Here is a 72,089-nt window from a genome sequence, read left to right as displayed (position 1 = left end):
TTGTTCCTTTCTACGAGTCCTTAGAATCGTGTTTACAGCGTTTGTTAATTTCTCGATTTCAATTTGTATTTTTGTATTTATTTCTATCTGTCTATTGTTGGAGTCTACAAGTTGTTTTTCGATTAATTTTGCTTCTTCCCAATCATCTGCATCTGGTGTACCCGCAATGACCTTAAGTGCTTTGCCTATCAAATTAATGCTTCTTGCATGCCGATGATGTATGGTGAGGGTTGTTAAAAGAGTATCAATATGCAATAAATCGGATTCTAATATCTTTTTTACATGAGTCTGAGGAAATATGCTAATTGCATTTTTAGTTTCACGTTGTATCTCAAAGTACGTTGTTAAGTTAGTTGTATGCCTTAGATACCCATAGTCATTCCAAACGATGGCTTTCCCATCCAAAATTGGGACATAATCGGAGTGTGAATAGTCAATAATCTTTGCACGAGTCAACGTTAATATGAAAAGAAATTGTAGTAACAGCCTAGGTAAAAAACAAAAGCAGAAAAAAACATTTTATCAATATAAACTAAAATTTATCTGAGGTTGTCCTTATGGACCACCCTCCCCTTTATTAGGACAGTTGTCCCCAAATCTGCTTCGACAGTAGCTTCTTCATAAAGTGGTGTCATTTTATTTCCAAGTCTACGATTATTCCTAACAAAGACTTTATCCCCCACATTGTAAACTTTGTCATGACGACTTTTATTAAAGTAATGTAACTGCCTGTTTTGCGCGTTAGAGATTCGCTCTTTAATCTTTTGTTTTACCTCAGAGGGTGCAGAATGTATCGTATCAATAGGTCTTTCATTCGTGACAGAATGAATTGTTCGGTTGTATTCTATAGTTGATTGTAAGATGAGTTCGACGGTATCCTCGATCTTCCTTTCTATTTTCAAGCATCTTGCGATTTCGGCAAGAGTGCTATGAAATCTCTCTACCTGCCCATTTGAGGTGCTGTGTAGAGGAGGTGAATTGACAATATCTACATTAAACCTGTTTTTCAGAATTGATCTGATAGTCTCAGAGTTAAAGGACCTCTCATTATCACAGTAGACAACTTTGGTATTTGGAAAAATATTCATTAATTGGAGAATTGGTTCTTTTACGTCTAGAATCGTTCTGGACGCTATTGGCTGTACCACAGCGAATTTTGAGAATTTATCCACACAAGTTAAGAAATGGTTTTTATCAGTTGAATAAATATCAATATGTAGAATTTCACCGGAATAAGAAGGAACCTTTGTTTCTCCTATAACGTGTTTTTCTGGATGCCGATTGTATTTTGCTTTTGAACATGTCTTGCAGTTGGCAACAACCTCATTCGCTATTTTCACCATTTTGGGGAAATAGTAGTCTGAAATCAAATCGTGTTGAATGTGGGCCAACACAGGTAGGCCGCAATGAATAGCATTGACAACTTCAGTGTTGACTGCATCAACAATTTTGGCCAATATTTCGTTTTTATCTCTATATTGTACAATATGTCTCGTTTTGTTTCCGAAAAGTATAAAATTTCGAGTGGTGGGAAATTCCGACTCTTCCAGAATGATTTGGTTGCGAAAACAATTGACCGGTTTGTCTGAGCTTTCCATAGTGTAAGTGAATGACTCTTCACTATGGACTGTTGCCATGTCTGACGAATTATCGTTCTCCAACGCATGGACAAGTTGCCTTGATAGCGCATCTGCAACTTGATTTTCTTTTCCTGACTTATAATACAAGTTTGCATTATGTTCATCGATGAAAGCTTTCTAGCGCTTAATTTTTGCATTCGGATTACGATCCGAAACTGCATATGTCAAAGGTTGATGGTCAGTGAAGATGTTAAGAGTCTTCACACCATAGAGGTAATGTCTTAATGTTTTAAGAGCCCAGACTATTCCTAAAAGCTCCCTTTCGTTTGTTGCGAAATGCAACTCTTTATCCGACAATGCTCTAGAAATCATAGTGATTGGTCTTCCCTCTTGGGATAGGACAGCACCTAAACCATGTGCTGATGCATCAGTGGTAAGGTCGAACGGTTTTTTATAGTCAGGGTACATCAACATGACGTCCTCCGAAGATAGAATATTTTTCAGTTTGTGAAATGCATCCAGTTGGAAGGCGTTAAGATTGACTACAACCTTTTTGGATTTGGTTGCAGGAATTTTACCGTTTTCTCCTTTTAAAATATCAGTTAAAGGTTTTGCAATTTTGGCAAAGTCCTTGATAAAACATCTGTAATAATTTGCTAACCCAAGAAACGATCTTAGTGCGAACAACGTCGTTGGTTCTGGGAAATTTTGTATTGCACTTATCTTTGATGGTGCGGTTTTTATACCTTCTTTGGATACGACAAAGCCAAGGTATTCAACTTCAGATTTAAAAAAATTTGATTTTTCGACAGAGACTCTCATGTTTGCATCGAGCAGTTTCCTAAGAACACAGTCGATATGTTTTACATGATCCTCTTTGGTTTCTGAAAAAACAATAACGTCATCAACATAAACGTAACATGTTTTGCCTATTTCATCTCTTAGTATGTCATCTATCGCTCTTTGAAACATACTAGGAGCATTCTTTAGTCCAAATGGGAGACGGCAAAACTCGTACTTTCCGTTATTTACAGAAAATGCCGTTTTTTCCCTATCTCTTTCCGCGAGTTCAATTTGATGAAACCCGGATTTCAGATCTAAAGTGGTAAAGTACTTTGCTTTACCTAAATTTGATAATATCATTGTTACGTTCGGAACGGGATACCTATCACTAATTGTTTTGGCATTAAGCTTCCGAAAATCTATAACGAGACGTTTGTTTCGGTTGCCTAGATTATCGACACCTTTTTTGTCGACTACCCATACTGGGCTATTAAATGGTGACCTTGAAGGTCGAATTATACCATCTGCCAACAATTTTTTTATTTCTGAATTTACGAATTCAGATACACCCATTGGGTATGGATATAGTTTAGAATAAATAGGTTCTTCGTTCTCCATGTTAATGGTAGCAACGATATTTGTATTATAAGGTAGTGCTTCTTTAGGATCAGCAAAAACCTTTATTCGTTTTTTTAACATTTTCTGAAAATCCGCCTTAATTGCGAAAGGCACATCAATTTTATCGACGTTTATAAAATTAACATCTTTACATTCAAAAAATTCAATTAGTTCAGAGCCAGAATTATGTAGGATAAATCCTTTTTTTAAATCAATGTTTGCATTGATTTTCTTTAATAGGTCTAAGCCCACAATTCCATCAAATGTTGTTAGAGTTGGCAAAATGAAGAATGTAGAGTTCATGCCGAATAAATTTACAAAACATTTTTGTTTAATAGGAGTTTGTCCGTTGACAGAGTGAACTGAAAAAGGAGTACTTACGGGAATTATATGCTTCAGTTCATTGAGAGGTTTTATATAATTTTTTGAAGCACCAGTGTCAATTAAAAGGCGTATTGGTTTCCCTGCTATCGTCCGCCTTATGAACGGTAGTAGGGACCTGCCTCTAAAAAATTTACATAGTCACGGTCTTCATTTATTTCATCGTTTATGTCTCCACATTCGGATTGAGCTATGTCACAATAGTGTCCCGCCTGCTCTTCTCCTGAATGGGATTCTGGAATCATATTATTCACTTTTTGAAATTTTGGGCCCGTACTTCGGCCAGACCCAGCTTGACGCTTAAATGGTTGTCTGTGAGAAGTTTTACCGTTACCATAATTGGTCGGTTGTCTGAATTTAGACGAAGTTGGGTCCAAGTCCATGTCCTCTATTTGATCTCTAGCCTGTAAATTAGCATCACCACCATTTTCGTAATGTGGATTTTTCTGTTTATGATAGTTTTGTTGTTTATAGTTCCAACCACTATCAGACGGTTTTCTTGGCTGAATTTTTTTTGAGGTTTCAGACCTTAACTTTTTTTCATCATTCCTATTCGCAAACGATGTGGCAAAGACGTATCTTTCGTGATTCGCCTCTACCTCCTGCGCTAAGGCTAGAGCTGACGGAAGATCAGCAGCGCGGGCTGAGAAAAGCACATCGCAGAGAGGTTTCCTCAATCCGGAAACAAATACTCTGAGTGCATCCTGTCTATATTTGTTATTCATGGCCAAAGCGAGAGTTTTGTCGTAACTCATAATTGTTTTATTGGTTAATAACGACAGTTTCTTCTCTACTTCGTCATAAAATTGAATCACTGACTGTTCGCCTTGTCTGAGGGTACTTAGTTCTTGTTCGATTAGATGAATTGGTTTTTTATCTGAATATGTAAAATCTAATCTAGCTATGATCGCTTTAAAATTTAGCACAGTGTTGAATGACGCTAATACAGCATCTGCTGACCCCCTAATTTTGTTCCTAATAATGCAGACCGCTTGGTAGTGTTTTGAACTACCATCGTATTTTTCGAAGACTTTATACGCGTTATGTGCCGCTTGTCTCCACGAAACATAGTTTTCGATTTTCCCGTCAAATTCGGGCAAAGATTTGATAATATCAAGTGATTCATCACACGTTATTGATGAATAAATTTTTACGTCTTCGTATGGTTTCACATCTGTTTGCCCTACTGAAATGGTCGATAATTTTTTTGTTAACTCGTCGACTTTTTTGTCGACTTCTGTTTTATATGCCAGAATCGCTGTACGTACAGCGGATTCTATTAATGCAGTCATTTCTTCACTGTTCATATTGTCTTTTCAAACAAAAAATTGTTACGACTATAACAAGATCTAAATCACTGTGTTTGTTTTTTTTTTTTTTTTGGCACAAAGATAAAAATTTTTTAAACACGCACTACACTTTGTTTTTTCTTAAATATTAAGTTCTTAATTCACCAGTTTTGGACACAATTTTGAAATTCAATGAGTGACACACTTACTTTATGTTGTTTAAAAAGAGTAAATCCTTATATTTTTCAGCAAGTTTTAAGCGGGGTCTCTTAATCCAGCAAGTTTTAAGTAAGGCTTCCTTCCAGTAAATATTACTTTCAGTAAGTATTACGTTATTTAAAAAGAGTAGATCCTTAGATTTTTCAGCAAATTTTAAGCGAGGCCTCTTAATCCAGCAGGTTTTAAGTAAAGCTTCCTTTTTCAGCAAAATTTAAATTTAAGATGATAGATCTCTTTTTTTTAGATCTTTATATTCGTAGGACTGATTTAAACTGATAGATCTCTTTTTTTAGATCTTTATATTTGTAGGGTTGAACCCGGTTGGGCGCCAGTTAACAATAAAAGACTTCTTCGTCTTTTGGTGAGCTTAAATAAACTGTTTCTTTATTGAAATCCAAAAACTTATTCTACTTAAACTACTTAAGTTATAAAAGACAAAAAGTGCTGACACCATGATCACGCCACTAGACGTAACACGACTCCATCAATGTAGCCTAGCAAGAACACAACACAGCCAAGCAAGCAACAATGTTGTTTGTTAGTTCGGCAGGGATGTGCTAACTTATATCTGTGGTTTTCCTACATAACGACATAAGTCGAGTTATGTAAATTTTGAGTTATTGGCACCACGTCGTTGTACCTTCTGAAAGCTTTCCATATCACTACTCCGTATTTGAAAAAAATGTACCGTTTCTGATATATGTTTTGGCAAAACTACGTAAGTGGGACAATATAATTGTCATAATAAACTTATTATATCGACATTTGCGTCAGTATATCGCAAACATATTCATAAAAAAGAACACAAGGTGACTTAGGTCGTTTTGTATGTAATAATAATTAAAATATTTGTAGATTCTCTTTCAAGATAAAACCACGTAAAACTGAATGTGCTCTTTTGCATGCTCTTTTATCTTAATTTTCTGTTTTTTATGTCGTTTACTCTCAAACATAAGTCCCGTTACGTAGGTTTAATGAAAACAGAGATGCAAGCCTCACAGCAAGAAAGGCTGGTCATTCATTTACCTGTTAAAGTATGTTAAAGTAAAAATCACATATAACACCGTAATGGATTACAATCCGGAGCTGAAAAATAATGAAGAAATTTCTATTTCGCCTGAAAAAAAAGAAAGATTTGATGGATTTACTGCCACTTATCCCCGATGTATTCCATGATTTCTATAAAAGTTTTAAAGTATCACCAAACGCTAAAAGCATACTATATGTCGATAATTAATTACTTATAATAGCGTTCCATTTCTAAAATATGAACAATTTGCTGGTTTTATTTTAGTTTTTTTCCGTCACTTTGAAATAAAATTTTTTAATTCAAATTTTTAACAAATGTGTTTTATTTGAATTAAGATTGGGTAATAATTTGTAAAAAAATATTCACAGAAAAACAACACAATTGTACATGTGTTATCCATTTTCCTCCGCTCTTTTTCATAGAATACAACATAAGTATAAATATGTCATTTTTTGAAAAAAATAAGACGCACACGCAAAGATATGTTTTTAAAAAAATTTTATAAAAAGTACATTTATAAAAAAAATTTAATTTTTTTTATTCATAACGATTGTTTTTGACATGCTCTATCCGTGTGTAAGAAAAAACCAAAACAAAATCATCGGCATGTAGAAAATATTACAAAAAATTTTTGTTTTCGCTCTCCTGAAAATTTTGATTTTTAGACTTATGTCGTTATGTAGGAAAACCACAGATATACACTTTGATACGATGAAAATGTGCCTCATCGAAACAATGGTTTTAGACCCCAAGTATTATTGGACGAAATGTGTTTCAGACAATTTGGAGTCGATCTAGCCATGTCCGTCCGTCTGTCTGTCTGTCCTGCTGGCTGGAGCGCACGATAACTCTCGAACGGATGGACCGATTTGGTTCAAATTTCGGCTTTCGTAATATTTTGCCCAAACTTAGTTTAAGTTCGAAGATGAGTTATATCGGTCCACTCTCTCCGGTACCTCCCCCACAAAAGTTCGAAAATGTTCGGAAAATTTGTGCGCATGTTAACTCTTGAAGAGAGTAACCAATTTGGCCCATACTTTGTACATCGTGAAATTTCTACCAGACTTAGATCAGGTTCCAATATGGACTCAATCGGTCCACTCCTTCGGGTACCTCCCACACAAAATTTCGGAAAAGTTCAGTTTAGGACCTGCTCTCGAATCGCTTTGATTTTTGTTATAACAACTTGTATTCACTGTCCGCCATACGACGGTACAACTTTCATCAGGGGCAAGTCCATACTTCCTGAGCAAATAGCCTGAAAGGTGCAAAAAACCCCTATGACACCGTGTGTACTGGTTGGAGCGCAAAATAAATCTCGAACGGGTCTGCCAAATCGGTCCAAAATTTGGCCTTCGTAATATTTTGTCCAAACATTGTTTAAGTTCGAAGATAAACCATATCGGTCCACTCCTTCAGGTACCTCCCCCAAAAAAAGTTCAAAAATGTTCGGAAAAATTGTGCGCACGATAACTCTGGATGGGAGTGAGCGATTTGGTCCTTACTTTACATATCCTAATATATTTACCAGATACAGATCAGGTTCGAATATGGACTATATTTGTTTTGTTCAGTCTTTCGGGTACCTCCCACACAAAATTTTGGATAAATTAACTTTAAGACCTGTTCTCGAATCACTTTGATTTTTGTTGACGCATCTTGCATTCTCTGTCTCAATTACGACAGTAAACGTTTTTTCATGGGCAGGTCCCTACTTCTTGAGAAAACAGCCCGAAAGTTGTAAAAAAACCCCTATGGCACCATATGTAGTGGCTGTAGAGCTCGAACCGAATACTGCGTTCGTCCATACTTTGGATATCGTAATATTTCTTCGAATACTAGATGAAATTCGATGATAGTGCTTATAGGTCCACTGCTTCCTCTCCCACAAATGTTTGAAAATATTCGCTAAAATGATAAGCTCAATATCTCACAAACGTAGCAACCGATTTGGTCCAATTTTTTGTCCAAGCTTAGTTTATGTTCAAATTTGGGACCTATCGGTCCAATACTTGGGGTACCACTCATACAAATGTTCAACACTTCTTGAGAAAACAGCCCGAAAGTTGTAAAAAAACCCCTATGGCACCATATGTAGTGGCTGTAGAGCTCGAACCGAATACTGCGTTCGTCCATACTTTGGATATCGTAATATTTCTTCGAATACTAGATGAAATTCGATGATAGTGCTTATAGGTCCACTGCTTCCTCTCCAACAAATGTTTGAAAATATTCGCTAAAATGATAAGCTCAATATCTCACAAACGTAGCAACCGATTTGGTCCAATTTTTTGTCCAAGCTTAGTTTATGTTCAAATTTGGGACCTATCGGTCCAATACTTGGGGTACCACTCATACAAATGTTCAACACATTTTTGTAGTTGAGGGTCTGTTCGAGGATCCTTTGGACATTATTACTGAAGGTTTCCCAAGTGGCCCGATATTATGCTTTTCGTAGGCTAGTATGGTAAAAGACCTATCTATCGATATCCCCCGCAAATTTTTTAGCTTTAATCCAATCCATATTTCTGTCGGTTCATACGCCCATGCATTTCTTTTTTTTTGGAAAAAAAAGTATTTCAATCCACACAGGCTGAGGGTATATCTCTGTCGGCAAAGCCGACCGATACTTTTTTACTTGTTACGATATCAATCTGTTTAGTAGTTAGCCATCTTAGGCGAATTTAACCGCTGAGTTCATACTTAATGAACTGGAAACTGCTATGGAATACTATGCTGAGTCTTACTTATTTAGGGTCTAAAGACCCGACACGCCTACTGTTTTAGAGATCTAACACATTTAAAAACAAGTAAAAAAGTGTCAGTTGGCTTTGCCGACAGATAGATACCCTCAGCCAATGCGAAGCGTATCTTTCACCTCCGGACAGATCGAATGTATTTAAGGTCTCTTTAGAATTTTGTGGCCCTTTTTAGACATTTGAACTTGTCGTCAAAAATGTGGATTAGGGACTAACTGCACTAAGATACAAATGTTGAACTTTTGTAGGGCAGGTACCCTTAGGGAGGACCGATATGGGGCATTTTAGAAGTTAAACTAAAATATTAGGGAATCCAAAGTTTGGACCAAATTGGGTGCCCCATTCAAGTGATATCGTCCTAGCATTTTAGTGAAATTTTTTTAAATATTGGGGAGCAGTACCGAAAGTTGTGGACCGGTATGTCCCATGAAACTAAGTTTGGATATAATATGACGAAGGCCAAATGTTGGACCAAATCGTTTGAACAGTTCGAGAGTTATCGTGTTATCCGATAGCCACATATGACATAGGGTTTTTTACACCTTTTAGGCTGTTTTCCCAAGAAATATGGACTTGCCCCTGAAAAAACTTTTACCGTCGTAATGGAGGTAGCGAATGCAAATCATTTCAACAAAAATCAAAGTGATTCGAGAGCAGGTCTTAAAGTGAACTTATCCGACATTTTGTGTGACAGGTACCAGAAAGAGTAGACAAATATAGTCCATATTCGAACCTGATCTATATCTGGTAGATATATTAGGATGTGCAAAGTATGGATTTCATCGGTCACTCCATTCAAGAGTTATCGTGCGCAAATTTTTTCCGAACATTTTTGAAGTTTTGTGGGGGAGGTACCTGAAGGAGTGGACCGATATAGCCCATCTTCGAATTTAAACTATGTTTTGATAAAATATTACGAAGGCCAAATTTTGGACAGAATCTACAGATCCGTTGGAGATTTATCTTGCGCTCCAACCACTACACAAGGTGTCATAGGGGCTTTTTGCACCTTTCCGGCCAATTTTTGGAGGAAGTATGGACTTGCACCTGATGAAACTTTTACCCTCGCATGGGGGCAGTGAATACAAGTTGTTGCAACAAAAATCAAAGCGATTCGAGAGCAAGTCCTAAACTGAACTTATCTGAAATTTTGTGTGGGAGGTACTCGAAGCAGTGGGCCGATTAAGTCCATATTGGAACCTCATCTAAGTCTGGTAGAAATTTCACGATGTGCAAAGTATGCACTAAATCGGTTACTTCCTTCAAGAGTTATCGTGCCCACAAATTTTCCAAACATTTTGGAACTTTTATGGGGGAGGTACCTGAAGGAGTGGACCTATATGGCCCATCTTCGAACTTAAATCAAATCTGGACAAAATATTTCGATACCCAAAATTTGAACCGAATTGATTGATCCGTTCGAGAGTTATCGTGCGCACCAGCCAGCCAGACAAACGGACAGACAGACGGACAGACAGACAGACGGGCGGACATTGCTAGATCTACTCAGAATTGTCTGAAACGAATATCGTACAAACATACTTGGGGTCTAAAACCATTATTTCGATGAGGCACATTTTTGGTCGTATCAAAGTGTAAATACCCTCTTTAGCCTAAAGGCTGAGGGTATAACAAGTGAGCAAATGCTATAGTCGGAACGGGGCCGACCATGTGATACCCTACACCACATATGCTTTTCACTGGTAAACATTTATTTTACGGAATATAATCCGATATGCCTCTTTCTCTCTGGGACCCCTATAAGCAGCCAACATTTCGTGACCATCTACTTTCATAGTCAGGCTTTCTATTGGAAAGTCCCCAACCAATGCTGTGATATTCGTCATTATAATTAAAATTGCAAGAATGAACATTTGGGTTTTATTTGCGTCTATTGTAATATCTTCGTTGCTTGATCACCTACGAGGACTTACTTTACATCATTAGAAAGGTGATATTTTCTACATTTATTGTCAGGTCTTGCTTTTGGTATACCCCATATAGAAGCTGAGATATTCGCTTTGGAAAACAACGTTGTCTTTTCATCCAAATAAGTGTTTTGAACATTACGACCCCTAAATATTATCCGACCATCACCAAAATCAATAGGCTTCTTCCCCTCCGGGACCTTCATCAACAACCAAAACTTCGTTACGATCCGATCAAAATTGCGACCTGTTGCGTGATTTCCAAAAAAGTGGAAAAATGAGATGTATTACCGACTATTGCAATATCTCCGTTATTTGGTCACCTACGCCGACCTAGTTTGCATCATTGTAAAGATGGGATCTTCTACTTTCATAGACAGGCTTTGCTATTGGAAAGTCCCCAACCAAAGCTGTGATATTCGTCATTATAATTAAAATTGCAAGAATGAAAATTTGGGTTTTATTTGCGACTATTGTAATATCTTCGTTGTTTGATCACCTACGAGAACTTACTTTACATCATTAGAAAAGTGATATTTTCTACATTTATTGTCAGGTCTTGCTTTTTGTATACCCCATATAGAAGCTGAGATATTCGCTTTGGAAAAAAACGTTGTCTTTTTATCCACATAAGTTTTTTGCCCATTCCGACCCCTGAATATTATCCGACCATCACCAAAATCAATATGCTTCTTTCCCTCCGGGACCCTCATGAACACCCAAAAATTCGTGACGATCCGATCAAAATTGCGACCTGTAGCGTGATTACAAGGTTTAGATGGACAGACGGACAGACGGACGGACTGACGGACGGACACACATAGCCAGATCGACTCATCTCGTCGAGACATTCATTTTGGTATATATAAGTCTAGGACCATTATTTCGATGCGTTACAAACTTTTTGGGCAAAACCAACTTATAATACCCTCCCCACATAGTGGTGTAGGGTGTAATTAGGCGTGTCGGGTCTTTAGACCCTAAATAAGTAAGACTCAGGATAGTATTCCATAGCATTTTTCAGTTCATTAAGTATGAACTCAGCGGTTAAATTCGCCTGAAATGGCTAACTACTAAACACATTGATATCGTAACAACAGAGCTTAACTCCATCTATTGACAAATGCAATTGAGTTTTCCAATCTTTATATATTTATATCTTTGTAGCGATTAAAGGTATAATAAACCAATTTTTGCAAAAACTCCAAACAGTGGGCGAAAAAAAAAATAATAGTGCCGTCTTTAAAAGTTATTTTAAATGAGAGAAATTGGACAAATGTCTACACTTTATCACTCAAGAATACTAGTACATCAAGAGAAGCAAGTGTCTATTTATTTGTTGTTCACTTACATGCGGTAGTAATGCCTAGAGATAGGATTGGTATCGAACCTATCGGATTCTGGTATTGGATGCCGGATTCTTCTTCAAAATAACTTTCCAAATTGATTTTCTGATCTTTGGTTTTGTTGCTGTAGTTGCCTTATTGAAGTTAGTTTAAAATTTTTATATCCTCCACCAAAGGATGGGGGTATATTAAGTTTGTTTTAAGGAATTTTTAAGATATTTGTCCCATTTTACCACCCAATTTGTTGTAATTTGGTATTTTGTGTCTCCAGATGCCAAAAAACATTCCTACCAAAGTTGGTTTATATAGGTCCACGTTTCGGTATAGCCCCCATATAACTCCCTATATAAAGTACGCGTCATCTAATATTATAAAAGAGTTCAGTAATGATGACTGACTGACTGATAATCAACGCCCAGGCTAAACGGCTGGAGCTAGAATCTTGAAATTTTGGGTGTGGGTCACTCTTAGTCCGAATAGGTAAAATAAGGCTAGGTTTTTGGAAATTCGAACTAGAACGGTACGAAAAGTACTAAAAGGTACTAAATATGGTATCATTTGTATATGGCGAACCGGTAGAGCTAGAATTCTGAAATTTGGAATGAGGGTCACTGATGGAGAGTTAGAAGGATGTACCAAAGGGTTTTTGGAAATTCGACCTATAACTGTACGAAAAGTACCTAAAGTTACTAAATTGGGTTCCAAACTTCAAGCTTCCAGCTGTATCCGTTCACCCATATCCAAATTTACTACCATTTAGTACCGTGGTGCAATGGTATGCACGCCCGCCTTGCACGCAGAAGGTCGGGGGTTCGATTCCCCGGCCAAGCAACATTAAACATTTTTCAACGGTGGCAAAATACCCCTCAGTAATGTTGGCGAAAAACTTCTCCATAAGTGGTGTCTTAAGACACGCCGTTCGGACTCGGCGATAAACAGTAGGTCCCATATCATTGAGCAAAATATGAATCGGGGTGCACTCATTGATATGAGAGAAGTCTCCCTTGTCCCGTATGGGACAATGTTTTTTGTTGTTAGTACCATTTAGTATTTTTCGTACACATACTAAATTTGGTACCACTTCGTATTGTGCGAACGGGTAGAGTAAATTTGGTACAATTTGGAATGGTTGAACGGATTTCTGTTCATGTGTAGGGTTGCGGTAATTTTGGAATTTCGGACTTATGGGTGCGAAGAGTACGTAATGGTACTACATTAGAATTTTGGTGGACGGATATACCTGGAATCGTGTAATTTAGACTAGTGTGTAGGATTGAGATATGGAGGTAGTTTTGGAAATGCGTACTTATGTGTTCCAGAAGTGTTAACTTTTTGATATTTGTTAAAATATAAAACTAAATTTCTTAATTTTAGTATTAGGATCCCTGTTGTTGTGTAGAATGGGGATGAGGAAGAAATCTCGGAAATTAATGCTTATGCTGTAATAAATTTGATATCGGGTGTAGGAATAGAGGGGAATTCGGAAATTTAGTATTAATTTCGGTGTTTGTAGGTGATGAAATTTGATATCGGGTATGGGAATAGAGGGGAATTCGGAAATTTAGTATTAATTTCGGTGTTTGTAGGTGGGTTAAGGTATGGATATGGTTGTGGAAATACATACCATAAGTATACGAAAAGTACTAAATGGTACTCAATTTTGTAGAAATACGTTCCATAAATACAAGAAAAGTACTAAAACAAGAAAAGTACTAAATTTGTTCTTTGGGGGCTGAGTTCGAATTCTAAAATTAGAGCCACTGTTGGTGTGTGGGGTTATATAGTAGGTGAACAGTTAGAGCTGGCAATGAGAATCACGGTTGGTGTATAGCGTTTATATACGGAGTAATTTTTGAAGTTTATACCCAGGTGTACGAAAAGTAGCATTTTTGGTACCATTTTGAAATTCTGAAGTTTGGTACGAAGGTCTGTCTCTGTGGACTGAGCTGTGGAGGTGGTATTGGAAATACTAAATTTGGTCTTGGATGTAGGATTAAAGCCGAAATCATATAATTTGGAATACTAATATTAGTGTACGCATAGCACTAAAGGGTAATATACAATAAATGTTTTAGAATTACTACATTTTACTACACATTGGAACACCGATATGAATGAAGTGGTAAATTCAGCGTTAAGAAATTTGTTATACGAGTCACTGTTGGGATTAGATCACAATGGTTATAAAAATTTGCACTTTAAATATGTACACATATGGCATGTTTCTACATGTAATGAAATAGGCATTGGGCGAGCAAGTTGGGATAAAACTGTAAAATTTTAGATAAGGTCGTGGGTTTGAAAAATTGTATTGAATATTGTATTTTTATCGTGTTTTTATTCTGAACACATTATAAAGTCCATTTGGAAACGTAGACCTATGCGACAATTTTTTTGCACCCTGAGGACAGAAAGCCATAAATTGAAATAATTCGCTGCTGATTTGCAGGGGTGAGATGGACCGATTTTAGGTAGTAGTACAACAAAACAATCAGTGTTCACCATTTCGGTTTTAAGTATTGTTTGTTGTTGTTTTTATTTCCTTTCCGCAAACGAAGTGGCGGGCACTTTGCTAGTTTTAATATATTATGAATGTATTAGTCCCATTTGACAACAGAATCGGTTGTAACTTTGTATTTTGTGTTTCCAGAGGCTAAGAAACATTTCTACCATAAAATGTTTATATAGGTCCACGTTTTGGTATAGCCCCCATAAGACGATATTTCCCGATTTTCGGTATTTTGAAGGTTTTGGCCTCATTATCACACGGTGATGGCTGAAATTTGGTATTTAGTTTTCGTTTGGGGTATAAAACTTTCCCGCAGAAATTTGTAGGTATAGGTCCACGCCATCATATAGCCCCAATAGAACGGTACCTTCCGATTTTCGGTATTTTGAAGGTTGTGGCCACAATAATCCACCGAAATGGCTGAAATTTGTGGTGGAGGGTATAAAAAGTTCGGCCCGACCAAACTTAACGCTTTTTCTACTTGTTTGATTTGCCATGGTCTAGGGACAACGTACAATCCTGTAAAATGGCCACATAACCTTTATACCACAATTTCTTTGGTTCTTTTTTGCCGATTATAACCCAGATAGAGTCATATTCTCGAGGATTTCAATGTAAATAAGTTAATTCTTTATGTTTTAATGCCATGTGTAGTCTATAACTTCAAAGTCAACCTCATAATATTAAGGTAAAACAATCCTCTTTTAAATCATGTTCCTATATATTTTTGGTTCTATTCCGAGTTCTAACTGAGAAACGAAAATATTTTCCTATAAACATAAACACTTAATCCCACAACTACATAAAATATTACCCCATTTTGACCATTTTTCGGAACCGCATCGAGTAATCCATTAGAATTTTGGAGTTTCCACGAACTGTGTTTTTTAAATTATTTTCTTTGAAATATTTGCGAACTTTTTGTAATTTTTCCGATACAATATGGTCCTTTTATAGGCTACTAGAACATTTGACCTTTTTGGATTTCGGATAAAAATTTTGAACCGAGGTTGTCATTTTTTTCGCAGTTATGAGTTATTTTCCTACATTATCAACCAAATCTGCAACTTTCCTATTAACACAGGTGTTGTTCATTATTTGTTTTTTTTTTTTGTTTAATTTAAAATGTTTTTTTTTTACAGTGTTTTATTTGTAGGTCGAAATTCAAAAAATGGAGATTAATGTTCAGAAAGTCTAACAAGTGTTTAAATGCAAGAAAATATCCCAAAAGTAAAACATTTTATATAGAAAATATACATAAGTTCTGCTATTATTTCTTTCCCCTCCTTTTTATTAGTTGTTGGTTATAGCTACCAAAAACAAATACAGTAGAATCGCGATAATTCGTAACTCAATATGTGCAAATGCTCTATAATTCGTATAAGCTGTCGGTCGATTGAAGCCATTTCTTTCGCATTTTAGCCGCTTGAAGCCATTTCGCATTTTAGAATCGATAAATCAAAACCCTCGATAATTCATGTAAAATGAAAGGTTCCTTCCGAATTATTGAGATTCTACTGTATTTTTAATAATGTGAATATAACGTTTACTTTTTAATAAAAGGGGGCTAAGGTGCACATAACAACAGCATTAGTGGAAACAACAACAATCTTTATTGCTTTTGTAGTGACTACAAATTGTTCATGTTGGTGTTATTATTGTATATATCGTGTGTTCCGTCGGAAAAGGTCGTAAGTCCACTTTTTTTGGAAATCGCGTTTTTGTTACAGAATGATAGTACAAGTCAAAACACGTCGTATGATACAAAGAAAATTGTAGTATGTCGCGTTTTTCTATATGTTTTGCCCTTGTCGGAAAAGGTCGTAAGTCCACAAAACGTACAAATTTGAGTACGAAAAGGTCGTAAGTCCACAGGAAAATGTATACTTTAAAAGAATACTACAGCTAATGTATTCCAGATATAATGTTTGAAGTTAGCCATTGCACGATGGGGCCAATAGCAGGTTTTCGAGGCAAAAAGTCAATTTTTGAAGTGAACAATTTGAAAAAAATAATAACGGATTTCGATTGCCAACACTCTGAATCACTAAAAATAAAAAAATAAATCGATCTGGTAACATCACATAGCGACATACTGATCTGGCAATGGTGACATATTTTCTTATGCATCATTTTCCGACATTCATTATAAATAAGTAGTGAAAGCATTTTAGGCGCCAAAAAGAACATTTCAACATTTTTATATTTTTTAAACATGGAAAGCTCTTCAATGGGTGTGTAAAATAAGATAGTGTTAACAAATAATAAAAATGTTATGTGTGGTAAATGTATTTTTGAGGTAAGATGTGATGTCTTTTTTGGAGTATTTTGCTTTGTTATCCATGTGTTCTCTGGAGTATAACTTTTGAGATCTAGGTAGATCTAGGATATTATATATATGTGGTGAAAGGTATTAATGTGTACTATCATTTTGTGAAAAAATTAGCTGCGCCTATCCGCGCCTTTTCATAAAAATCTGATTTCAAATGTCGTAATACTTAAAAATATGGACATTTTTATGTTTTGGTTGGCGAATAATCGGAAACCCATTAATGTTACCAATTGGATTTCGGAACAATTTAATAGACGTATATAATAATAATAATATATAATTTCAAAGATATCGCAAACTTTGGCTTTTGTGGTGGAATCTTAGCCGATTTTTACTAAATTTGGAACCTTTTTTTATTAACTTATAACAAACCACAGACAAAACCATGAAATTTGAACATATGTATATAGGGGAGCTATTTCTATATCTGAACCGATTTCAATATAACTTGACAAACTTATTTGTAGTCCTAATTCCGTGGTATTTTCCAAATCGCATACAAATTGGGCAGAATTTGGGTGTTTGGTCCATCAATTGTTTGAAATCGGGCGAACATATATACGGCAGCTATATGTATATATGAACCGATATGAACCAAATTTGGCATATTAGTTTCTAAGCCCATTATAAACATCTGTACAAAATTTGGAAGGTCTAGCTTGACCCAGTCTCGTCAAGATATGAAAAAAATGGCAAGGGGAGGGGGTCTACGACGAATACTTAGCGATGTTACACGAATATTGGACAAAACAAACTTATAATAACATTTCCACTTTGTTTTGTAAAGTATAAATATTTTAGCTTAAAAACGTCCGTAAATGTTAGGAAAAGGTCGTAAGTCCCTACAAAAAAAAAAAAAACTGTACAAGGAAAAGGTCGTAAGTCCAAAGACATCCAATTATCTCCCAAACGCGACGGAATTTTATTAAACAAAGTACAGGTATTGAAGCGGAATAAATAAACGAAGAATACTGCCTTTATTACAATAATACAATCTTTAATACAGAATGCGCTGGAATGTTTTTTCTTCCTCCTGAAAAATTTATTGAGAGGGACTTACGACCTTTTCCGACGGAGCAGACGATATGTATATGTATATATATAGACTGTTAATTCCATTATGAAAACACATTATATGCTATAGGATATTTGATATTTCATTTTATTTTTAATATCATCTCTTAAACTAACTTACAATAAAAATAATTACAAAAGTTTAGTAGGCTGATGCTCCAAAGGATGCACGGCAAGTCATCCGCGTTTTCGTAGTTCTAGCTGCTCAATTACGTTCTGAATTTTTAGTTCATGAATTTTTGTAGAATAATATACATTATTTTTATAAATTCCCTTCCTATTATGGAAGTATTCGCAAATAATATGTTGTGAGTCAGTCTAGCATTACTTACATGGACGCTCACAATAAAGATCTGAATAATTTACATCTTCGAATCTAAACGTTGTCTGTTCCATCGACTCTGGGGCGTCCGCCTCTTATAAGCATATAATCAGCGTATTAAAATGTACCGTCGGTTTCATTTAGTATTAGTTTGGTGCCTTATTCTATTTTTTCATTTAATTAACGCATAATGAAATAAGCTTTAATTGCATTACTCAGACAATTTACAAAATGTTGATAATAATAATTTATTTGGCTATGATAAATCCGTAGACACTGCCAATTCTTGCATTATCGATATATGGTTAAGTCCTTACTCGTCTATACAATTAATATAAATAAATATTTTAATATAAGAATTCAAAGCGCAAGTTTTTTGATTATTTTAGCCGATAATGTGAATAATGTGGATGAGATAAGATTGCATTTATGCCATCATCGAGAAATATGTACGAGTATGAACTACCAGCATCATCTCAAACGATTTGATGAGAAAACGTTCTGTTATCAACATCGATATTGAAATTCTACATCGAAGTACAGCGCATTTACATTTGTATTGCATATGTGTTTAGGAAGACCCAAGAGGTATTTTAGCATGAAAAAAATAGTTATTAGTAGACCAGGATTGTATACATAAGTCTAAATTTTAAAATTAAAATTTTTAAACTATAAAACCATGACATTATGTGGGTGCATAGTTGTGTGTGTACCTTGCTGTACAATTTAATGTTTCTTACATTTGTTATTTTTATTGTTTTATTTTGTATATTTACAGTACCTTATGTATAAAATTAGCAAATAATATTAATATATAATTAAAAAGAAACCATACTCTGGTTTGTAAGGAAGCATTCACACATGTATAATTTTTAAAGAAAATATACAAATACGTACTATCGATCATTTACTCAAAAGTGTATATATCTAGAGACAGTTCATCTCAAAACTTTCTATAGCTGGGAAAACGTAAGCTATAGAAATGTATTCATTTTTGTAGTTGTTTAATGAAACCTTTCCCAACGGCAATTAAACCTTTTCACACATAACTGAAACTTTTTCCAATTGAAGCCTGACTTTCGGGGTTTTTTCAATTTTTTAAATAATCCAGACGCTCAACCGTATAATATTCAGAACTCGTCATAGGGTTATAGAACTGGTAATTTTACGTCGCACAGCATCATAATAACTGGAGTTCAAATAATAACTGGAGTTCAAAGTAAAAAATTTGGTGAGTAAATTTTACTAAAAAACATTTACAACTCTCATGTATGTACCTTTGAATCCCTCGTGAATTTAGTTTTTGTTTTTTTTTCGCCAAAACTAACGAACATAGCCGAACATAGCCGTGTTCGAATCTATCCAATTGTTAGTATTGCTGATTAAAGCAATAAACACACTTTCGGCGGTGCCCGGTCTCACAATCAGGGGGGTTGGCTTTTTTTACTAATAAATTAAATTTGTTTTAATAAAATATTAAAACAAAGACTATGGGAATAATCCGGACTATCTTGAAAAGCAGAATAGAAGTCGTCTTCCCAAATAAAAAGCGCCAACACTCCTAAAATATTTTTTGACAAATTCCCGTTCTAAACCGCTTTTCTCTTTGATTCATTTTGTGTAAGTGGAATCTTTTATATGCGATTATAATATTCACAAAAAGGTGTGCCAAAAAAAGGTAGTAATATAGGTAAATTGGAAATAGATGTATATTGACGTATTTTTGATGGGTGCTACTGAAATCGAATACGCATCAAAATCGTATGCACATTTCGCGCGATTTTTTCCTACTTTATGCATGATGTATGGACACTAATATATTTTAACACCGCTGTATATGCTATATTCATATATAATTTGGAAGAAATATTTTAGTTACACATGTTCTCAAAGATATGAACCTAGAAGGACCAGATAAAATATATGATAGAAATGTGTTTATGAAACAATGTAAAACCATCAGCCTTAACAGATACAAACAATGTTGCTCTTAATTAAGAATCGCAATCAGGAAGCAAAATTGCATAAGGTCACGCACAAAACACTTTTAATTGATATGATATACATACATACATATGAAATAAAATAATATATGATAAAAAATTATATATGGGTAGTTCATTTGAATAGTTCTAGTGGCTCTAAATATTGTTTTCCGTTATATACCTGATTACATTGACTTCAAAAAATTGTCCAAAGTGCTGATAAAAAGAAACTTTAAAAAATTTCTTAAGGTTTTTTATCGAATCAATTTATAATTAAGATTTTATGTAATCTCAGGTAAAACTAATGAAAATGTGATACACGGATGCGAGGTTGTAAGTCATAACCCTAATGTGTATATATGTACATATACATACGTATGTATATTTAGCACACGCGTCACCACTGTACGATTCTTTCTCGATGTATGTTATGCAATATAATGGAGAAATAATGTGTTTAAAATGCAATTTGTCTTTAATTATTATAATAAAAATTCCTTAGGCAATTGGTAGTTGTAATCGGGCTTCGCTTATTTATTGATTTCGTTTAAACCCTGTGGATAGTAGATGGGAGTTATACACGCGGTGTATGTCTTGAACATGTCACATGCGAGTTGCACGACACTGGAGTTTTCGAAGAAAGCTTTTCAACTGACCCATGTTGATTAGTAGTAAAATCTTCCGCAATTAGCATAACCTTATCGCCAGACAGTCTTGGGTTGCGCAAGGAACAAGCACAGAAAACAAGAATGAATATCAAAAGTACTATTACTGCTACCATAGTGTAAAGTAGAGGTCGATGTGAATTTGTCAACGTTGTCAGAATATCTACTTCTGCAGGTCGTAGGGGTTCAATTGTGGCTATATCTTTGTGCCTTCTGATCGAATTCCAGAGGAAAAGCGTGCTACCCTGATGTTCATCGGTTTCTTCAGATTGGTTTTGCTCGTGGTAACCAACAACATTTGTGTCAATAGCGTCATCCTTGAGATCCGGTGATGATGGAAAAGAGACTGTTAGTGGCTTTGTGGTTGTTTGAGGCGTTGATGAATTAGGTACTTTTGTGAAAATTGTATTACTTATATCTTCAGTTTTAACTTCGGGATCTGGCATTTTAATTGCTTCTGATGTATCTAATGACAAAGGAAGCGAGCGGGACATCAATCCAGAACGCTGAAAAAGAAAAAAAAATAAGTGGAAATATCTTATATGCAATTCAATTGGGAATTCAAATGGTTTGCTTGTCTTCGTATTCCGTTTCTGGTAGTGGACGAAACTTTTTCCAGTTTTCCCAAAATCTAAATCAGACAGTGAATTCGTCCGATAAATTTTAAAGCCATATTATACTGATAATATCTACAATAGGGTTATTAGTTTTAGACCTCTTTTCTTAAAAATGATTTAATGTAGCTGGAATTATTGAACCTTTTATTAACGACTAAAATTATACAGGCATCTGAGGTTGTAAAAAAGTGATAACCCTAATGTACAAGCTACAATTGAATCGGGTGTTGTTGAACCTACCTTGTTCTTGCAGGTAACTTGCACTCTATATTTTGTATCTGGCCATAGTGACAGTTGAACTCCAAACGATTCTGTGAGTAAGTTTCCCATTAGGCCGCCACCAGACACTTCCCAAGTTACCAAACACTGGAACGGGACGCTGGATTGATCCCACGCAACATCGACCAATACTAGTGTATCATGCTGTACCATTGACACCGTTCGTAGTGGCCATGTTTCTCGAATAGAAGAAGTGACATTGCCTTGAGCTGTTTGGCCACACTCATTCAAACACTGCAAAGAGAAAAACATTCATTACAATACAAAACAGATACAGTATTTCCCTCTTATATGCACCCGGATATAAGCATTCCCCGCTTAATAGCACTGAAATTTGTGCAAATGTTATTTTTGGTCCAAAATACATTGACATATACGGCTTTTATGCATTTCCCGCTTATACCGCTTTTATGCATTTCCCGCTTATAAGCACTTGAAATTTGGTCATCATTTTTTTTTCATTCTGGCTTAAAAAAATCGTTTATATGCACCGGTTCAAAATAATTTGTATGATTGTAAAATTGTTCATCGGTGGTAAATTGTCATATTGGATATGACGAGACGCAAATAATAGAGCTATACGTGAAAAGGACAATTAAGTGGAGGAAGACTTGTCAAGTGGAGAAAGACCAGTCGTCGGAGGTTGATTTAATGATTTAATCAAATGCGTTCGTCTGGAAATGTTATTTCAGGCAATATGCTTTTAGAGAAAGCTGCACTAATTGCAATAAAAATAAATAAGCCATTTAAAAGGCAAAAAGCTATTGATGCATTTAGAAAATCAATAAATATTGTTAACTGATTTAAAAAGGTATATTTTCGTTTTTACTTACAATGTCAATTTTGACGTGCAATGCAAATTATGTGAAATAACCGCGGAAGAGGATTTTGATGAAAACCATGCAGTGGGTATCATATCCGATGAAGAATTTAAAGATTTCGTGCAATCTGATAACAATCTACAATGTTATGTAGAGCCAAGGGATGGAGATATCATTAGAGAAGTTATGTCGAATAATAATGAATTATCTGAAAACGATTCAGCAGAAAATGAGATTTTCCCCCAAAAATTAAGTTATGAAGGCAATAAGTATTATTCGTAAGGCGATGATGCCAGCCAATAAATTTCTGCATGAAATAGAATGCGTTTGAAATAATCATTTGCAACACTATAAAGTATAAATATTCTTTATCAGGGTAAAATTCTGAGTCGATCTATGCATGTCCTTCCGTCTGTGAAATTTCGAAAGATGCGTTTTTTGTTTTCAGTTTGAATATGGGCCATACTCGTAACAGTATTTGGGGTTCCTAGTGGTCAAAAAACTCTTCTATCCAAAATTGTGTATATAGGCCCATGCTTTCGTACAGCCCCAAAAAACGTTGCCGCCCGATTTCAGATATTTTCAAACTTTTGGCCGACCGAATTAGCTGAACTTAGGTATTTGGGGTTCTCAGTGATCAAAAGACTTCTCCGCTTAATATTGTGGATAATGGTACTTTCGTAGGAGTAAGAAAACGAATTATTATATATTAGTTCAGAATATTTCTCGTCTCTGACTCGTCTCTCTTTAAATATACGTAACTACTATTGATCTCCTTGCCTAGTACTACACAAACAAGTGGGATGTTTGGCTGTGAATTAAATGGATTTTGGTTGATTAAAAACTAATAAGTTGGAGTTTTAACGAGAATTTGTATATGCATTGCATGTGCTTATAAACGGGAGATTATTATATATGCACCGATAGTGCTGCGATAGCGGGATTTGTATATAAGCACTGGTTGTGCTTATAAACGGGATTTTGATATATGAATCCCCCGCTTATATGCACTGCATTGCTTGCATTTTCCGCAGTGCTTATATCCGAGAAATACTGTATATACATTCGAGTTATACATTTTAGTTCATTTAGCTGGTCGCTCCTTTAGTTCTCAATAAGCTCTGTTGGTCAACTGTATTTTCGCTTGCAAATTGGTTAATTTGTATGCCCTCACATGTATTCAAACACCAAAGAGTAGAAACAACAAGAAGATAATATTAAACTATTCCAGAATAATTAATTAATTTAGTTGCCTTGCCTAAAATGCTTATATTGTGATTAAAAACGTGTTTAAAATTTCGGAATTTTTAAGCATTATGTGCTTACATCAAAATCTTGTTTTTAAACGAGGGATTTTTTCGTTTACCTGTTTCGTTTTGGGCTCGGGTATTAAATAGGATGGGTTAAATTTAAGCGAAAATAAATTGTGCTTTTCATATAACAATACAATACTCGAAAATATTTAAAAACTATTAATTTCTAGTTTTTAAATCCAAATCTTTAAAACGTTCCAAACGCCATAGTTTTTGTTGCGGAACAATTCTTTATTGTCTCTTTTTGTTCCATACGCCACACGGCATGGGTATGGAGCAAAAAAGTTCAAAGTTGTTTTATGGATATGGAACAAAAATACAAGATTTTTTGTGTCGCAAAACGTATATGAAACATATTGACATCTGAATATCTCAAAAGCTATAGGAGATAGAAGAAACCTAGAAAACCTATTACGGTACCTTTATCTCAATTTGTCAAAAATGCCGTATGGGCCACTTAAGCGTGACACCGACGATATGTGCATAGGTTTGTATGTAGATGCAGTTAGTTAGAAATTTTGTCGTAATGTATTGATGCAATATTGGTAAGAGAACATGGTTTCATATATCTCACCCACACACCTCTAATATTTCGATGAACTTCGGGTAATCTTTAGACTTATTAAATGTGATTTGCGATCATATGAGAGAAAGTAAGTGTGGTCACTGTTGTGACCATGTATGTACATGCACTTTTTACTGTAACATATTGTGTTGCTAGCTACAGACTGTGTTACAATTCACGACAAAAAGCAAAATATTCAGCATGTTTCGCCCTTCCGCCACCTCATTCTTAGGGGGCCAACGACCCCTGAAAACATGCAATTGCTAAGTGCATTCTCGTGTCATTGTACTTGGGTAGCAAAAATTCGTTTAAAATCGGGGAATCGAGAGCGTTTATGCATGTGTCGCTGTTGAGTAGTCAACAGTTCAACATTGCTATGCTTCGTCGTCTATTCATAAGTTCGTTTTGTAGTCGAGCACTGTTCCTCCCTCCTGCGCTAGTTTTCTCACCACTTTATAGGGGTCATAGCTTATATGCAATATGAACGTTTGAGCGCGACGCTGTATATGACACAGAAATCCATTTCATGGTAAAATTATTAGCAATAAACAACAGCAATAGAACAACGACAACAACACTTGCATAATAAATAATAATAGTATACGTACGGAAGTTAAACCAGAAGTACTGAGCGTGATATGTCTAACTTTCTTGTGAGTAGTGAGGGGCCAATTTTGATTAAAAAATGCATATGAAGAACAGAAATACACATACATACCCATATACCCATATCGCTCATTTACTCAAAAATTGTCATAATTCAAAATATGCGTTTTCTATTTTTACGGCATCTACTTTATCTTGTGTCAAATGTTCATGCTGATATCTCTAAAACTCAACGAGTTACAGCTTTTCTATAAGTTTGACATACATCAACAAAAAAGTTTTTTGAGTTAATGGAGTACTAAAACACTTCAAGCTATGCTTGATCTTGCACATAAATATTAACACTGATATCTGGCTAGCATTTTACCAAAAATTGAAAACAGAAGTTTGGTAGCAGTTCTAACGAATTTGAATCCTCTTACTAAAACAGGGCATAAAAGATCCTAAAAGATCCAAAATAGGCATTTTTTGCTATCATTCTTTAGTAAATGGCTTTTGAATTTAACATAATGTAATTTAACGATATGGTTAAATAACAGTATGTTATCTTTATAAGTCTTTACGTATTTAACCAATTTTAACGATCCAATAGACATGGAATTCTTCTGGAATAAATTCTTGAATTCATAAATTTCGTTTCTGATGCTATTACATGAAATGTTCCTCCGAATTTAAATTACGTGCAGCCTGCATTGTTTCTCTTAAGGGTAATGTTTCTATACATTGTTTCATAAACATTTTTTGTTGCATGCATTATGTTTTGTCTTTATGGTTGTATGCCTTTGCTATAAATTTAATAAATAAAAGTTGCTGAAAAGATGTTTCAGCAACATTATCAAAAATTATGTCAAAATTCAAAACATTTGTAATAATTATAGCTGTGTGATAATTAGTAATAATTATTACTAATGTTGCAGATTTTGAGAGTTTTATAAAGGAAAAGTTGTCCTCGTACTTACTAAAAGTTGCCGAAACACTTTTTTCAGCAACTTTTCCTTTATACAACTGCCAAATTCGAAACATTTGTAATAATATGGCTGACCGTGTACTCGATCGATAATTTGTAATAATTATTACAAATGTTTCGAATTTTGACAGTTATATAAAGGAAAAGGTGATGAAAAAAGTGTTCAGCAACTTTATACACCTGTCAAAATCTGCAACATTAGTAATAACTATTACAGTAATTTCTGGTTAACTGCATCATTCATAGCTGCATTTTGGCGTTACCTGACCAAAAATCTGTTTATAGGCAACTATTCTCTAGATTCCGTTCAAGATATTATGTTTTAGTGCACATTCAATAGCTGCATTTTCGGCATAGCTGCATCAAATTTTGATGATTTTACTTCAAATTGGTTGTAAAATTTACATATATCTGCATAAGAAAAAAAATTAAATTTTTTGCGAACTCAAAACAGGGATAAAATTCAACCACTCTGTTTTTGTGTTGAAAAGAAGTGAGCAAAACAAGTACAACACAAGAAAAGATAATGAATTGTAACGTTGTCTCTCACTTTATTATTTCAACATTGCTTATAACTTTCTTCTTGGAGTTCCCTTTAAAATATATGTTAAAGAACGTGTTATATCATTTCTTCTACGAGAAGACTGTGTTTTTTCAGATCTACTAGGAATACACAATTACGTTATCCACGTTTTTCTTCATCCGTTTACGAAAGATCATTTATTATTCGCTCTGCGCGTTTGTGGAACGAACTTCCCACTGAGCTACGTCAATTTTCTTTTTCCCGAAGAGTATTTCGTAACAAGTTTGAAAGCTTTGCTCTCAGAACAGCTGAACCATAGTAGGTTCGACAGACATACATATATGTATGTTAATGGTGTTTTATAGCAGCGTCGGCTGATGTTGCTGAGTAGATTCTGTTTGCTCTGGCATTGATTTGATCATTTTTGAACCATCAGCAATAGATGTAATTTGTATACGTATTTATTTATTTATGGCTGGGGAGCCTATACTATATTTTGTTTTTGCTTAAAAATTGTTAATTACTTAATTTTTTAATTACTTAATAATAGATTTAAAATTTTTTGTTATGCAGAATATGATTTTGTAGTAGTTATGCGCATTGTGATTTTCCTTTATACAACTGTCAAAATTTGAAACATTTGTAATAATTATTACAAATTATCGAGTACGCAGCCACACATAATTTTTACTAAATGTTGCTGAAACACATTTTCAGCTACTTTTCCATTATACAACTGTCAATTTTTGAAACATTTGTAATAATTACAAAAAGATGAATACAACAAGATAAAACAATTTTTACTATCATTCTTCAGTGAATGGCTTTTGAATTTAACATAATGTTATTTTACGGTATGCACAATGGTCCCAAATCCAAATTTTCTGGCCAAAACTATTTCAACGTCCATTTTGTGTTGAAATTAATTATTATTTATAATAAATGTGTACAAACAGCAATTCTTACGTTTTATCGACCAAAATGACCAAAAACTGCCAAAATTTGTTGAACAGGGTGGTCCCGTTGTGTGGGGTCTAAACCAAAACATTGACCTATGTTAATAATTTTTGGTACGAAGGATTCATATCTTCCAAGAGGTCAAAATACCAAATTTCAGCCGAATCGGTCATAAAGTGTCGCTAAAATCCACAAAATATCTAAAATCGGACGGTACTTTTATGTGGGGGCTATGACAACAAATTTACTTATTTTCAAAAAAAATATACATACTTGTTTTCTACACTCTGAAACCCTTAAATATGAATTTTAAGAAAAATCGGTTGATAGATGTGGGTATTACCGTTCTATTTCAATTGTATAATACGTACAATCACAACAGATATTTACAGAAAATTCTCCCATCTTAAAATAGAAAAATCCACTTTATTTTAACTGTGGCAAATTTGAGCACGATTTTACTTCTGAATTTATTAGTACAGACCCCCTGCTATCTTTCAAATTCGATTTGGAGGTGGACATATTTGGACATTTTTTTAAAAGTTTAAGTATATTTAAGAAATATTTGTAAAAAATAATTTTTAATATATATAAAAACATTGATTTTATTACGCTAATTTTACAAATTTCATCGTTCTTTTTGTAAATATTATGAAAGTACTCATTAACAGCTTCCCGATCCATAATACCTTTGGTCTTACTTATGTATATTTAAGCAGCGACGCAATACAACAAAAATTGTATATTTTACAGCACAAAGTTTGTTTTATTTTTACATAAAAAATTTCAACTTTGGTACTGCGCCAATCAACGAATACTAACGTTATTTACAAAATCTAATTATTTTCAGATGACTTGATGTGCTTTTTATTATTCTGTGCAAAAAAAAATTAAAATTTCGAAACTTCAAAAATAGGGTTTTGGCCAAAAATTTCCTGATTGAAACCTATGTGGTATGGTGAAATAAAATTTTTCCCTTTTATACATTTTTAAGTATTTAACCGAATTTAACGACCCAATTGACATGAATAGATCCTTGAATTCATAAATTTCGTTTCTGATACCATAACATGAAATGTTCCTCCTTGGTTGTGATTTTGAATTAACTGCAACCTGTTAAGGGTAATGTTTCTATACATAGTTTCCTAAACATTTTTTTGTTGCAGTCTTATTTGTTCTATGTCTTTGATAATTATTACAAATTATCGAATACAGGGACGGACATAATTAGGTTTGTCCTTTTACGTACTGAACTTTACTGAACATTGTTTCTTCAGTAATGTTTAGCAACATTTCAATTATACAATTGTCAAAACTTTACTGAAGAAAAAATGTTCAGTAAAGTTCAGTACGTAAAAAGACAAACCAAATTATTAGAAATGTTTCTAAAATTGACAGTTGTATAATGGAAAAGTTGCTGAAAATGTGTTTCAGCAACATTTAGTGAGTAAAAAACACACGAATAATTATTCAATCCCACGGCAGCGGCTTCTGTCGTACCGGATTGACCCGGAACCACACAACACCAACGTTCCGGCCAGTGGCTGCCACCCCAGTGTACATATGTTTGTTTTTGTTTCGTTTTTCTGTGTTGGGAGCAACATATCCCGGAATGCCTGCTCCGAATTCTTTTGGTCCGTGCAGGGACGGAGGAAAACACAGGACCAATATATTTGTGCTTGCCACATCCGCATCTTCACCCACATCCAACCTTCGGTGAGATGCAATAGATGTCAGGAGTGGGTGCATCTAAGAGTTTGCTCTGGACTTGTCCACAATAGGGACCACGACAGGGACTATGTTGTTGCATGCTGCGTGAATACAGTCCCCAGTAAGTCGTAATCGGATTACGAAACCCCCTCATCTGATTATGAGACTTTCCCACGGTCCCCTCGACAACAACCGCTCATGCAGCCTTTAACAGCAGCCGTTGTTGTCCCAATCCCGGAAAATGCATCCTTTTTGCAATTTAATTGCAAAATCGAGGAAATAATAGATTTCATGAGTCGGAAGAACATCAAGATCGCGGCTGGGCAAGAAACCAAAAGATGGCAGGAGTGGGTGCATCAACAACAACTGTAGCTTACAAAATTGTGATGGTTACAACGTGTTATGGAAGGATCGCACCCGAAGTGGAGGTGGGGGATTAGGTTTTCTATTGCACTAGTCTGTCCAATACAGACCTATATCGCTTGAGCCTGTCTCTAATGACCCGTACATGGAATGTATGAGAGTAGCAGTTAGGTGTGGAACTGCCGAGATAGAGTTGCTGATCGTTTACATCCCGCCGAGAAAAAGCTGTATCTCAGATTACAAGCCCGAAATTAGCCCGCTTTTGGAATGTCATAATCGTCTGGTCCTGGGGAACTTTAATGCGCATCATGAGATGTGGCATTCGGCCCTCGGAAATTACCAGAGGGGTACAGCGGTGGCTGAGCAGATTGATAGCTCTACGTTTTGCACGGTCAATGAGGACGCCCCAGTCAGAATGAGAGGAGACATATGACGTTACCTGGCAACCCGTCATTTCCCTTGGATCAGACCATCTCCCCATAATTGTCGCCATTAGCAGACCAGCCGATTTCATCACCTCTGAACGCCACACATTCGTCAATCATAAGAAAGCTGATTGGCTGAGTTTCAGAGAGTTCACCAATCACCGCTTCAGAAAACTGCCCAATCCTTCTGATGTTCGGGTAGCGGAAAGGACGTTCCAAGACATCATCACTGCTGCTGCCGCTCGCCATATCCCTGCTGGTCTAATACCCGAAGTAAGACCAAACTTCCCAGCAGAGGCGAAGGGATTAGCAAATGAGCGTGATGAGCTTCGTCGAGCCAACCCTAATGACCCCAGAGTCAGGGAGCTGACACTGGAGGTTAACAGGAACAAGTTGTTTAATAATCTGAAGAGAGCCGTTATATTTGAATTGTGGGCAACGGTTAAGTCACTCTCGAACCCTGGAAGAAGGGAAGATAGGACCTCAGTCACGTTTGGCGACGTTACGTGGACTGACCCGAAGAGGTGCGCAAGTTACTTCAATCGACAGTTGTCGAGCACCCCGAATGTGACAGGGCGATGAAAAGAGTATTACTTCGCATTAAATCTCTTCCTGCCGAGGATGAACCACTACAGTTTACAATGAATGATGTTGCCAATGCCACCAGGAACACTAAATCATCCAAAGCGTTGTGCCCTGATGGAATCTCCATGGTAATGGCGAAGCAGCAGGATGATGGAGTATCTCACTAAAGATCTCAACTTGTCGCTAGCCACCCTCATTGTTCCCGAAGTCTGGAAAATGGGCAGGGTGGTCCCACTATGGAAGCCAGGCAAGGATGCCAGCAAAAGTGAATCGTACAGGCCGATTTCGTTTTTGTCGGCCGTAGCAAAGACCCGTAGCAAAGACCCTCAAGTTGCCGATCATCAGCATGGATTCCGTAAGCAGCACAGCACGAAAAAAACGCTGCACGTCATTACCACAAATATTTGTCAAGGACTCAACCAGAGACCGCCGTGTGATAAAACAGTAATGGTGGCGCTTAACTTATCAAAACCTTTTGATACAGTCAGGCACTCCACGCTGTTTGATGATATTGAGCAGACAACCCTCCGGCCAAGCTTGAAACGTTGGATAGTCAATTATATGTGTGGACGCCAGTCGTACGTAGAGTGAAACATGGAGTTCCCTAAGGTGGGGTGATATCTCCGGAACTGTTTAACCTCTACCTCTCCTGTATTCCGCCCCCTCCAGATTACAAATTATCGAGTACGAATACACACTTAATGTTTTGTCATTTTGATTAAAATTTATTTTTTATTCGGAATTTAAAAAATACTCTTTTTGATGTGCAAAAATTCATTGTTAAATAAAGTTGCGAAAAACGTGTTAATGAGCTAAATTAAAAAGGATGAATATTTTCAGATGAATATTTGGTAATTAATAGATACTTTTTTGGGACAATACATTTTTATATTATCTCATTAAACTTTTATACATTTTATTTCAGATACTTCTGAATTATCTGAAGCACACTGGAGATGCACATTCCCAGGACCAATAAAACATTAGCTCCAGTATCGAGGATTAACAACAAGGAAACTAAAGAATATTATGTTGTCATTTGCAATATACACACATATGTATGTATACACACGTTATGTAATTAAATAAAGCGTGGTTGGTGCATATAAGAAATATGCAGATCAACTGTTATAATTATACTGTTTAAATTGGTATACTGATTACAAGTGACTAGTGATTTTGGCTACCATTTCTGACTACCGCAATAACTGGTTACTGGTAATGCAATGAAGGGACGGACAAGTGGCTTTCCCAAGACTAACGAATTGGCTGGTTACTGGTAATGCAATGAAGAGATGGCAATGCAGTGAGGAGACAATAGACCCCTTCCTATGACATCCCCATGTTAAATTCACCAGTTTATAGCACTGTGAGTAGAACATTGTATGAAAGTTTTTTATATACGATCATCTTGTAAAGATTTGCTTCTACATACATTGCTACAAATTAGTTTTTTTGGGCTGATATTGTTTAACAAATACGTATAATCAATTTGTATATTATCGTTTCTCGCTTACTTTGTTCAATCAGAAATCTAATTTTTTCGTGATCTCTACAGCGTTCTGCTTTTAGACTATCGATCTCATGTCGTAATGTCTGATTTTTCGTCTTCAATTCTTCGCATTTTTTATCGATATTTGAAACGTGGGGTTTTATGTTTTCTATATCGTCTTTAGTGGAAACGTTTTTCAATTCGTCTTCCATTATCGACTCCATGGAGTTATATTACAGTTACATTAGTGAGTTATATTACAGTGACAGCCTAGAATATACAAGAACTACACAGTTTTAATTGTGTGTAGAGTTTTGGTCAAGAGAAATGCCAATATTTTTGGATAATGATCGGGTGTATTTAGCGGGCGAAATTTACCACAATTTGTGTGTGGAAAATATCCAAAATTTAACAAATTGGTCCACATTTCAAATGCTGGGGCATATTCCGACAAATTAAGGAAACAAAACTTCAAACTAACTATTTAACTCTCCGTTGATGCTAATTACATATATCAATGTAGGGGTTAGAATGCAAAAGTACTGTACATATAAGTAGGTTGATTTATCATTTTGTTTTGTTCGTAAAGAACAACATTTACCTTCTAGCTTCAAAATGTCGGAATCATGATAGAAGATTTTTCAAATCATGATTGAGAAATTCCAAATTTTTTGAAGTTGATGAAAATCACAATGTCGCTCGGGGTCTTGAAGTTTTTGTGCTAACTTTGGTAAGAAGTAGTGTAATACCTCGAAATAATTGTCGATAACAATCGTACAAAAGCTATTTCTAAGTGTCTTTTGATATTGTTTTGCTTTTTAATACCAAAAGGTCCGGCTGTCCATTATAAAACAAGAAAAGTTACATCTACACCTTTGCAGTAATGACGTTGTATGTACGTGCAATATTTCTGATATGTTATCATGATATCAATTTTCGTATGTATTATAGGGCGGCAAAAATGTTACGCAATATATTCCCTAGAAAACTAGTGATTCCCAAGGGGGGTGGGTTAGGGTATCTCCCGTCCGACTATAAAAATTTGTATGAAGCTACCAGGAATCTTAGGTCCAAGGACTGGCCTGGTGTCCAACGGAGGTTTATATTGCTAAGTTGTTATGCTTAGCTAATATACCAACCATGCAGGTGTCGTGTAGATGATTAATTGGGCAGCCGCTTCAAATTATCTACACTTGTTGCAAGCAGATATCTATTTAGTTTCAACTACTGTAATTAGACTCATTTCAAAGTGTTCATCATTTTCTCGGGTTTCCCAAAATACCAACGCTACAATTTAAGCGGACTTAATCTTCCGCCTCTGTTTTTTTATTGCATTGTCTTCACTTTTTCCGTTTGCAATATTTCTAAGGGTTTCAAACGAACACAAAGCAAAAAATAGATAGCGAACATTGTTCTTTCAAATTGTTTAGCTCCAAACCAACAATAAGACAAGCAAAGCCGTACACCCATACATACATACACAAATGAATCTTCATTTATCCACTATTGTGTGCACACATTTTAGGGTGGAGACAGGAGAAAGGATGTAAGACTGGAATAAACCATCCGAAAAATCCTGCAAGGAATACGTAAAACAAACTTATCTTTTCTTACATCTGTCGTCATAAGGACATACACTCAGACCCTATGCCTGCGTTAAAAGGGAAAGCAATGTTGGCTTCTCCAATGAAATAAAAATGAAAAAGAAAATAGCAATATATAAAAAAGAGAGGAAAGTTATAATTTTGCCTGGGGAATTGTTGTAATTTAATTTCGCCTCTTCTTTGATTCGGCTATGGGGTTGCTGTGGGGATAGCAATGCATGTGACTTCAGTAGACTTCGTTCTGACTTTTAAACAAGATTTTCCTTGAAAGATAAGTTCACTGTTGGAGAAATTCGAGAATTGTTTCTTAAAAACTTTGTAAGAATTTGGTTTTTAGTTTTTCAATTGATTCTTCAGTCATTCAATTTGCTTTTAATATTAATTTTATTCAAATAATATCTTAAGTTTTATAATATAATAGTTGAACCCGGTGCGCTTCGCTACCCCGAATAAGGTGAAATATATGTTGATACATTTATGTGTAGGCCAATTTTCGTCACACATTCCAACTTTCAATAAAATCGGTGCATCAAATACATGAAATCGGACGAAAATATATATGGGAGCTATATCCAAATCTCCTTCCTTCCTTCACACATCCAAAATTTGGAGACATTATCTGTTACCATTCTATAGATATTTGCATAAAAAATTTAATTTTTTTGGAGATACCTTCGATTCTGATGCTATATCTCCGGATCACGCGGAATTTCAGAAATTTGTATAGCCTATGTTACTTTCAGGCCATGTAGTGATATACCCTGAAATATTCAGGAAGATCGGTTCCACGAAAACGCGACAAAATCGTTTAGTTGTCAATGAGAGCCGTACCTAAAATTTTCTGAGCTAAAATGGAATAATTAGTTTTCATTACTGTCCCCAACTTTAAGTGGGTACGTTAAAATGTCAGATAATGTACATAAAATGCTTCATTCGGGAGGCCCTTTTTTATGATGCCTATATATAACTATTTATGTTGAAAATTTTTGGTGGGCTAGAAATTGGGAGATACCGTTATATAGGGGTTATAATAAAACATGGACCTATGTTGACAGTTTTTGATGGGAGCATTTAATGTCAAATAACTCCTAATTCGGTTAAAAATTGTAGCTAGAATCCTCAAAACACCGAAAAACGGTACATAACGTGGGAACTTCAAATGTCATTAACAGCTAGTTCGGAGGTATGTGGGCTATACGAAAATATGAACTTAAATGAACAATTTTTGTTGCCGAATTTTTGTTGGCTTTTAAATTTCAAATTACAGAAAGGTACGGAAAATCGGGAGGTTTGTTTTGGTCCATACCAAAATACCAAAACATGGACCTACGTTCGGTTAAACATTTTAAGTAAAATCCTCAAAGTACCGAAAATCGGGAAGTATCGTTATATTGGGGATATGTTGCAAATTGTTGATGCAGATGTGTGGTGTCCACTACAACCTTCAAATGTCAAATTACAGTTAGTTCGGTTAAAACTTGTAGCTAAAATTGCCAAATTACTGAAAATTGTGAGGTAACGTTATATGGGAGCTATATCCGAACATGGACCTATGTTGACAATTTTTGATGGAGAGGAGTTGTGACCACTAAGAACTTCAAATGTCAAATTACTGCTAGTTCGGTTTAATATTGTAGCTAAAATCATCAAATTACTGAAAATCGGGAGGTACTTTTATATGGGGGCTTTGTCAATACATCGACCTTTCTTGACAATTTTTGGTGGAGAGGTGTGGTGACCACTAAGAATTTCAAATGTCAAATGTTCAAATTACAGATAATTCGGTTAAACATTTTAAGTAAAATTCTCAAAATACCGAAAATCGGGAGGCACCGTTATATGGGGTTATACCAAAACATGGACATATGTTCATAATTTTTTCGAATATAAGTTTTGTGGTCACTAAGAACCCTAAATATCAAATTATATCTAATTCGGTCTAGAAATGTGACTTAAAACGTCAAAATACCTGAAATCGGGCGGTAACGTTATATGGGGGCTATTCCAAAACATGAACATATGTCCACTAGTTATATATTTAAGAACCCTAAATGTCAATTTATAGCTAAATCGGTCTGAAAATGTAGCTAAAAACGTCCAAATGCCGTAAATCGGGGGTACCGTTATATGGGGGCTATACCAAAACGTGGATATATGTCCACAACTTTTGTTATGTAAGTTTATTTACACTTAAGAACCCTACATGTCAAATTATAGCTAAATCGGTCTGAAAATGTAGCTAAAAACGTCAAAATGCCGTAAATCGGGGGCTCCGTTGTATGGGGGCTATACCAAAACGTGGACCTATGTCCACAAGTTTTGTTGTATAAGTTTATTGACACTTAAGAGCCCTAAATGTCAAATTATAGCTAAATCGGTCTGAAAATGTAGCTAAAAACGACAAAAATACCGTAAATCGGAGGGTACCGTTATATGGGGGCTATACCAAAACGTGGACCTATGTCCACAATTTTTGTTATATAAATTAATTGACACTTAGGAACCCTAAATGTCAAATTATAGCTACATCGGTCTGAAAATGTAGCTAAAAACGTCAAACTACCGTAAATCGGGGGGTACCGTTGTATGGGGGCTATACCAAAACGTGGACCGATATAGCCCATCATCGAACTTGACCTGCCTGCAAACAAAATACGCATTTTCCCAAAATTCAGACAATTTTGGTGGAAAGGTGTGGTGACGACTAAGAACTTCAAATGTCAAATGTTCAAATTAAAGCTAATTCGGTTAAAACTTGTAGGTAAAAATCTCAAAATACCGAAAATCGGGAGGTTCCGCTATATGGGGCTATACCAAAACATGTACCTATGTTCCTATTTTTTTCGAATATAAGTTTTTTGATCACTAAGAACACTAAATATCAAATTATAGCTAATTCGGTCTACAAATGTGACTTAAAACGTCAAAATACCTGAAATCGGGCGGTAACGTTATATGGGGGCTATTCCAAAACATGGACCTATGTCCACTACTTTTGTTATATAAGTTGATTGACACTTAAGAACCCTAAATGTCAATTTATAGCTAAATCGGTCTGAAAATGTAGCTAAAAACGTCAAAATACCGTAAATCGGGGGTACCGTTATATGGGGGCTATACCAGAACGTGGACCTATGTTCACATATTTTGTTATATAAGTTTATTGACACTTAAGAACCCTAAATGTCAAATTATAGCTAAATCGGTCTGAAAATGTAGCTAAAACCGTCAAAATACCGTAAATCGGGGGTACCGTTATATGGGGGCTATACCAAAACGTGGACCTATGTCCACAAGTTCCGTCATATAAGTTTCTTGACACTTAAGAGCCCTAAATGTCAAATTATAGCTAAATCGGTCTGAAAATGTAGCTAAAAACGTCAAAATACCGTAAATCGGAGGGTACCGTTATATGGGGGCCATACCAAAACGTGGACCTATGTCCACAACTTTTGTTATATAAGTTTATTGACACTTAAGAACCCTAAATGTCAAATTATAGCTAAATCGGTCTGAAAATGTAGCTAGAAACGGCAAAATACCGTAAATCGGGGGGTACCGTTATATGGGGCTATACCAAAACGTGGATCGATATAGGTCATCATCGAACTTGACCTGCCTGCAAACAAAAGACGCATTTTCCCAAAATTTCAGCGTTCTATCTCCATTTTTGTGGATGCTAGAGTGATTACCACAGACGGACGGACGGACGGATGGACAGACGGACGTGCACAGATCGACTCAGAATTTTACCCTGATCAAGAATATATATACTCTATAGGGTCGCAAATGAGTATTTCAATGCGTTACAAACGGAAAAACAAACTTAATATACCCTCCATACTATGGTGGAGGGTATAAAAACGTCATCTTGCGGTACTTTAATAGCGGCTCTTAAAATAAAGGACGAAAAGTACATTGAAGGCAGCGATTTAGAAGGCCGAAGTGCTCTACGAAAATAATCGTCATTCGATTTGAAGACATGTCATCTCAAAAATAAGCTAAATCAACAGTGAACAAAGATATAACGCTAAATCCTGATGGCTTACATGGTCTCTAGCAAAAACTTCATCACGCCATAACGCCGAAGTTCGACTCACGGCGGATCTGTACTTCGAAGTTCCTTGGCCTTGCATCACCAAAAGGAGTTATCTCTGCCCCAAAATTTGTGTTCACAGTGGTAGTAACAAAATAGTGATAGTAACAAAAAGGCTCCCATGATAGCAAATATAAAGTTGGAAAAAGAACCGCAAACAACAGGAGAAAAGCTAAAAGTTAATGAAGAGCAGTACCAAGAATTAATTTGATATTTTTTATATACATATCGCTATATAGTAGATCAGCTATTTCGTATGCTGTTATCACAATTTTCAACAGATCCGAGGAAACAACATTATAATGCAGCTTTGCAAGTTGTAAGAGATTGGCACTACAAGAAATGCCGATATATCATAAAAGTAAACTTCGGCACCTCTCGAAGGATTTTGCGATGCATATTGGGCTCAAGATGTCAATGATAGAAAATCTCCCTTGGGAATCTAAAAAAAACTGTAAGTGGTGGCAATTTCTAGTGCTGAAGCAGAATACATAGCTCTTACCGAATCAATTAAAGAAGCATCTTATTAAAATTACATGCTTACTGAATTCGGGCTTTCTTATGAAGAACCAATCACAATGCATACTGATTCGCAAAGCACACAGAAAATGATCGAGTTTGGTATTCACATTCTAGAACAAAACATCTACACTACAGGTACCACTGCATAAAGAACGCAGTGCAAAATGGAATTGTAAAGTTGCGCTCCTTACCAACAGAAGAAATGATTGCCGATGATCTTACCATACATGTACCAAAATCGAAACATTTATTTTGTTTTACCAATATCGGCATCACATACAATGAAACAAATAATATGTTGAGGAGGCATGTTGAGAAAGCCCAATTTATGAATACTGTAAATCAACATTATTATTTAATCAAGTACTTTTGGAGTTTTACATACTGTAATTCAACATTATTATTTAAATACAGTATAGTCTCGATAATCCGGACACTCGTTAATCCGGACACTAGAATTGTTTACATTGTAGACTCTGTAATCCGGACATCACATATTTTTCTTACTTCGATAATCCGGACATCAAAATTTTTTTTCCTATCTTAAGCATTCGATTTTTATTTATTTCATCAACATTTTCGTTATTAGCAATATTAATGGTGTATGGATAAGAAAAAATTAGGTTTTTCAAAGTTTTGGGCCAAATACCGACTTTCTGGCTGCTACTGTTGAATCAGTCCAACATTCAATATTGTATTAATTACCCGAATCTGTTGAATGCTTTATATACCATTCATCCATTGATGACTGATTACTAGACATCGGATTTTTGCATATTTTTGAAATTTAAACCAATTGTAACTACGCTACTATATAGAATTATATCGTTATAATAATAGATATTGAATGCCATATTGGAAATAATCAATAATACATACAAAGCTCCAGTTTCTCTAGTTTATTAAACGAATTATTTGCATTATAATTTTCAAAAATAAGCAAAAATCCGATGTCTACTGATTACGATAAGCAACAGTATTTAAAACAAAGTGTTGAGTAGCCTATATATGTATATAATTGTTCCACAAACATCCCATACGGGACAAGGGAGACTTCTCTCATATCAATAGTGCACCCCGATTCATATTAGCTCAATGATATGGGACCTACTGTTTATCGCCGAGTCCGAACGGCTTGTCTTAAGGCACCACTTGTAGAGAAGGTTTACATGGCTGACATACTCAGGAAATGTCGCCAACATTACTGAGGGGTATTTTGCCACCGTTGAAAATTTTGATGTTGACTGACCGGGGAATCAAACCCACGACCTTCAGCGTGCAAGGCGGGTGTGCATACCATTGCACCACGGTGGTGGTGAGTAGCCTAGTTCCCTGAAAAATGATGTTGCTTGTGAGAAAGTCCTTTGGGTGCATGTAATGTATTCCATGGATATTTTAGAAATGTTTAAACCATTTGTATAGCTGGAGGCCATGTGTAGTCATTCTATCGCGAGCCATCAGGGACTCATGTCCTATGGACACGGAAATCAATATTTTGACATGAGCTACGAAATTTATGTTCTTAAAAAAAACTATTAATTAATATACACCACCTGTACATAAGATTTTGACGACAAAAATACTAAGTAAATGTCATTTAATTACGCTGGAGGAATTAAAGAAGTAAATCTGGTAGGCAGGAAAGCTGTTCTCAGTCTTAAAATGGTCGCAACCCGTGATATTTGCTTAATATGAATTCGTTTATCTTAGATGTCAGGTTATTATATATTTTATGTTTTTGATACTACTCGGTAATCCGGACAATTCGATAATCCGGACACCGCCGAAACATGTGGTGTCCGGATTATCGAGATTATACTGTACTTGATTAACTTTGAAACCAGCGTACGTAAAAATACTTTAAATAACATTTCCAATCGTTTCCTTTCGTATTTTCCATAGGAACAATACAAAACGAAACATAACCCACGCTGGCGGAGTTCGCTGTTTAGTTTCGTTTTGTTTACATTCGTGAGTGCAAACAACACGAAAAGTGCTCAACTCCACAAGAGGAGATAGAAAACTAAATAGTACTAAACACATATGAATAAATCAAAAACGTTTGGTTGTTGATAAATTATTCACTGTAGTATGTTGATGTTAGTTTATAGGGTAAAGCAATCACCTGAGTGTGTGCGTGTGTGCCTGAGTGTGTCATTCCAGCAAACCAAATGTCGGATGTCCGACAAGTCTGAACAATTTCGGAAGCAACGTCGTTCAGAATTCGTTCCGATTTCTAAACGATTTTTCGGAGCGGAGATAGTTCAGATTTTGTACCGATTTCGTTCCGATATCGGAACAAATGTCGGAAAGAAATTTCCTTTTCGAATTTCCCAAGGATTTTCTTCAGATTTCGTTACGAAATCGGATCGAAATCGATACGATGTCGCACCGACATTTCGTTCCGAAATTATGTCAACCACTTCATACAACTTTCGTTAAGATATCGTTACGATTTCGGATCAGACGTCGGACGTATCGTCCGAAATTTTGTTCCAATTTCGTTAAGATGTCGGTACGATTGGTTTGCTGGGATTGACCATAATGCACGGCAAACGTTTGCCAAAAATTCTTTTTGTTTCGGTGGTGAATGAATCAACTCGGCAAAGCATAGCCGAAGTTACATTTCAGCAATCGTACGGTTTCCATCTTTTTAGATTGAAAAGTTTGTGGTTTTGTTTTGGTTATGAGAATGAAACGATTCAGAGAAGCTGAAAAGTTTGTGGCTTTGTGTGATTGGTACGGGAATAGTTTTGTTTGTTTACGTTCATTGATTGAAACATAGACTAATGAATGTGTAGACGAAGAAATCCTCTCAGACAAATTCTCTCACTCAATGAGAATTGAGTCAGTAGACGAGATACTAAATTTTTAAAGTGGCATGAACCATACATTGTTAAACTAGTTTTGATGGTAAAAGTATTTGGACGGATCTACACCCTCATATAAAAAAATCAACAATATATTGCAATTTAATCCAAAAAACACACAGCATACAAAAAACAAGCACACTACAATTTCTCTGTCTATTCTTTTATTTGTCTATGCCTAGAAATTTTTATCTTATTTATTGAAAATAATTTTCATATTCATTGTGTCTGTATTACTGAATAAAGCAATTCGTTTGAATTTCAACTTCGTTTTTATTTTGACTCAGTAGGCTACAATCCTACCTACCTAAAAAATAAACAATGACCCAATGTTTCGGAGTCGAGCCTCTTTTCTTCGACTCCGACTCTGGGGTCGCTTTATTTTTCGACTCCAACTCCGGAGTAGTCTTCGAGTGTAATTTCCAATACCACTAAAACTGAATAAAATAAGCACAAGTTTAAAATTTTTTCCTATATGTTGACTTTTTCCTAGGGTGTTCTTTGAAAAGAAAATTAGAAATAGCTTTTGGTGATTTGTACCGAAAGTGATTTCGACATATAATTGGACCATCCCAATGCGGCTTTAGACCTGCCAAGTCCACCATTGACCAGATATTTACCGTGCGGCAAATTCTGGAGAAGATCCAATAGATGCAGATCGACACCTACCACCATTTTGTCGATTATAAAGCAGCCTTCGACAGCCCCCTACGTTCAAAGGTATTCGAAGCCCTGTCTGAATTTGGTATTCCCACAAAGCTCATTCGGCTTTGTAAAATGACTTTAACTGACAGTCGATCCTCAGTTGAAATAGGAAGAACTTCACCGAAAAGTGTTGTACCAAAGAGGTTTAAGGAAAGGAGATAGTCTTTCATGTGATTTCTTGAACATTCTGCTGGAAAAGGTTATACGAGAGGCATGGGTTGATCAGTAAAAGAAGTAACTGGTACCTTTATGAAGATCGAAGGAGAATCGGCTAAAGTGCGTCTGGTGGTAAACGCCGAGAAGGCCAAGTTGATGGTGTCAACGCGGAATGCGTCCATATAGCTCGGACAAACTGTTGAAGTTGGCTCCTATAATTTTGAGGTAGTAAAAGAGAAGACAAGGCGGTACATGGTATGTTTGAGAGAAAAATTCTGCGAAAGATCTAAGGACCAATATGCATTGACGGTGAATATTGAAGTATAAACACGTCCCACATGGTGGTGCACTCAGAGCCTGCAGGCCAAAGCTTCGATGGAGCAAACAAGCGTAAGAAGAGATGACAAGGCGCGGTATCCCAAAAAGCGAAGCAATATACAGAGAGAATTGGAGATCTTTTCTTAGTTCGGATTACGGAACAAATGTTCTGTAAGTAAGATTTCGACATTTTGTTGTAGTGTAGTTCATTGCAAACATACCGAAATAATGAAGAAACCCACTTACCCACACACAGCCACAAGAGTTGTTTTTCAAGTTTCGTGTTCGAAATTATGGTCAAATTAACCGCTACAAACTATCTGATCATTATCCGAAGTTAGCGGCATATTCCTTAACAAAAACTCTTACCTCGTGCAAGAATTTATCAGTTTTAAATATAACTGCGACCTCTAGATTAATGGTAACACTACACACAAGTAAAACTGTGGAATCTGACCACGTACATAATCATAATTGACATTAGTGGTAAGGTCAAGAGTTCCTTTTCTAAATATAACTTTTATAAGTGGAACAATTAGCATAATTACTAAAAAAATTAAATAATTTGTACACAAAAGTGTGGGTCCATTTAACCCGCTGATATGTTGTTAAATTGTAAGTTTCCTCTTTGTCGTAAACCCAAACCTTACTTAAAATTTCGCGTCGGTCAGACTATCATTGGGACCATTGGTCTATTTCACCTCCTAGATATTTTACGATCATCACCAAAAACTAATCGTTTCTATTCTGGTCGGAAACTGAACTCCATACATTTTTTGGCGATTGGTTCAGAATTGAGGCCTGTAGTTTGATTAAAATTTTCAACGGACGAACGGACATACCCACATCTCAAAATCGCAATCTCAAGGGAGGTCTAGAGTTTTGGACCACTACGTCAGGAAGCATGGACTTGCCGATGAAAAACATAATATCGCTGTAAACAGGACCACAAGGAGTAGCATTGGAATCCACTGCCAAAGAATATTCGAACACAACATAAACTGCACTTAAACATAAATGTTGAACTTTTGTGGGGTATGTACCCTAAGCAGAAGAGCGATATGGAACATTTTCGAAGTTAAACTACATTTGAACAAAATATTACAATATTCAATGTTTGGACCCAATCGGATGCTCCGTTGAACAGATATAGCGCGCACTATTTTAGTGAAAAGTTTGGAACTATTGATTGAGAAGTACCAGAAGAAGTGGGTCAATATTGTCCATCTTTAAACTTATACTAAGTTTGGACAAAATATTACGAACGCCAAATTTTGGAGAGAATCAGCTGATCCGTTCGAGAGTTATCGTGCACGGACGGATATTTCTAAATCGACTCCAAATTGTCTGAAACGGATTTCGTACAAATATACTTGGGGTCTATAAAAATCCCATATGAAAGTGTATATACTAGGGTGGGGCGATTTGTGTGGAACGAAAAAGAGCTTAATGGGCCCTTCGCGTTTCTGATTACTGGGATTGAACTGAGCAAAAAAGTCCACTGGACCATATATCTACCGTGAAAATCGAGGCTCCCGATTTTGACTTTAAGTTTTTTATTGACGTTTTTTGGATATTTTGGCATATAACAGCCAAACCATTGAGATTTTCGATCCACCACAAAGACAAAAATTGTAGCCAAGACAGTATTTAAAAAGCATTGGAACGCTCCTTCAGGCAGTTTTGGCCTCGAGAATGTGCAAACTTTTCGGAAAATGTCGATAAATGGCATTGTACACATAAAATTTGACCAGAAAATTATTCAAGCGTTATGATGCCAAATTCTATCGTGTTGGGATCCATGGACAACCAAAATGCCCTTAGTTCGTTTGGGCCACTTCGTTTTATTTTTTTATAACGGTAAAAGTATTGAAAATTTGGGTTCCTTACATTTTTAAATTTAAACGGACATATCTTCTTTTTCTCACAACAATTTTCTATTGATCCTTCTTACTTTTAAAGGGGCGAATAATATATATTTTTTTTAAATCGGTTAACAAATGGCTAAGTTATAGTGGTTTAAGTCAGAAAAACCCCACAAAAGAACTATAACTGAATTTCTCATAATTTTCAAAAATATTATGTTGTTTTGTTTTGTTCAATATTTATTTTGAAAATTGTGAGAAATTCAGTTATAGTTCTTTTGTGGGGTTTTTCTGACTTAAACCACTATAACTTAGCCATTTGTTAACCGATTTAAAAAAATAATATTTTGTTTGAAAGACATTATTCGCCCCTTTAAAAGTAAGAAGGATCAATAGAAATTTGTCGAGAGAAAAAGAAGATATGTCCGTTTAAATTTAAAAATGTAAGAAACCCAAATTTTCAATACTTTTACCGTTATAAAAAAATAAAACGAAGTGGCCCAAACGAACTGAGGGCATTTTGGTTGTCCATGGATCCCAACACGATAGAATTTGGCACTTTTTTGCTCAGTTCAATTCCAGGAATCAGAAACGCGAAGGGCTCGTGAATGAAGTAGAATTGTCATAAGAATAACTTTATGATAAGAATAGCTTTAATCTTATCATAATTATGGATAAACATATAATAAAATATAGACTTTTATTTCTGCAAGCTAAATCTACACTTTTTACACTGTGCATTGGTTGAAAATTTAATTTTGTTTTTTTAATTATAAGCAAAAAATAACATGAAAGTCCTTTCACTTGAAGGAAAAATCAGAATAAAAATACATTCAAGAGTAAGAACGTTGAAATTGTTAAAAGACAAACGTAATTTTTAGGTTTTTGGCAGAAGTAGCATTTCAGTTTTTATTTTTTAACCGACCTGTATTCTGCGATATCTAATTTGACATAGCGGTTCCATGTCGAGGAATATTTTTTCATACAACAAGATTTGGAACACCTAAAAATACAACCCCAATCATAATCAGGAATTAGAAAAAAAAACATTTTGAATTCAGTTTTTCCTAGTGATAAGTTATGATTATTCCACTGTGCGCTTTTGCAGACAATACATAGTATATATCTGTGGATGTATGAATGTATGTACATCTTTGATGTCATGTCATAAATCTTAACTTTTTATGTTTAATGAAGCCCAAAGTTCCAGGCGTTCCTGTGTTCGTTTATGGTTGTCCAGTATGCATTCCGTATTGTTGTGATGACAACAATCCTGTTGATCAGACAAACACTTGTTTTATTGTTGTCGCCAGTGATGCCACATAAGTTTGGTCGAAAATCCTCAATTTTCGAGTGACAAAATCGTCAACTCGTCAAAATAGTATTTCAAAATCGCCAAACACAATAAATTGTATATCAGTTCAAATTATTACGATATTTAATATGCAAACAAATAAAATGTTAAGTACGAGTAAAGAAAACAATTACCAATTTATAAAACAATGCAACAATGTAAAATATGTATGAATATAAATTGTTTTACTATATATGGATGACTTGAAACCAGGGTTTTGGAGTCGGAGTCGAGCAATTTTGCGGGAGTCGTAGTCTGAGTCGAAAAAATAACTCACTCCGGGCGAAATCTTTTCCACGTTATAGAAATATAACAATAAATTTGGAACAATAACATTTTTTTAAATAATTATTTATTTTAAACGAAAGGTATAAGAAAACATATATGCAAACGGTATATTATACCACGTTAAAGGACAATTCACAGGATATTTAATTGATTCTTTACATTTTTGCAAACAAAATTAAAGTTCTATGACAATCGAATTAAGATTGGACCTTTAACCTCCTTCGTCAGAAGTCTTACTGGTCTTCTCGCAAAGGTCTATTGGTATTCTCATCTTGTTTTTTATGAGAAGTCATTCTTGTTGTCTATTAAAAACATTGTGGTCTATGGGAAATCTAACTGAATACCCTCTGACACAAAATGGAAGTTAAGATCTGGGGGAGGAAAAATTCCTTATCGGAATGAAAGCCCCCAAAGGATCCCATATCTGAAATTTCTGAGTTATGACATAATGAATTTTTTTGATTGACCCTCATTAATCATTGATAAAATAGCTTTATATCTCTGTTTAGAGATATTGTTTCATGATTTTGGATGACATGTTTTCAGTAGAACGAGGAACCTTTCTGTCAACTTTCGTCAAGTATTCATTATATACTCAATGAGGGCTTTAGCTGTAGACATTCAAATAACCGGATTTGTCCGCCAGGAACAGATGTAGTTCATGTGTATCCTAGTTTTTTCACAATCAATAGCATATACGAAATTCACTGAAATACATAATCATAGAGTTTTCATGAGAAAGGATCGGGTAAAAGTGATAAAGGACAATGAAAACATGACAATATCGATTTCTTGTCCTAGTGGACCGACCCTACATACATACAATTTTCTAAGCAACATTTTTGTAGAATATTTTCATGCACGAAATCTCATCGTCTGCTAATTTTTCAGATCCAGAAAACATCCATCTGCCTACATGCGGAGTGGTGTACACAATATATCTCAAATATTTCAATAAAATTATCCACTCCACACCAAATTTCAAAATGTGAGCGCTGAATTTTAGTTTAAGGGGTGATCCCTACTTATAAATTTCAGAAAAAAAGTAGAAATTATAAAAAGCAAAGTCAAATTTTTAAGTCGATCGGAACTATACTATTAGTTTGAGCGTTGGATGGGAACAATTTATTTTATTTTGTATGCAGCATATAAACTGTGTATTTCTCGAAATCGACCACAAAAATATATGACAATAGGTTTATTCGTTTTCGAGCTAGAGTTGGTACCGCAAAATGCTTTAATAAAAACAGGGTTTCGTAGACGGCCTCAAAACTTCGTAATATTTTTCTCTTTCAGATGAAGAAGCAAATCTGTCAAAAAGTTACGTAGTTTTCTCGGAAAAAAATCATGAAAAAGTGACTTCATTGAGCTTTACAACCGGGCTAAGCACACTAAAATGTCTAAAATGGCTTACATCCAGTTTGAAACTTGGTCATGAATTGCTTAAAATTTTTATTGCATGTAGTCCTTATGATTTGCATTGCCCCTTCATTTTCAAAAATACCTCGACTCCGAAACCCTAGTTGAAACATACTACATAGTTTTGTGACAAGTTACCCCTATGAAGCACTGTTTTTAAAAGGCGGTCTTCACTATAGGTCAAGAAGGGCTGTACCGATAAAGAAGCTATTTTTAATTTTGAACGGTTCTTTTATTTTGACAGTCCACCATGTTTTTAAAAATAAATATTTTTATAATCCCACGTCTAAAGACAAGATTATTAGGTACTTAATAAGCCCACAGAAATATGTGATGATTCGTCCAGTCGTTTTCGAGATTGGGCACCGCAGAAGCTTTTTTTAAAAGCAGTGTTTCGTATGTGACCATTTGCCACAAAACTAAAATTTTTCAACAAGAAATTACAGAAGGTAGATATACATGCAAAAATATCTGCTAAAAATGATTGGTACTTTCCTTGAAAAACAAAAATAAATAAATGTGTTTTTTGAGCTGCAAGACTAGGTGTTACCCTTTAAACAAAACTCATACAAATATAGCTTTAGGAGGTTTAATTTAATAGCCGTTTATAGTATATGTGTTTCGTCGGGTTAACCTTCTTTATGAACATTTGTTTGACGTATACACAATGGAATTGGAATTTAAAACCGAGTGACTTGATTAAATCCGGTTATATATGAACGTACTATATATAATAGACTTATGTACAGTTGTCTTTAAGAGATCAGTGTACCTACCAAATTTTATGTGAAAAAGTTGCCATAACTAAAAATCGCAATTTTAGGATTAAAAATCGTCAAATCTTCATTTCTGTTTTTTGGACTAAAAATTGTAAAAATGCCGATAAATCCGTAAATCTGGCATCACTGGTTGTCGCACACACAAAATACAGCATACTTGTTTCGGTAGTACGGACTGGAGATTGATTTGTCAGCAGCAATGGACAAAAGTAGTCCAGTTTTATTTTTGCAAGAGAAATTCTTCAAATTGTTGTCGTGTCAATTGTAAGTTGTCGTACAGTATCGGTTGCAGTTCACATGTGTGACGTATGCCGACTAATGTTGAAATTATGAAAATATTGACATTGACTTTTGTTCAAGCATATTTCACATATTTAATTCAAATACATACTCTCATGTGTGACCGACCCATTCCCCTTGCTACAGCAAAAAAGTGCCGGCAACAATGCATCGTGAACTCAACACATTGCAACAAAGACGTGGTGTTTAATTGCTTCATTCATGATGTAGATCTTATGTAGACTTTCACTTGCCTATAGAAGGCAATGAATGATGTGTTAGAAGATATCGTGGGAAGAGCGTGTATATACATATGTACATATGTATGTAAGGTCTGCCTACATTCATAATTGCGTTCTTTTGCCTACTTTCGCACTTGAGGCATTGTTAACCTTAATTTGTTTAAACGGTAACCTCGCAAACAAAGCACTATGCGTACAATGAATGCATCCATTATGAGGGTGGCTGGTTGTCGTAAAGCCTACCACATAAGTGTGATTCTTAAGTGCTTCGACAAAGGTAACTTCACTGCAAATGTTGCAGTCTTATTGTTTTGGGATTGTATTTCCACATGTGCACATATACAATATGTACATAATCACGTATATACATACATATGTCGTGTAGTATAAGCACCCTGTAGGAAATGTCAATAGTGAATCTCTATTGACTTACTACTGACATTGTCACCAGTACTACTGACCAATTGTGGACGAATCTATGCATTTTCCTGTAGACATTTTATATGAACGTGTCATTTGAAAGTTACTAGTGACATTGGTACGAGTATGTCAGTAGTTTCTGAGTGACCATGTGTTGACATTGGAGGGAGTGAGGCAATAGAGATATTGGAGTTAGTGGGTCAATAGTTCATGAAGAGCCGTATGGAGACATTGGTACTATAAAAGTTTGAGATATCGATAGCTCTACTATTTGTGGCTTTTTAGTAGATTTAAGAGTTCAAATACTACACTTTTGCTTTGTAAAATTTGTAAGTAGTCATAACCCCTTAATCCTTTGAACCCCGAATTTTTTTCCGTAGAGATAAACATATTTTTCATATTTATTATGATTATTAGTCGCAAAAATAAGTCATCTGCGAAAAAAATCTCAGAAATTCCTCGTGGTAAGGGAGTTACCAAATGTTGCCTGTGGGCAACATTGGGCTATTGTTATAAAAATTAACAAAGTTTGTTTCTTAAGTCTTTGTATTATCGTTATATTTTTTATTATTTATTATGTGGAAAATCATGAACTGATGACTTTGTTTTTCTGGAGGAAAATTGATGAAAATGGAATGAAAAATTACTCTATATTTATCATATATAGTTCACGAATTAGCCAATTAGACGTATATAGTGGTGTTCATATAATTTGAAATTCTCATATTGAAATTTTTCAGAGTAGAAGCGTTTGAAAAAGTAGCGTTTATCTTACAAATTCCTAATATGTATATTCACCAAAAAAAAAATGCGACAATCTCCTTTTAATTCAAGTCCAATCTTCGAATAATAATATAAATACAACATTTTTCACAAGCCCGAATGTCCCAATATCCATTTGTATTTCATTGAATACCACTAACCAGCTTTTTCTTCTAAATTTCTAAATTTCAAAATTGTATGGTTTTTTATTAGATCAACATCTCAGTAAGATTTGTTAAAAAATGTCGTCTGCCATTATTCAATTCGTTTGACATCTAACGTCATTTTAAAAAATCACTAAAATATGTCATGTCCAGATTTTAACTCGACTACCTTTACATAAACAAGCATTATTTCACTAATCTAGCTATTTATTTCAAACTAATTTCCATTTTTATATTCTTCGGAAATCAACCTACCAACACCCACTTAGTATCTATAAATATATCAAACGGTGTGGGAAATACGCGTACACAAACATGCAATATTGCCCAAAGGCAACATCGGGCCACAAAGTGTTAAAGAAAACAAAGTAAAGTAACGATTGTTGACAACAAGTAGACAACATGTTACAAAATCACCGTAATAATAGACAAAGTGGTGACATGTCGACGCTAGACACCACGCTTCCTACAGGGCAATTATCCACACCGAGTTCATGGTTAATACATTCTAGAGAAAATAATGTATGTACATTAAGAGGAGGAATTCATCAGGTGTCGCATCCTTAACCAAGGTTAAGGGAATGTATATTCTTTTATATAAATACATATTTATAAAAAAAAAAAATCTTCAAATAATTGTTCCAATAGAAAACGTTTATGTTGTCGTAATCTACTTACTTCTGAGCATTTCGGAGTTTTTTGGCACAGAGGACTCTTGGTGACAAACTGAAAGAAAAAGATAAATAAGCCGTTTAACATTATGTTTTTAAAAACAGATTGTATAAAATTGACTAGTTTTTTCTATATGTAGCACTGTGTGGCCAAATTCAATATTTAGTGAGAAAAATTATAATTTTTTATGTTGAATTTATTCTTTTTGCTTTAAGAATTTGGCAAAAACTTGTTGCACGGAAATGCATTTTGAGCATGAGTGGAAGAGAAGTTTTCGCAAATTACCGATTTTATGTATTTTCAGGATTTAACAAACAATGACACTGTGCAACTTTTTTGAGCTAATCGTGTGCAAACAATTTGAGTCGAGCATTTTATGAAAGTTGAGACCCAATAGACAAAACCCGTAGAAAATAGGGGGTATATCTCTAAAACCAATACGAATCTTGTTTTGACCTCTGTAGCAAACTTGTAAATAAAAAAGAACAAGAAGAAAATATTTGGAGGAATAATGAACTCGAAAAACTGCATTCATTGCCTCAAATTTTATAATATATCTCAAGATTCAAAATGTGTATGTATATATTTCGCATCTTATCTTCAAAACAGTTAAATTTTTCTTAATGTTATCGTTGGGAAAAATATTCGCTGAAATCTAATATGTATTTAACAAAAAAACAATGAACAGTTGGCATTTAAGCAATCCTTAATGTTCGTGTGCGTGGCCTAGTATGTAGTGTGTTCGGCTACAAAGCAGAAGTTCGTGTGTTCAAAACCAGCAATGAGCGAAATTAAAAAATATATTGTTTAATATTATATAGCTTATTTTTTAAATTTCCAGTGACCCAATTTTTACCAAGGCATTTAGGTAGATGCATGAATTACCACAACTAAAAAATTTACAAAACAACATTTTTGTTATGAAAATTAAATGTCAAAGAAAATATTGAATAATAAGGTCGTTCTAAAAATTTGTCAGAAAAACATAAATACATTTTGAAATTTTATGGTAGCAAATTTCGAAATTTCAAATTTAATTTTTAAAACCAAATTGGCAAAAAAAAAGTAAAAATACAGCTGATTGTCACTTCTACCTCATATAAATGTGCCTTGAATTTTACCCAGAAAAAAATCCTCCCAAAATTATGGGTTTTGTAAGTAGTTGCGGCAGCCAAAAATTCCTTACAAAACCCATTATTTTGGGAGGATTTTTTTCTGGGTAAAATTCAAGGCACATTTATATGAGGTAGAAGTGACAATCAGCTGTATTTTTACTTTTTTTTTGCCAATTTGGTTTTAAAAATTAAATTTGAAATTTCGAAATTTGCTACCATAAAATTTCAAAATGTATTTATGTTTTTCTAACAAATTTTTAGAACGACCTTATTATTCAATATTTTCTTTGACATTTAATTTTCATAACAAAAATGTTGTTTTGTAAATTTTTTAGTTGTGGTAATTCATGCATCTACCTTATCTAAATGTGCCTTGGTAAAAATTGATAAGACTGGAATAGTAAGTCCATATTTATATTATATATATTATATAAACTGACAATTGCCGCAAGGAAAATTGCCTAATGTAAATATGGACTAAGAAAAATGTGCAAAATGTTTTTTTTTTGGAAATTCGAACTACAGTCGGACCTCGTGATGGTCGGGACCGGGGGCATTAAGGATAATCGATTTTCCCGGATAATGGAGGCAATGTTTTTATGTATTTTTGTAACATATTTTTAAGTAAAAATGGCATAGTGTTGTACAATAATAAGAAATCTGCAATTTTTATTATATTTTTTAAGGTAATCCATAAAATATTAGAAGGATATATAATAACATCAGCATCAGATTCATCTGAATTGACTTTCCCGGATAATGGAGGTTCCCAGATAGTCGATTCGCGGATAATCGGTGTTCAGCTGTATAAGTATACGAAAAGTACTAAATGGTACTAAATTTAGTACAATTTGGATTTGTATGAACTGATAGAGCTGGAATCATGAACTTTTGGAATGAGGGTCACTGATGAATAGTAAGAAATATGTACCAAATGTTTTTTGTAAATTCGAACTATAAGTGTACGAAAAGTACTAAATTTATTACAATATGGATTGAAGTGAACACATATAGCTGTAATCGTGAAATTTGGAATTAGGATTACTGTTGGATGCTAGATTGAGAAATGCAGGCAGTTTTGAAAATACGTACTTACACTGCCGCTCACTTGAATAGAACCCCCCTGCAAAATTTTATTTAACCTCTATTTTTTCCGAATTATACAAGATATGAAGTTTTTAACTTTTATTATATTTCGCTGCATGTGTTTGGAGTAAACTTAGTCATTCATTTGCATTCAAATCCAATTTGTATAAGAATTATACGTTTACTGAATAGTACTGAAAGTACTTCGTTTTCAATATAGAGTGACTATGCATCGATACTCTAATACAATCTTTCTGTATTCGCAAGTTTTAAAGGGGGGTTCTATTCAAATGAGCCAAATTTTTTACTTCAATTTTTGACTTTGGTTTGTTTTTCTTGTATAATTCTTATACAAATTGGATTTGAATGCAAATGAATGACTAAGTTTACTCCAAACACATGCAGCGAAATATAATAAAAGTTAAAAACTTCATACCTCGTATAATTCGGAAAAAAATGGAGGTTGAATAAAATTTTGCAGGGGGGTTCTATTCAAGTGAGCGGCAGTGTATGTGTACAATTAGGATTTAGGCGAACGGATATCCCTAAGGTATGAACGTTTTTGGAAAGTCGAACTTATGTGTACGAAAAGTGCTAAGTGGTACTAAATTTGATATTAGATATAGTATATATGGTAAAACCAAATTTCCTTTACAATTCCATTTGTAAAAAATTAAAAAAAAAAATTTGCGATAACATCTACGATTTTGGTATAGAGGTTAAGGAAAAAATTCTGGTTTCAAATCTGTTCGCGTTCACAAAATTGGCCTATGCGCTCAAAAGTTATAGCGGTTTTTATTCTCTTATAAAGAAAAAATATTTTAACATTTAATTTCTGCTTTCTATGATAACTTAAAGGATAGGAAATTAAGAGTAATATTGAAATTACAATCATTCAAATTAAATGAAAATTAAAAAGCATGTTATTCGTGAATTAGTTAGTAAATTTTAAGTAAATTTTAAACGCAAATAATAGGTTTTTTAAGAAAATTCACGCATCAAATTTTGGTCTTTAGACTACAATTACTAGGATGCTGTAAGGAGCACACTCATGAGATATAAATTAAACGACGTAAAATCACGAGTTCTATAATCCTACTATGAGTTTGGAATATTATCTGTGTGAAGGGGTGAGAATAGGTTTAGTGTTTGGAAATTCGTACCGAAAGGTATATATTAGTTATTGTTTATTTGTATATTATTCCCTTTCCGCATACAAAGTATAGGGCTTTTGGTAGTATTCATATAAAAAGTCTTTAAAATTATCAACACATAGAAAAAATAAGGATTGCTCACACTATTCATATCCATATACACATTGTATCGGATTCTTGTCAAGTCATTTTCGAAGTCCATCAACCATAATTAACATGGATACATTAGGACAGAACAAACACACCGACATAATTTATGGCTCCTCTAAAATATGACAGCCGGTTATTTAATTGACTTTGGTTGGACAAACGAATATCCCATTGCCTTTGTACCATGAAATACATACTTACATATGAATGTGAACACATACATGAAAAGAAACGCACTAAATCGAAGTTTAAGCTTTCGTTATTATTTGGAATCCACGTACATAGAGGCACGTAGACACCCATAATCGACATTCAGAAACGAACTGCAACTGCTGTCATTGTTCATGTAGCATCAACCTCGACAGTAGAGGCACAGCATTGGCAGCTATGGATAATCATAATAATTTTCCACGGTAACGTTCATTGTAGCAATAAATTCAAATAAAAAACCAATATAGAATCTGTGATGCCTTCAGTCTACAAAGGTACACCGAGGAACTGATGCATATTGTGAGGTAGACGTTCTGTTGTTTTTGAGCCACACTTTCGAAATAAATGTTCTGCAATCAGTTCGTTGAAACGAAGTGAGGGAACAGCGAAACTAGGGCAGAGAACACGCATACCAAGTCACAATAGCAAAGTCATCTCTGTATTTATCACAAAACGTTAAAGAAATGATGATGTGCTAACAACATGCTCCTAATAATGATCTCCTCTCTCAAATCAAATTGGACAACTTGACCAAAAATCGTCAAAAGTCTAACATGTTGTTTGGCCTTTCGTAAAACTATTTTGAAGTGGCTGTAAGTTCATTTTATATAAAATATTGACACAAATATACCTACATACATATGTATATGGAATAAAAAAACAAAAAAGTTTTACAATCGATAATTTCCGAGAATTCGCTAGAATCAATACTCCATAGGCAACATGATAATAGTGTATGATTTTTCGATATATCCACTGCATCCAACTAAAATTGATGCAGACATTTTGAAGTCTGTGTATCTCATGAGTGTGCTCCGTACAGCATCCTGGTAATTGAAGTCCAAAGTCGATCTATTCCATCCACTGGAACCGCGGATATAGATAGTTTGAAAATAGAAAAATCAGAAGAAATATGTTGATAAATTCGCGTTCTAAACCGCGATTATTTTCGAATATTTAGCTGATACAGATAGTTTGCTCAGGATATGGCAATAAACTGTTGGTATCCGATAGTAGCGAAGATGGCGAATATACCACAGATCCAATCCCAGAAGAAGGTAATGAATCTATACCTCCCAGCCGGCTGAAGAATAATAAGGCAGCAGGAGCCCATAGCTTACCACTCGTGATGTTCAAAACCGGAGGCGGCACGCTGCACGATGGGGCCAATAACAGGTTCTTGAGGCAAGAAGTCATTTTTAAAGTCAGTGATTGAAATAAAATTATAAGGGAATTATATTTTCAACACGTTCAAACCTTCAAAATCAAAAAAATTACAATCTAGCAACGGCCCACGGTGACATGCCAGCTGTCAAAGATGTCATAATTTTAATTCCGTTTATTTTTGGCATTCAGTCGTAATGAAACAATTTAGGTATTTTGGCGCTGATCTGTTGATATTATATATATTTTTTTTAAATGGCAAATACGGGTAATGTTACGTAAATTAAGATTATTATTAAAAATGTAAATGTAATATTAGCTGTGGTCAATAATTTGTGGTTTCAGTAAGTGATGTTTTTTGATGTAGTCTGGGGTATCGTCCATGTTTTCTTTGGAGTAGAACTTGGTGAAAGGTGACGGTATCAGCTAAAAGTTTTTGAAAAGAAAGTTTGCGTATACTTGCGAATTAAAAAGAAATCAATATCCAGAGTTCGTAAAACTTAAAATTTTGGATATTTCTAATTTTTGGTTGGAAAACCAGCGGAAAACTAAATATGTTATATACTGGATTTCTGCGAAATTTAATACGAGGTGTCAAAGACAACTACATGACTTCTGTGTGCAGGAAAAGGCCAAAGTCGGACGGGGCCAACTATGTGATACCCTACATATATTATAAACTTAACATTAAATAGGATGAAAATATTTAAGGGGGCTATAGTTAATTCTGAACTGAATATAAAAAAATTTACCGAATCTACTCTTGGCTGATTTCGGCAAGAAGTACCGAATTTAATTCGGATCGGACTTATTTTACGTATTTAGTGTACAATAAACATTCCTCGACATTTCCCAATTTGCATCCAAATTATACAGAATTTGCATATTTGGTGCACCGATATATATATATATATCTAATTCTTAACCGATTTAAATATAACTTGGTAAACTTATTTATAGTCAGAATTTGGTAGCATTGTCCAATTTTCATCATAATTGGACAGAATTAGCGTGTGTGGTCCATCAATTACATGAAATCGGGTGAAAATATATTGAGAGCTATATCTATATATGAACCGATTTCAACCAAATTTGGCAGATTCGTTTCTAGGCCGATTATAAACATCTGCACGAAAATTTGAAGGTCCATTTTGCCTCAGAACCCTGACTTTGGCCCCTTCAGCACGCTGAAGGGGTATTTACCAGCTAGTTAGAACCATCTGGCAGGAATAACGCGTAGCCGACGATTGGAACCTGATTGTCCTGTCAACAAGAAAGGAGATAAAACTGTATGCTATAACTATAGGGGCATAAGTCTTCTCCCTATTGCCTACAAGATAGTGTCAGGGATACTGTGCGAACGACTAAAGCCTATGGTCAACGAAACAATTGGAGAAGACCCAAATCCTGGAGAAGACCCAAGAGATGCAGATCGATACCTACCACATTTTTGTCGATATAAAGCAGCATTCGACAGCCTCCTCCGTTCAAATGTATTCCAAACCACGTCTGGATTTTGTATCCCTGAAAGGTCGTTCGGATTTGTAGAATGACATTAACTGATACTAGGTCTTCACGAAACAGGAAATAACCTCCTGGAAGAGTTTAGTACCAAAAGTGGTTTCAGACAAGGAGACGGCCTCTCGTGTGATTTATTCAACATTCTGCTGGAAAAGGTTATACGAGATGCAAAGTGGAAGTGGAACAATATATAAAAACACCCATATGTTACTTGCTTATGCCGATGACATTGAAATCATGGGTCGATCGGTAAAGGAAGTTAACTGATATAGTTGCAAAAGTCGAAAAGGAATCTGCTAAAGTAGATCTGGCGGTAAACGACGAGAAGACCAAGTTGATGGTGTCGGTGCATTGCGCGACTTGTACCTATTTTAAGATTGTTTGTATTGTGTGATGCAACTGACGGCACACTTTGACGGCGGAGTGGAACATCGATGGTAAAAGTTAGTCTTAAGAGAGCAGCCCGAAACTCTCGAACTGATCAACCGATTCGGCACAAAATTTGACCTTCGTCATATTTTGTCATAGTTTCAGTTTGAAATTAGGCAATACCACTTTGGGTACTTCCACCGAATATTTATAAAATGTCACTTAAATGGTATGCACTATTGGAAATTTGGTCAAAACTTCGGATCTTCTAATATTTTGTCCAAATTTAGGTTAATTTCTAAAATGGAGGTGCCGTAGGGTACTTCCCCTACAAAAGCTCAACATTTGTGTCTAAAGGCAGTTTAAGGTCTGTTCGAAGATCCTTTGGAAATGTATACCGATGCCGTTCGTTGTGGTCCTGTTTACAGCGATATTATATTTTCCGCCGACAACTCCACGCTTACTGGCATACTGGTCAAAAAGTTATACGATGACCCACTGAAATGACTAGTGTGCTCGATACCTGTCGAAAAGATATTACTCGCAAAATAAGATCCACTTCCAAAATGGACTATGTCTGTCCATTCCTTTAAGTACCTCATCTGCAACACTTTTGAACTTTAATCCTAATCCAAATGTTCGTCGGCAAGTTCAAATGTCAAAAAAAGGCCAAAAAATACGGATTAAGCTGGAAACCTCAATTTTGGAATTCTCATGATTGTTGAGATTGATGTGGAGGTGGTTTTGGAAATACGTAACGTAGGTATAAGAAAGGTACTAAAATGGAAATGGAATTCTAAAACTTGGCGTTAGGGTCGCTGTCTGTGTGTATAGTTTAGAGTTGTACAATCTAGTTCATTTGAAAGAGCTAGTTCATATAGTTTCCACTTTTAACTGAACTAGTTCAGAAATTTAGTTCATAGCTCACTCTCTAGTTCAATCATTCGGATAAATCATTCACTTCATTGAATCGGTTCTTAAGCTGCTATCTGACCATTCTAAAACTTGGCGTTAGGGTCGCTGTCTGTGTGTATAGTTTAGAGTTGTACAATCTAGTTCATTTGAAAGATCTAGTGCATATAGTTTCCACTTTTAACTGAACTAGGTCAGAAATCTATTTCATAAGTCCTATTTGTAGTGGGATTCGAATAATTGTTTAGTTATTTTTATAAAATGTGTCAATAAATTTTTCCTGTATACCAGTGTGAAACATTTGTTATTTTATGTATTTGGTAAAATAACAATTGTTTCAAGAAAATTGTTAAAAATTATTTAAATCGCTCAAATTTCATACAAGCCCACTGTGCAAATTTGTTTTCTATTTATTACTATATAGCTAATACAACAACCAAACATAAAAATATTTTTTCCAAATTGAAACAAAACGAAATCAAACCCCACTTCAGAAATCCCCATGTGATTTTATGTGTGTGCATGTGGCGAATATGTACATACGGGATATTAAAAAAATATTGTCCTGATAACAAAACCGCGTTTTAGGTTGATTCCTTAAAAAAGGACTACGCACTTTTTACGTTAGGGACAAAATGACAACGCACTTGTTAATATTTTTCTTCCTCTACACGGCTATGTGGTGGTATTTTTTAGTAGTTGTCAAAAATTTGAAATCTATTTCACGTGTGTGTATTAGGGTTATGACTTTTTGACCTTTTTCTTGAAAATGATTTCCTGAAGCAAGAATGAATGAACTTTTGCCTACTAATGGCTAAAATAACATTACTTTCATTTAAAGAGATCACTCACAATGAAAATGATTTCCTGAAGCAAGAATGAATGAACTTTTACCTACTAATGGCTAAAATAACATTATTTTCATTTAAAGAGATCACTCACAATCCGCTTTGAAAAAATCCTATTAATTAAAACAAGTAAAAAAGTCTTAAGTTCGGCCAAGCCGAACTTTTTATACCCTCGACAATAAAATTTCTGAAGTAAAACGGAATAATTATTTTCTTTACTGTCCACAATTTTAGGAGGAGATATTCCGTGACCACTTATACCTAAATAAAGTAAAAAATCATAAAAAATGTATTCAATATGGGGCTAAATCAAAGTATTGACCTATGTTTTCGGTGGAGAAGTTTTGTGACCATTGGGAAACTCAAATGTCGAATTGCAGATTCTTGGATTAAAAATTGTAGCTAAAATCCAAAAAACCGAAAATCGGGAGATACCGTTATATGGAGGCTCTACCAACACATGTATATATGTGGACAGTTTTTCGAATTACAGATAGTTGGGCCAAAAATACCGAAAATGGGGAGGCACCGTTATATGGGTGCTATACCAAAACATGTACCTACGTTGACAATTTAAAAAGAGGAGTGGCTATACCTATGCTGACAGTTTTTGGTGGAGACGTTGTGTGACCACTGGGAACCTCAAATGTCAACTTACAAATAGTTCGGTCAACATTTGTTTGTGATTACTAGCAACCTCAGCTGTCGAATTACAGGTAGTTTGTTCAAAAATTGTAGCTAAAATTTCAAAATACCAAAAATCGGAAGGTAACGTTATATGGGGGCTATACCAAAACATGGACCTATGTTGACGGTGTTTAGTGGAGATATTTTGTGACCACTGGGAACCCCAAACGTGAAATTACAGGTAGTTTGGTCAAAAATGTAGCTCGAATCCTCAAAATACCGAAAATCGGAAGGTACCGTTATATGGGGGCTATACCAAAAAGTGGTCCGATATAGCCCATCTTTTAATTTGAACTGCCTATGGAAAAAAGACACTCGGATGGAAAAATATAGCGCTCTAGCTAGCTAGATCGTCTTAGAATTTTATACTGATCAAGAATATATATACTTTATATGGTCGCAAATGATTAGTTTGATGTGTTACAAACAGAATAACAAACTATGGTGGAGGTTATAAAAAAAGATTTTCTCAAACTTATTTTCTGTTGCACGAATGAATGACATATTGCCTATTATTGACTATATGTTTATTATTCCACTTAAGTATTGAAAAAGTCCGCACAAACCACTTTGGTAATGTCGCTTTCATTTGCAGTTACATATCGGCTTATAGCGACAGAAAAATTTTCAAATGACTCTTAGGTAAAAACTCAGGGATAAAAATTATACAGATGATACAGGGCAAAAAAGTCATAACCCTAATCTGTATGCAATGGAATTTAGAATTTAAATACTGAGTTTTAATCAAGTAAGTTTGATTTAATTGACAACGACGTGGTTTGTACTTTACTTTAGACATTATTCTGACAAATAGTTACTTGAGGCAACGGCTAAAAGCGCAACTCCATTGTTGCTCTATGTTGGATGGTGTCAAGTACGCTTTGTTACAGCTGTTCGCTTCCTACGAAAAGGAACAAATGTTGTTACTTAAGGACAAAACTTAAAGATGCAAATTGTCGGCAGTTGTTTTCGAAGCATTTCGAGGACTTTTCTCTCTATGAGACTTGCCAAATTCTTGCAGATTGTTTGAAAAATGGCAGTGGACGCACGATGCTTGTTTAACTCGGTGTAAATCTGCCGCATTAACTTTGCTCAAAAGTTCAGTGAAAGTTAAAAGTTTACGACTTTATACGTTGTTATTCCTTTTCTGTTAGAGATGGGGTTGCGGAGGTTGGTGGTTATTTGTGATTGTTGTGTGTTTGTAGCCGTGCATAATTTATTGAACAACAGGAACACCCCAAAAAGTACAATTTCGGAAACAAAGGGTGGATGTTCCCTCAATTAGTTTTTTCCCCACACGAATGCAAATCAAAGAGCAACATCAGCTATACGTACACGGATTATGTGTATGTGTGTACATACATATGTACATGCCAACATATAATATCTGGGCTCAATGAGTGACATATGACCAAAGTTTAAAAAAAGTACATATTAGATATCTTAAAATCTTAAAATACTTAACTAAGTACATGCACGTACATATCTAAAATTACTTCCATATGTGTTTCTGTTTTTAATTGAAGTTCGAGCGAATGTGTTTGTTTATATATTCAGAAAATTAATCAATTCTTTTGCATTGAATCTCCATAGGACTGGCGCTTAGACGAATGCAAAATGTGTGTAGGTACGTACTATATTCCATATGGATGCTATGTACATGTTCAACAATACATACATACATACATACATATGTACATACAATTATTGTCTGTGTTTTGTACACAAAAACAATGGAAATGGTAGAAACATTTCAATTTCAATTTGGATAAATACCTTCTCTAAGCATCCCTCGCGGCATTGCTGGACACGTATCTTTGTGGTTTGATGATTCTGGTGCTCTTGCTGTCGTTGGAGTTGTTCTTTCTGCTGATTTTGTTGCAATTGTCGTGGTTGTTGTGTGGGGCTGCCAGTAATACTAGATGCACACAATGCAATGACCATTAGGAGAAGGGCTAAAATTTGTTGCAACTGGAAACACATGCTGGACGATGAACCTATTGTTTTTATATTCAAGTGATTGGAGGAGCACTTCATTATCCGATTTGTTTTTAAATTGGGTGCCAAGAAGCAGAGGGTGTGCGTAGTGTGTGCGTAGGTATTGGTTGTTAGATTTTGCAGGGATTTAGGTGGACTCTGATAACTGTTTACAAAACACGACGCTGGGCTATGTCATACTTTTGTGTCGTTGGTGGTGGATATATGTAATTTTCCTACTGGCGATTCCATTAGCACTACTTTGGGCGCGTTCCACTAAACAATGCAAATTATCAGCATACTGTGTGTGCTTGACTTCTCCTATGACGCCTTCGGTTTGAGTTCCTGTGTTTTAACTACAGAATCAGTGTCTAAGGCAAATCAATCAATGTGAAGTTGTCGTTTTCTTCTTATCATGTTATTATTTTGATTTATGTTTATTTGCACCGATTTGTGAATACCGACGGCTACCGAAACGTTAAACACTTACACAGTCCGGATTGAAAACAACCGAAACCTTGGGGAGTCTACACTAAACTGTGTTTTGCAGAATTTTTCTACATCAACAAAGAAGAGAGCACAACAACAAATGGAGTCAAATGTAACAGCAAACAAGGCGTCCAACGAAACTTATATCACACATACATATTCAAGTATACAATCTGGCTGCCCATCCAATAGTTCTTACAGTGAGCGAACCCACAAACGGCAAGCCCCATCGACTTGTATTATGCGATGTATACGTTCAGCAACAGCACTCAAGACCATACATAACATCTGTACTCCGGCATGGGCATGCGAAAACACTATTACTATAGACTGACATTGTATGCGCGTACTGTCCGTACTGTCGTACTGTGTGTTGAGAGTAACTGCCGAAAAGAGGCAAACGGGATTATCAAACGCTCACATCGAATAAATGTTGCTTGTGGATGGAAGCATTGGCACCAGTTCTAATTGGATTAGGCAAGGAGAGCAACATGAGACATTCCGCGGAGACTTATGACAAAGAGAGTGCCAAATACTCAGCCTTAGTGTCACCGGGAACAACAGAAGTAAACAGACGAGCAGAATAACCTTCATTGAGGTTAAGTGAAGTGAAGTTGTTGTTTGGGCTCCATCAAAATAGGCCATTTACATTTAGCAGGATGAGCAAAAAAGACAATGAACGCAGATGCAGATATGCTCTGTTAAGTGGATGTGAGTCTGTACAAATAATACAAGTGTGCAGAAATTGAGATACATTGTGGTGGAGCGCAAAATCCAATAAGACCAATTCATGTTGCAGGAGAAATAGGATTTGGAATTAGTTGTCCGGCTCATACAACAACTTGGTATAAGTATGCATGTTATGAATCAATCGATATTTGACAGTCGTTCATTCCACAACCGAATACAACAATGCAGTAATTGAAAAGATTGCGCAAGTTGTAGAAGCTTTATACCAAAATAATGCTTTGTAAGGATTTACACTCCCAGTTATCTGAATAGTTTGGGGAATATTTATCAGTGCAATTTCTGAAAAATTGAAAGTTTTATGTAGTTGCACTTTTATGGGCAGTTTATAGAGAATAGTTTATACGCACCGAATGCCGTTGACGTTTTCATGGATCTCCATGTCAATCTACATCTATATAAAATATAAAAATGTTCGTACGTGTGTTTGTTTGTGCCTTATAGACTCAAAAACCGCCGAACCGATCTTTCTTTAAATTTTTAGCTACATCGCCTGGAATGAAAATAGGCTGGAGATATAGCATCAAAAACGGAGGTACCTTCAAAAATTTAGATTTTGTTTGCAAATATCTTTAGTACTGTTACAGATACAATCAAAATTTGGTAGGTGTGACGGAATTTGATGTAGAAATAAATTTACCAAATTACATTCAAATCGGTTCAGATTTGGGTATAGCTCCCATATACATATATGCTCGGCCGACTTCCTTATTTTATGCACCAAACACGCTATTTATATAGATGTAAAATAATCTGTAATCTGTAATAATGTAATTTTTTGTTACATTGTCAATACCTATTTTATGTGGAAAACGATAATTGTCTGTTTTTAGCCGCTGTTAGAAGACTGAGTTCATCGCGGTATCCGGTCCAGTCTTGAATATTTTTTAGGGTGGTTGTTGTTCCTCATCAAATTTCCCAAATAGATAACATTTCGGTTTTCATTAGCTGCCGTTGTACATTCATTCTTCGCAGTTCTTCGGCATTTGTCACTTGATCGCCCCATGGAATTTAAGCACGCACACATTTCAAATGCTTCCAGTGTTTTCTCGTCTGCTGATTTTACACTCCATGTTTCAGGCCCGTACAATAGGACACACCGTACATAGCACTTGATAAAGCGGGTTTTAAGTTCAAGTTTAATGTCGTGGCAGCTTCTTAATGTGGAGTTGTAGAAATTGTTAATTTTACTAACGATCACATACATACTTTGTCTTATTAAGATCAATGTATAATCCGTATGAGTTACTTATCTCGTTTAGAGAACTTTAGATACTTTGTTGTCATCAGCGTTTCGAATATTGTTAATGAATTGTGCATGTATTTTTATTCCAATCCTTTTTCCTTTTACGCACTCTCGAAATATTTGTTCAGCATATATGACAATTAAACAATAATCGTGAATGTATATACCCCTGTCGAGCACTTTTTGATATTGCTACATCTACTGAAGTTTCACTGGATACTTCTACTGATGCTGACTGGTTCCAGTATAGATTTTTTATGCATCTTATGTCTTTGTATTCAATGCCTATGAATGTCAGAACTTCTATCAGCTTGTCGTGTTGAACTGTGTCGAAAGCCTTCTCATAGTCGACGAAACTCATAAATACGTCTTTTTGGATATAGTGGCACTTCTGGATCAGCACTTGAACACCAAGTAGTGTTTCTTGTTGTATATTATTTTTGAATTATACCCACGTAGGAATATTTTTAAGCCGTGGCTCATTAGGCTAATTAATCTATATTTGTTGCATTTTCTGGCGTTTGTTTTCTTTGGTATGGGGACAAATGGAGATTTCAGCCAATATTGTGTCGCATATATTATTGCAAAGATTCACAAACAATTGTATATTGTTTTCATCTATTAAATATAGCATTTCGGCGGTAATTTCACCTCGACCAACGGCTTTTTTGTCCTTTAGCGATTTTACTGCATATATGACTTCTTCTTTGGTAATAGGATTTTCACTTTCTGAAGTCGAACTAAAACTTTTTTAGATTTGGATGACAATACATGAAAATGAAGCCAAAATCAATATGGGTCTACTTTTTCATATAGTCCCCATATAGCGGTATCACACGATTTCAAGTTCACAATGGTGTAGAAACTTATCCACCAAAAATTGTGGACATAGGTCCATGTTTTGATATAGCCCCCATATAACGGTACCACCCTGATTCAAGGCATTTTAAAGTTTTCATGAGCTCTGTAGTGCGATTCTCTAATTCATTTTGTGAGTTACCGACAAAAATCGGTAAAATTAAAATGCTTTTAATTTCGGTAATTGGCGATATTATTCGGTAAGTTAGCGACCAATAAAAAGTAGTCGCAAAGTTCTACCGATAGCAACAGTGTTGTCAACTTTTATTTGAACTTTTCATTCATAATTTTGCGTTTTAATGTTACCGGTTTTTGTCGGTAACTCAAAAAATGAGTTAGAGAATCGCACTACTGGTCTTGATAAAATTGGGGAAGAGTTCAATGTTTCAATACAAAGAACTAAGAGAACTGATGAGTTCAAGTGGCGTTGGACGAATCTAGTCTTATCTGCCTTTCCCAAAACTATAATTGTTTTACTAACATCCCATACAGGACAAGGTAGCCTTCTCTTATATCAATGAGTGCACCCCGATTCATATTAGCTCAATGATATGGGACCTACTGTTTATTGCCGAGTCCGAACGGAGTGTCTTAAGACACCACTTGTAGACATGTTTGTAGACATTGCCTGGGAATCGAACCCACGACCTTCAGCGTGCAAGGCGGGTGTGCATACCATTGCACTACGGTTGCACCCGAAACTAAATCAATTTAATAACTGCCTCAACTTAAAAAAAAACTTGTTGTTTTTAAGATTTTTAAAACACCAAAAAAGAAATTATGCAGCTTAATCTTAAAATTTATATTAAAAATTATAATTAAAAAAATTAAGTTAAAGTGTTCTATTTATAAATGCATTAAATACTAGAAAATTTTTCTCTTAGCGTCAACAAGTATATTCATGCTGGGATCTCTCAAATAAAACGCTTGTATTTTGTTAAATAGTTGTTTAAAATTTGCCAATGTTCTCCAAGGTGTAAGGCTGGGAAGACTATAGTTTCGATCCTCGCCGCATGGCAGTTCTTTTCCAATAATTTCTTCAAGAAAAAACTTTTTTTTCCAAACATAAATCGTTTAAGAGTCTCCTTGAGATTTTTTTTTTTTTTGGCAATCCACTGTATCCCCAACGAAAGCGTTTGCAAAACAAGACAAACCATTTCCAATGTTATGCGTTGGTGAATTACAACGAAGGCAACATAACCCATTTTTTGAAATTTTGCCTGTTAGGGCGAATATAATTTTTAATGATTTTTTATTAATTCTCTCGTTTAGAGTTAAGCTTGATGATCGGAAAATTTGTTTGCAAGTAAAAAAGGAAAGTCAAGGACTCGAACCCACACACTCACCAAATTACGTTACCTGGTTTCGCTTTTGGTTAAGCAGCTCTTCAGACGTATCGACTGTCGAATGGCTTCTCTGTCCTAGAACTTTTCGTTTTCCAAATGCAAATGTGTTTTTATACATTAACGGATATTTGGCCGTTGAAATGTATTTCTTCATGACAAACGCTATTTTGCGCTGCCTTTGAAGTTATGAGTTTTGGCTTGGAACGCTAACATGCCGTGACATTTTTCTGATATGTTTTCAAGGACGTGGGATTAAATCCCAGTCTGTTTTTTATTTTTTGAAATTTTGCCTGTTAGGGCGAAGATAATATTTAATGATTTTTTATTAATTCTCCCGTTCAGAGTTAAGCTTGATGATCGGAAATTGTTTTTGCAAGTGAAAAAGGAAAGTCAAGGACTCGAACCCACACAGTCACCAAATTACGTTACCTAGAATAGGGTTTCTATGGATATATTAGCGTATAACTCTGTTATCTGACCTCGTACATTAACATAATTGCCATTAGTGGCAAGATGAAGAAATCTTCTTCCAAATTTGTCTTACGTTGGCGGTACGTGCATTCCAGGAAGAACGCTATAAGATCTATATTAAAAATTTAACCAATTTTCAGACAAAAATCTTGATTTTTTTTAATCCGCTAAATTGGTTGGATTTTATGTTGTTTTGGAGATTGTTTTGTTTCCCCAAACCTATTTTTGCATCATAAGATCATCGGGACTTTGTTCATGTCATTTTGTATTAACAGCATAGGACAATTCTTACCGTCTACCCCCTCCAGAGGGGAAAGGGGAGATAATGTTACGCTCGTTGTTTCTTAAAACACTCTTCGCAGCAGCACAAAGCTGTAACCGGCGCATATGCTTGCTTTTTACACTCTAAATATTTTTGGCCACTTTCTCCATACAAGTGGATCCGCTGTGTAATTATTTTTTTAATTATTTCATGTTTTAAGTTGATTATTTCTCCAAATATTTTATACATGCTCTTATCTAGTCTAGTCTACATATATTCGATTTGCTGTAAAAATCAATCTTCTTCTTCTTGATTGCTTATTCGATTTTCGAATGTTAGCGATCATATTACAATTGTCAAAAAAATTACATGTTTATGTTTTTATAAATTATTAACAAAATAGGAAAATATATCTCTATTTCTCGCTATGCTTATTAAATTTTCGGCGTTCTGGAATTCTGTCCATTGTTGGATATTTTGAATCCATGACATCTCTTTTCTTCCTCTGGTACGTCTTCCTTCTATGTTTGCTTGTAGTATTTCCTGGAGAATGATGTATTTACGGTTTCGCATAATGTGCCCTAGATATGCCGTTTTCCGTTTCTTTATGTTGTTTAATAATTCTCTTGTTGTATTCATTCTTCGCAATACTTCAGTATTTGATACATGCAGGACCCATGGTATTTTTAGTGCTCGACGGTACACCCACATCTCAAATGCTTCGAGTCGTTTGATATCTGCCGCTTTTAACGTCCACACTTCGACTGAATATAACAAGACTGGCCATATATACGCTTTTACTAAACGAGATTTTGTTGCAACATTTATATCATGGCTTATTAGAACTTTTTTATATTTATGAAATGCATCTCTTGCCATTTCTATGCGACATTTGATTTCTTTTGAGTAGTCCCATTGATCATTTAGCAAAACTCCCAGATATTTGAAACTTTGTACCCTCTCAATATGGAAATTTTGTATTTACTATGTTTTATTTAACTTGCTTCGTTGTCTGTTTAGTTCAAATCTGGTAACTCATTTTTCACACAGTTGCGGTTGACCAATTGAACTGAAACTTTGCACACTTTACAGATTTGGATGACAATACATGAATATGAAACCAAAACCAATATGGGTCCATTATTTCCTATAGCCCCCATTAGCGGTACCACCCGATTTTAGGCATTTTGGGGATTTTATCTTCATTTTTAGTCCGAATTGGCTGTACTTTGGGATTTGGAGTTTCCAATGGTACAGAAACTTCCCACCAAAAATTTTGGACATAGGTCAAGGTTTTGGTATATCCCCCATATAGCGGTACCACCCGATTTCAGGCATCTAAAATGTTGTTGTTAACTAAAAACTTAAAAATAAAATATAATTTAAAAAAAATTAAGTTACAATGTTTTATTTATAAGTGCACCAAAAAATTATAAAATAATTGTTCGCGTAGCCTTAGTAAGTATATTCTTCTTCATGATGGAATCTCTCAAATAAAACACTTGCCGTTTAATTTTGTTCCCATTTTTAATTTGAAGGCAAGTGTTTTATTTGAGAGATTCCATCATGAAGAAGAATATACTTACTAAGGCTACGCGAACAATTATTTTATAATTTTTTGGTGCACTTATAAATAAAACATTGTAACTTAATTTTTTTTAAATTATATTTTATTTTAAAATCAACTCGTTCTTACTTATTATCATAAATTTTGTTTTGAGGGTGTTTATTTTTAGACCATACAACTCACTACTTGATGTTAGTCTATCAACAAGATTTTGTAGGCCTGATATGCTGTCGGATATTAATGTAGTGTCATCAGCATATCTGATATTATTTATGTAATTGTTGTTTATCAATATACCTTCTTGGATGCCATCTACTGCTTCGTGAAAAAATTTTTGGGAGTAAATATTGAAGGGTAGTGGGGATAAAATGCATCCTTATATCATGGGGTTTTGTAAGTTTAACAAGACTTTCTATTCCCTCATAAAACATTTCTACTTCTTCATTGCTTCTGTCTGATGTGGGAGCATATACTTGAATTATATTGATGTTGAGCGGCCTTGCTTTTATTTTGATCATCATGGTCCTATCTGACTTTGGAAAAAATCCTACCTCGCTTTTGGAAATGTTCCCTCTAATGATAATCCCAACACCATTCCTATGATTCTTGTTCGAATTTCCAGAGAAGAAGATTTTGGCACCATGGGATACGAATTCATTCATTTTAGATGAGGTCATAAAATCCCAACTCGATCTGACAACTCGAGCGATGAAAACACGAAGTGAGTCTACGGGGCGTTAAACCAATTTTTGCAGTAGCCTCGGACGATGAAACCCCGTCTTCTTGTTCCATAGGAAGGCAGTTTAAAATGCTCACGGCATAGTTGAATTTTCAAACAATAAATTTTTTATCTTGCCATTCACCGAACATGGTTTACTAGATCTCGAGACCTGAAGCTTTGAGGTTTGGATATTCTGAAAAATATAGAGATAGATTTAATTAAGTATATATTTTGAACGCATTTTCTCAAATACTTATCATGCATGTATCATACTTTACAAATATCTTACCTAATATTGTACATTTGGGCATAACACGTAAATTGGTAGTATAATAATGACCCCAAGAGTTGTAATTTTTGTTGTTGTTTGGCATACGTTATATCTGTTGCTTTGTTTATGTGAATGTGCTCATTTTAATACACTTTGCTAAAAATAATCTGCAGAAATACAAATCTATGTATGTATCATAATTTCATCAACGTAATGCATTTTTTTCCGGGCACAATTGAAATCGAAGAAATTACTCCGGCTTGATTGCGTTGTCATCAGACAAGAGCCTTCAAGGATTGTGACATTCTAGATGATGATTTTTGGCATGCAAGAACATGACACATGCCCCTGTATCCCCATGTATGCATTTCTACCAGAAGAAAACCATGAAAAGGCATCCATGAAAGCTACAAAAGTAGAAAAGAGAAATATTTGTCAATTGACAATTCTGAGATAAGTTGAGAAGCCCTATTCCCACTACCTACATTTGTACTTATACGTGTAGTTAGGAAAACGAATTTAACACTCATAACGAATTTAACGTTTCAGACTACATGAATATGTATGTTGTTTTATCACGAATTAAACTTTGATTGCAAGGGAACAAGAGAAAAATATTGAACGTTTTAATGAATTTATGGTAAATTTTTATTATCGGCAGACGTACGCAAGACAATACACAACATTTCAAACTGGGAATATTTAGACAATCGAGTATCTGTGTACATCAAAAGTCCAACTTAATATTTATTCCCAAATTGTGGTTGCCGATAAGACATAACGGCCAACCAAAATAGGGCCCAACATTATTATAGAGTCCAATTTTATTTCGGGTCTTATGACAGCGGTGTGAACGGTAATAATGCCCAAATTTGACTATTGAACGTTAAGACACTTCGCCATTGTAGTAATATATTAAAGTATTTTAACGTCCACTAACTAAGCGTTAAGAGGATCGAAAAATTTCAAAATTTAAGGCCTAAATGAGTAATCTTTGCATATTTATTTGACGAGTGCAAGTGAAAAACGCTTGCCATTACTCAAATGTGATGGCATGATTATGATGTTTAGAGGTAAATTAAAAATACTTTAGATATTCGTCTTCCGATAAGACATAACGGCCAACCAAAATAGGGCCCAACATTATTATAGAGTCCAATTTTATTTCGGGTCTTATGACAGCGGTGTGAACGGTAATAATGCCCAAATTTGACTATTGAACGTTAAGACACTTCGCCATTGTAGTAATATATTAAAGTATTTTAACGTCCACTAACTAAGCGTTTAGAGGATCGAAAAATTTCAAAATTTAAGGCCTAAATGAGTAATCTTTGCATATTTATTTGACGAGTGCAAGTGAAAAACGCTTGCCATAACTCAAATGTGATCTCATGATTATGATGTTTAGAGGTAAAATAAAAATACTTTAGATATTCGTCTTGATATCAGTCGAGTATCAATGACTTAGCACTTATTGGTGAAGTTGCCCGATGGCATCTCTTCATTCAGTTTAGGTACTCCGCTTGCTGTAAGAAGAACATGACATTCATATCCATAAATAATACTTTTACGCTCAAGACCACCAACGTGATGTTGCAACGCCACATTACAAATAAAACGAATGTTGTCACCACAACAAATACAATACGCATTGTTCGTGAGGACTTCAATACACCAGAGGATATGAGGAGGCAGTGTAAATTTTTGTTAGCCGACACCTTGATATACGCCTTGTGTTTGGTATTACAAATTCACTTGACACCTTTCTATGTGCGACAATCAATGTCCGTCTGTCAACAGATCTTTTCATTCTCGTATGCCATCATGTTAGTCGAAAAGAAGTAAAAGAAGAAGCCTAACACCAAGGCATGATAAACACTTTTTTAAGAAAATTGAGGAAAAAGTGCATGTCATCCCATAGCAAATGATAAACTTAACATTTCCACAAGAAAGAAACTCCTTATAATGACGATAATGATGACTGCATACAAACTGATGAACAAATATTCACAGTGACCTTCACTACTATATGGATTCTGTTTTATATATGTATATATCAATATATATATATATATATATATATATATATATATATATATATATATATATATATATACTTTTCACCTGTATCTGATGGTGAATCTGAATCTGTAGTAGATTAAAGTACAGGTCCGATGGCTCCTCCATTTAATTGTCCATAAGAACTATTCCAACAAGACTGCTATTATGAAATCAGTGACATAATATTTTGCGATTTGGCCGTCGCACAGTGCAAAATATGAACACTAGGGTTATAACTTTTTTGAAATTTTTGCAAATATCAAAAATACCACTGCATAGCCGTCTAGAGCATGAACAAA

The 72,089-nt window shown here is 35.0% G+C and overlaps 1 protein-coding gene across 1 annotated transcript; it reads right to left on the bottom strand.

Annotated features, from left to right (window-relative positions):
* Window positions 1-17,910: 17,910 nt before the first annotated feature.
* LOC141399534 (uncharacterized) lies at window positions 17,911-62,522 on the bottom strand. The gene is made up of 4 exons (XM_073978481.1): window positions 61,551-62,522; window positions 50,565-50,612; window positions 21,678-21,950; window positions 17,911-21,326 (listed from the first exon to the last, which is right to left on the bottom strand). Exons 1-4 carry the CDS (start codon window positions 61,809-61,811, stop codon window positions 20,730-20,732), a joined length of 1,179 nt encoding a protein of 392 aa, XP_073834582.1. The 5' UTR covers window positions 61,812-62,522; the 3' UTR covers window positions 17,911-20,729.
* Between the last annotated feature and the right edge of the window lie 9,567 nt (window positions 62,523-72,089).

This window comes from Musca autumnalis, unplaced genomic scaffold, assembly GCF_047663935.1.
Source record: "Musca autumnalis isolate F117 unplaced genomic scaffold, ASM4766393v1 scaffold_3, whole genome shotgun sequence".
Taxonomy (NCBI): Eukaryota; Metazoa; Arthropoda; class Insecta; order Diptera; family Muscidae; genus Musca; species Musca autumnalis.
This window is presented reverse-complemented; position numbering and strand designations above follow the sequence as displayed.

Excerpts from the sequence above, each read along its gene's own strand:
- LOC141399534 (XM_073978481.1), bottom strand. The coding sequence starts at position 61,811 with ATGAAGTGCTCCTCCAATCACTTGAATATAAAAACAATAGGTTCATCG. Across the intron at positions 50,613-61,550 it reads GCGAGGGATGCTTAGAGAAG|TTTGTCACCAAGAGTCCTCT; the intron begins GTATTTATCCAA and ends TTTTTCTTTCAG. Across the intron at positions 21,327-21,677 it reads AAGTTACCTGCAAGAACAAG|CGTTCTGGATTGATGTCCCG; the intron begins GTAGGTTCAACA and ends TTTCTTTTTCAG.